The sequence below is a fragment of the Balaenoptera acutorostrata genome, chromosome X (assembly GCF_949987535.1).
Source record: "Balaenoptera acutorostrata chromosome X, mBalAcu1.1, whole genome shotgun sequence".
In the NCBI taxonomy this organism is placed as follows: domain Eukaryota; kingdom Metazoa; phylum Chordata; class Mammalia; order Artiodactyla; family Balaenopteridae; genus Balaenoptera; species Balaenoptera acutorostrata.
In genome coordinates, this window is record NC_080085.1 from 75673703 (window position 1) to 75745791 (window position 72089).

Sequence of the window (72089 nt, forward strand, 5' to 3'; positions counted from 1 at the left end):
TCACTGTTTGTTTGCTCTTTAGTTCTTCTAGGTCCTTGTTAAGCGTTTCTTTTATTTTCTCTATTGTATCTCCAAGATTTTGGATCATCTTTACTATCATTATTCTGATTTCTTTTTCAGGTAGACTGCCTATTTCCTCTTCATTTGCTAGGTATGGTGGGTTTTTACCTTGCTCCTTCATCTGCTGTGTTTCTCTGTCTTCTCATTTTGCTTAACTTACTGTGTTTGGAGTCTCCTTTTCACAGGCTGCAAGTTCATAGTTCCCGTTGTTTTTCGTGTCTGTCCCCAGTGGCTAAGGTTGGTTCAGTGGGTTGTGTAGGCTTCCTGGTGGAGGGGACTAGTTCCTGTGTTCTGGTGGATGAGGTTGGATCTTGTCTTTCTGGTGGGCAGGTCCACATCTGCTGGTGTGTTTTGGGGTGTCTGTGTCCTCATTATGATTTTAGGCAGCCTCTCTGCTAATGGATGGGGCTGTGTTCCTGTCTTGCTAGTTGTTTGGCATAGGGTGTCCAGAACTGTAGCTTGCTGGTCATTGAGTCAAGCTGGGTCTTGGCGTTGTGATTGAGATCTCTGGGAGATTTTTGCCATTTCATATTATGTGGGTCTGGGAGGTCTCTTGTGGATCAGTGTCCTGACGGTGGCTCTCCCACCTCAGAGGCACAGCACTGACTCCTGGCTGTAGCACCAAGAGACTTTCATCCACACGGCTCAGAATAAAATGGAGCAAAAATAGAAAGAAAGAAGGAATATAACATAAAATTAAATAAAGTAAAATAAAATAAAATAAAATAATTAAAATAAAAAATAAAAAATAATTATTAAGAAAAAAAATTAAAAATTAAAAAAGAAAGAAAAACAAAAACAGAAAAAAAAGGACAGACAGAACCCTAGGACTAATTGTAAAAGCAAAGCTATACAGACAAAATTACACACAGAAGCATACACATACACACTCACAAAAAGAGAAAAAGGGGAAAAAAATATATATCTTTGTTCCCAAAGTCCACCTCCTCAATTTTGGATGATTCGTTGTCTATTCAGGTATTCCACCGATGCAGGGTACATCAAGTTGTTTGTGGAGATTTATTCCACTGCTCCTGAGTCTGCTGGGAGAAATTTCCCTTTCTCTTCTTTGTTTGCATGGCTCCCTGGGTTCAGGTTTTGATTTGGACCCGCCTCTGCACATAAGTCACTTGAAGGCGTCTGTTCTTCGCTCAGACAAGATGGGGTTAAAGGAGCAGCTGATTCGGGTTCTCTGGCTCACTCAGGCCGGGAGGAGGGAGGGGTATGGATGCCGCATGAGCCTGCGACGGCTGAGGCCGGTGTTAGGTTGCAACAGCCTGAGGTGCGCCGTGTGTACTGCCTGGGAAGTTGTCCCTGGATCACGGGACTCTGGCAGTTGCGGGCTGCACAGCCTTCAGGGATGGGCGGTTTGGATAGTGACCTGTGCTCGCACACAGGCTTCTTGGTGGTGGCAGTAGCAGCCTTAGTGTCCCATACCTATCTCTGGGGTCCACGCTGATAGCCGCGGCTCGCTCCCGTCTCTGGAGCTCCTTTAAGCAGCGCTCTTAATCCCCTCTCCTTGCGCACCAGGAAACAAAGAGGCAAGAAAAAGTCTCTTGCCTCTTCGGCAGCTCCAGACTTTTTCCCGGACTACCTCCCGACTAGCTGTGGCTCACTAGTCCCCTTCAGGCTGTGTTCACGCAGCCAACCGCAGTCCTCTTCCTGGGGTCTGACCGAAGCCTGAGCCTCAGCTCCCAGCCCCCGCCCACCCCAGTGGGTGAGTAGACAAGCCTTTCGGGCTGGTGAGTTTTGGTCGGCACTGTTCCTCTGTGCGGGAATCTCTCTGCTTTGCCCTCTGCACCCCTGTTGCTGCACTCTCCTCCGTGGCTCCAAAGCCCCCCCCCTCCACCACCCGTAGTCTCTGCCTGCGAAGGGGCTTCCTAGTGTGTGGAAACCTTTCCTCCTTCACAGCTCCCCCCCACTGGTGCAGGTCCTGTCCCTATTCTTTTGTCTCTGTTTTTTTCTTTTTACTTTTGCCCTACCCTGATATGTGGGGAGTTTCTTGCCTTTTGGGAGGTCTGAGGTCTTCTGCCAGCATTCAGTGTGTGTCCTGTAGGAGTTGTTCCACATGTAGATGTATTTCTGATGTATTTGTGTGGAGGAAGGTGATCTCTGCGTCTTACTCTTCCACCATCTTGAAGCTCCTCCTATGTGCCTAAGTTTTTGGTCTTTGTTGTCTTTTTTCTTTATAAATTTTTTATACAATGTTTTTTATACAATGTTTACATTTTATTTCCAGTTATTACAAAATTCTGGCTATATTCCCCATGTTGTACAATACAACCTTGTAGCCCAACTTACACCCAATAGTTTGTAACTCCCACTCCCCCACCCTTATGTTGCCCCTCGCCCCCTCCCCACAGGTAACTGCTACTTTGTTGTCTATATCTGTCTTCTTTTTTTTGTTGTTATATTCATTAGTTTGTTGCATTTTTTTAGGTTCCACATATAAGTGATATCATACAATATTTGTCTTTCTCTGACTTATTTCACTGAGCATAATACCTTCCAAGTCTATCCATGTTGCAGCAAATGGCAAAATTTTGTTCTTTTTTAATGCCAAGTAGTATTCCGTTGTATATACATGCCACATCTTCTTTATCCATTCATCTGTTGATATACACTTAGGTTTCTTCCATATCTTGGCAGTTGTAAATAATACTGCTATAAACATTGGGGTGCATGTATCTTTTCCAATTAGTGTTTCATTTTATTCTAATATATACCTATGAGACCTAGCCACAGCAATCAGAGAAGAAAAGGAAATAGAAGGAATCCATGTTGGAAAGATAGAAGTAAAACTGCCACTCTTTGCAGATGACATGATACTATACATCGAAAATCCTAAAGTCACCGCCAGAAAACTACTAGAGCTCATCAATGAATTCAGTAAAGTTGCCAGATGATACAAAATAAATATACGGAAATCTGTTGCATTTGTATAAACTAACAGCCAGGTATCAAAAAGAGAAATTTTAAAAAAAATCAATTTACCATTGTATCAAAAAGGATAATATACCTAGGAATAAACCTACCTAAGGAGGCAAAAGACCTGTACTCAGAAAACTATAAGTCACTTATGAAAGAGTTTGAAAGAGACACAAACAGAAAGATATACTGTGTTCTTGGATTGGAAGAATTAATATCATTAAAATGACCATACTACCCAAGGCAATCTACAGATTCAATGCAACCCCTGTGAAAATACCAATGGCATTTTTCATAGAACTAGAACAAATAACTTTAAAATTTATATGGAAACACAAAAGACCCTGAATAGCCAAAACAACCTTGAGAAAGAATGGAGCTAAAGGATCATGCTCCCTGACTTTAGACTCTACTAGAAAGCTATAGTAATCAAAACAGTATGGTGCTTGCTCAAAAATTAACACATAGAACAATGGAATAAATAAATAAACCCATGCACTACGGTCAATTAATCTATGACAAAGGAGGCAAGAATATACAATGGAGAGAAGACAATCTCTTCAATAAATGGTGCTGGGGAAACTGGGCAGTTATATATAAAATAGAATGAAATTAGAATATTCAAAAATAAACTCAGAAGACCTAAATGTAAGACCAGATACTATAAAACTCCTAGAGGAAAACAGGCAGAACACTCTGACATAAATCACAGCACATCTATATCTTTTGATCAGGGCATTTAGTCCATCAACATTTATAGTAATTATTGATACATATGTACATATTGCCATTTAATTACTTGTTTTCCAGTTGTTTTTGTATTTATTCTCTCTTCATTTCTTCGTTTTGTTTCTCCTATTGTGGATTGATGAATTCAGTTTTTAGTAGCTTGGGTTCTTTTATTTTTGTTTTCTGTGTATCTATTGATTTGTGATTACTGTGGTGTTTATATATGCTGACCCATAATTATATCTATTTTATTTAAACTGATAGTCATTTTGGTTCAGATACATTCTAAAAGGTCTACACTTTTTACTTCCCTCCTCCATTTTTTTGTGTTTTTGATGTTATATTTTACACCTTCATCCTTATCCCTTTACTGTTTACTGTAGTTATAATTGCGTTTACAAACTTTTGTCTTTTAATCTAAATACATACTGGCTTATTTAAGTGATCTTCAATCCTTACTATACATTTGCCTTTTCTATTGGGATTTTCCCTTTCCTATATATTTTTATTTCTTTTCCATTTTGAGAAGATTCTTCAACATTTCATTTAGGGAAGGTTTAGTATTGCTGAATTCTTTGCTTTCGCTTGTCTGAAAAATTCTTTATCTCTCCTTCTATTATAAATTATAATCTTGCAGTGTAGATTATCCCAGGTTACACAGGTTTTTTTCCTTGCAGCACTTTGAATATATCATGCCACCCTCTTCTGGCCTGCAAAATTTCTACAGAGAAATCAGCCAATAACTTATGGTAATTCTCCTTTATATGACTCTTTGTTTTTCTCTTGCTGCCTTTAGAATTCTCTACTTATATTTAATTTTTTTTAATTTTAATTACGATGTGTCTCAGTGTGGGTCTGTTTGAGTTCATTTTGTTTGGGACCCTCTGTGTTTCCCGTACCTTGCTATCTGTTTCCGTTTTCAGATTTGGGAAGTTTTCATCTGTAATTTCTTAAAATACATTTTCCATCCCCTTCTCTCTCTCTTCTCCTTCTGGAACCCTTATAATGAGATTATTGGCATGCTTGATTTTATCCCAGACATCTCATGTAGTAGTCGTACTTTTTTTTCTTACTCTCTTCTGTTCTGATTGTGTGATTTTCATCCATTATTGTATCTTCCAGATCACTTATGTATTCTTCTGTGTCATTTTGTCTTCTCTTCATTGTTTCTAAAGTGTTTTTACCTAAGATATTGAATTATCTATTCTTTATTGTGTCTTTTTATATTTTCTAGTTCCTTGTTAAAATGATATGTATAAGATCAATTCTATTGCTTAATTCTGTTAGCATTTTTGTTACCCATTTTTTGAATTCTTTATCTGGTAACTGTTTATTTCTGTTATTTCTGTTCCTTATTTTTTTCAGGGGTTTCACTTACTCTTTCAATTGAGTAGTTCTCCTGCATTTTCATTTTATTTACCTTTCTCTGTCTCTATGAAATTAGTTGAAACAATTATCTTTATTGGTTTTGAAATGGTGTTCTTATGTGGGAGTGTCCCTATGCAGACTGTGTGTGCCCAATGCCTCTTTTGGGATGGCTGGATTTGATGTGGACACCACTCACCTCTTTCCTCAGCATGTGCTGGCAGCTTTCATCTTAGGGGGTGTGACTATTGATGGAGGAGCTAGAGTCTGTTATGTGTTTAAGGCTGGACTTCATCTCTGCTCAGTGGCTCTCACTGCCCTTTCATGGGTGGGGTCTGCTCCCAAGTTGCTGGAGTGGAAGCCCTGAGGGTCAGGCTCAAGCTGGTTCTGTTCCCTTTAACTGTGTGTTTTCCCATTTCTCTACACTTGGAACTTTGTCCCAATGGAGAGAAGTGCTGAAGCAAGTGGGGCTCATGTGCTTACAAAGGTCCAATGCTCTGTCTGTGTATATGTCTTTGGCTTTGCAGCCCATGTTCACATATTTTTCCTTGTTGTGGATGCCCCAGATCTAGTGCTAGACTGTGGTATAGAGTGAGTGGGGGCCAGGGCATTCATTTGGATTGGGCTGAGTATTGCAGCAAAGTGGTCATGGGAATTCTGGCAGCCACACTACCATCAGAAGTCTGGGCTACTTCTAGAGCACTGCTTGTACAAGGGCCAATAATGGTCACTCTGTTTGGGCTATGCCCTGGGTCCCTGGGTTGCCTCTGCATCCCTAGATCGAGTATTTTCCCAGGTCCTACATGCCCTACATCCAGTGCAAAGCTGTGGGGTGGAGTGAGTGGGACCAGGGCATTCATTTGGCTAGGACTGGGGAACAAGCTGAAGCAGTAGTCGCTAGCACAGACTTCTCTCTGCCCTGCCTGGGAGCAAGCCATCACCCATACACTCCTCATGAGTGGAGTCTAGGCTTCTCCAGCCTTTCTATCTGCCCAAGCAGTTCACCAAACAGCCAAGGAGTCTTGTCTCCTATGTGTAGGACCCCAGGCCTGAAATGCCCAGTCTGTGGGTCAGCCCACTCTCTCCCCAGGGCTAGTATCCCCCTGCATGATTTCCCTTTTCCTTTGGGTCCTCTCCCAGGGGCACAGGTCCCATCTGATGCTTTTCTTTCCATCCTACTGGACTATGAATTGAGTGTATCTCTCTTACAGCCTTGTTTATACAGGATCCTTCTGCCAGCTCTAGTTAGTTTTCCATGAAAATTTTTCCACATGTAGATGTATTTTTGATGTGTTCTTGGGGTAGGTGAGCTCCAAGCCGTCTTACTCTGCCATCTCAATCTGCCTCTTCAATATTTTCTAATTTCTGTTTTGATTTCTTCTATGCATCACTGGTTGTTAAGAATGTGCTAATTTCAACATATTGTGAATTTTCCAGTTTTCCTACCAATATTGATTACTAGTTTCATTCCATAGTAATCAGAAAAGATATGTGGCATGATTTCAATATTCTTAAATTGACTGAGATTCATTTTGTAACATAATATGTAATCTATTGTGGAGAATGTTCTATGTGCATTTTAGAAGAATGTGTATTCAGATGCTATTGGGTGACATATTCTCTATATGTCTGTTAGTTCTAGTTGGTTTATAGTGTTATTCAAGTCTTCTGTTTCCTATTGATTTTCCATCTGGTTTTTCTATCAGTTATGGAAAGTGGAGTATTAATTTCTTTTACTATAATTTGGTAATTGTCTACTTTTCACTTTGCTTCTATCAATGATTCCTTCACATATTTGGGTGCTATGATGTTGTGTGCAAATTATGTTTTCATAATTTTTATGTCCTACAGGTGAATTTACCCTTTTATTATTGTGTAATATTTTTATCTCTTGTGAGAGTTTTTGTCTTAAAGTTTACTTTATCTGGTAAAACTATGGTCACTCCTGCTTTCTTTTGGTTATCATTATCATATAATGTCTTTTTCCATCCTTTCACTTTCAGCCTATGTGTGTCTTTACATCTAAGGTATATCCCTTGTAAACCGCATATAGTTAAATCTTGTCTATAGCATATAGTTCTATCCATTCAAGCCACTTTATAACTTTAGAATGGGGAATTTAATCCATTTACATTTAAAGTAATCAGATAGAAAAGTACTATTTTCATTGTGTTAATTTTTTGTATATCTTGTACTTATTTCATCTCTCCTTCCTCTCTCTTCCTTTGTGTTTCATTGAATTTTTTGCATTGGCATGGTTTGATTCCTTTCTTATTTACTTTTCTTTTTAAAATTGTTTCCAGTATTATTAAGAAATAATTGACATACATCACTGTACAAGTTTAAGGCATTCATAATGATGATATGATTTACATCAATTGTGAAATGATTACCACAAAAGGTTGAGCTAACATCTATCTTCTCATACATATACAATAAAAGAAAAGAAAAGGAGAAAAAATTCTCCTTGTGATGAGAACTCCTAGGCTTTACTTTCTTAACAGTCCTATATATTATACAGAAGTGTCAGTTATAGTCATCCTGTTGCACATTACATCACTACTACTTGCATACCTTATAACAAGAAGTTTGTATCTTTTTACCACCTTCCTCAGATTCTCCTTCCCTCCACTCTCCACCTCTGGTAACCACAAGTTTGATCTCTTTTTATATGAGTTTGTATGTTTGTTTTTAGATTCCACATAAAAGTGAGATCATACAGTATTTTTCTTTCTCTGTCAGACATTTAATTTAGCATAATGTCTTCAAGGTTCATCTATGTTGTCACAAATGACAGGATTTCCTCATTTTTTATGGTGAAATAATATTCCATACATATAAAATATATGTCAGACCTTATTTATCCATTCATCCATCAATAGATGCTTACTTTGTTTCCATGTCTTGGCTATTGTAAATAATGCTGCTATGAACTTGGGGGTGCAGATATCTTGTTGAGTTACTTTTTCACTTCCTTTGGATACATTCCCAGAAATGGAATTGCTGGATTGCATGGAAGGTCATTTTTAATTGTGTGAGATTCTTTTATACAGTGTTTTATAGTGGCTATGCCAATTCAAAAACACACAAACAGTGCTTAAGGGGTTCCTTTAGTCTATATCCATGACAGCATTTGTTATCTCTTATCTTTATTTTACTTAATTTTCATTGGAGTACAGTTGTTTTACAATGCTGTGTTAGTTTCTGCTGTACAGCAAAGTGAATCAGCTATATGTATACATATATCACCTATTTTTTGAATTTCCTTCCCATTTAGGTCACCACAGAGCATTAAGTAGAGTTCCATGTGCTATACAGTAGGTTCTCATTAGCTAACTATTTTATACATAGAAGTGTAAATATGTCAATTCTAATCTCCCAATTCATCCAACCCACCTTTCCCCTCCTGGTACTCATAAATCCTTTCTCTACATCTGTCTCTCTATGTTCATATATATATATCATTTTTCTATATTCCACATATAAGCAAACTTATATATCTGTTTTTCTGTTTCTGACTTACTTAAGTCTGTATGACAGTCTCTAGGTCCATCCAGGTCTCTGCAAATGGCACAATTTTGTTCCTTCTTATGGCTGAGTAATATTCCATTGTATATATTTACCACATCTTCTTAATTCATTCATCTGTTGATGGACACTTAGATTGCTTCCATGTCCTGTTTCTTGTAAATAGTGTTGCAATGAATAGTGGGGTGCATGTATTTTTTGAATTATGGTTTCCTCCGGGTATATGCCAAAGAGTGGGATTGCTGGGTCATATAGTAGTTCTATTTTTACATTTTTAAGGAATTTCCCTACTGCTCTCCATAGAGGCTGTAACAATTTACATTCCTACTAACAGTGTAAGAGGGTTCCCTTTTCTCCACACCCTCTCCAGCATTTATTGTTTGTAGATTTTTTGATGATGGATATTCTGACCAGTGTGAGGTGATACCTCACTGTAGTTTTGATTTGCATTTCTCTACTAATTAGTGATGTTGAGCATTTTTTCATGTGTTTGTTGACCATCTGTATGTCTTCTTTGGATAAATGTCTTTTTAGGTCTTCTGCCCATTTTTTCATTTTTTTTTTGTTTTGTTTTGTTTTTGTTTTTTATTGAGCTGCATGAGCTGTTTGTATATTTTGGAGATTAATCCTTTGTCAGTTGCTTCATTTGTAAATATTTTCTCCCATTCTGAGGGTTGTGTTTTGGTTTTGTTTATGGTTTCCTTTGCTGTGCAAAAGCTTTTAGGTTTAATTAGGTCCTATTTGTTAATTTTTGTTTTTATTTTCATTACTGTAGGAGGTGGGTCAAAAAAGATGTTGCTGTGCTTTATGTCAAAGAGTGTTCTGTCTCTGTTTTCCTCTAAGAGTTTTGCTGTGTCTGGCTTTATTTTTAGGTCTTTAATCCATTTTGAGTTAATTTTTGTGTTTGGTGTTAGGGAGTGTTCTAATTTCACTCTTTTACATGTAGCTGCCCAGTTTTCCTAGCACAACTTATTGAAGAGACTGTCTTTTCTCCATTATATATTGCCTCTTTTGTCATAGATTAGGTGGCCATAGGTGCCTGGGTTTATCACTGGGCTTTCTATTCTGTTCCACTGACCTATATTTCTGATTTTGTGCCAGTACCATACTGTGTTGATTACTGTAACTCTGTAGTATTGTCTGATGTCAGGGTGCTTGATTCCTACAACTCCATTTTTTTCCCTCAAGATTGCTTTTACTATTCAGGTTCTTTTGTGTTACCATATAAATTGCAAAATATGTTGTTCTAGTTCTGTGAAAAATACCATTTGTAATTTGATAGGGATTGCATTGAATCTCTAGATTGCCTTGGGTAGTATAGTCATTTTCATAATATTCATTCTTCCAATCCAAGAACATGGTATATCTCTACATCTGTTTGTGTCATCTTTGATCTCTTTCATCAGTATCTTGTAGTTTTCTGAGTACAGGTCTCCTGCTTCCTTAAGTAGGTTTATTCCTAGGTATTTTATTCTGTTTGTTGCAATGGTAAATGGAATGGTCTCCTTAAATTCTATTTCTGTTCTTTCATTGTTAGTGTATAGGAATGCAAGAGATCTCTGTGTATTAAATTTGTATCCTGCATCTTTCTTAAATTAATTGATTAGCTCTAGTATTTTTCTGGTGGCATCTTTAGGATTTTCTATGTATCGTATCATGCCATCTGGGAACAGTGATAGTTTTACTGTTTCTTTTCCAAATTAGATTCCTTTTATTTCTTTTTCTTCTCTGATTCCTGGGTCTAGGACTTCCAAAAGTACGTTGAATAAAAGTGGTAAGAATGGACATCCTTGTTTTGTTCCTGATCTTAGAGGAAATGCTTTCAGTTTTTCACAATTGAGAATGATGTTTGCTGTGGGTTTGTTGTATATAGCCTTAATTACATTGAGGTAGGTTCCCTCTATGCCCATTTTTTGGAGAGTTGTTATCATAAATGGGTGTGGAATTTTGTCAAAAGTTTTCTCTGCATCTATTGAAATGATCATTTTGTTTTTATTCTTTAATTTGTTAAAATGGTGCATCACATTGATTGATTTGCATATATTGAAGAATCCTTGCATGGCTGGGATAAATCCCACTTGATTATGGTGCATAATCCTTTTAATGTGTTGTTGGATTCAGTTTGCTGATATTTTGTTGAGGATATTGGCATCTATATTCATCAGTGATATTGGCCTGTAGTTTTCTATTTTTCTGATATCTTTGTCTGGTTTTGGTGTCAGGGTGATGGTGGCCTCAGAGAATGAGTTTGGGAGTGTTCCCCCCTCTGCACTTTTTTGAAAGAGTTTAAGAAGGATAGGTGTTAGTTCTTCTCTAAGTGTTTGATAGAGTTTGCCTGTGAAGACATCTGGTCCTGGACTTCTTTTTGTTGGAAGATTTTTAATCCCAGTTTCAACTTCATTGCTTGTGATTGATCTGTTCATATTTTCTATTTCTTCCTGGTTCAGTTTGGAAGATTGTACTTTTCTCAGAACTTGTCCATTACTTCCAAGCTGTCCATTTTATTGGCAATAGTTGATTGTACTGGTCTCTTATGATCCTTTGTACTTCTGCAGTATTAGTTGTATCTTCTCCTTTTTCATTACCAATTTTATTGATTTAAGTCCTCTCCCTTTTTTTCTTGATGAGTCAGGCTAAAGGTTCATTGATTTTGTTTATCTTCTCAAAGAACCAGCTTTTAGTTTCATTGATCTTTGATATTGTTTTCTTTGTCTCTATTTCATTTATTTCAGCCTTGATCTTTATGATTACTTTCCTTCTACTAACTTTGGGTTTTGTTTGTTCTTCTTTCTCTGGTTGCTTTAGGTCTAAGGTGAGGTTGTTTATTTCAGATTTTTCTTTTTTCTTGAAGTGGGGATAGATTGCTATAAACTTCCTGTTTAGAACTGCTTTTGCTGCATATCATAGGTTTTGAGTCATCATTGTCATTGTCATTGTTTTTAGGTATTTTTTGATTTCCTCTTTGACTTCTTCAGTGATAAATTGGTTATTTAGTAGCATATTGTTTAGCCTCCTTCTGTGTGTTTTTTTTAACAGTATTTCTTTTTCCTGTAATTGATTGCTAATATCATTGCCTTGTGGTCAGAAAAGATGCTTGATATGATGTCAATTTTCTTAAATTTACCAAGGCTTGATTTCTTACCCAAGATGTGATATATCCTGGAGAATGTTCCATGAGCACTTGAGAAGAAAGTGTATCCTGCTGCTTTCAGATGCAATGTCCTATAAATATCATTTAAGCCTTTCTGGTCTAATGTGTTATGTAAGGCCTGTGTTTCCTTACTAATTTTCTGTCTCGATGAACTATCCATTGGTGTAAGTGGAGTGTTAAAGGCCCTGACTATTAATGTGTTACTGTTGATTCCTCTTTTATGGCTATTATTGTTTGTCTTATGTATTGAGGTGCTCCTATGTTGGGTGCATAAATACTTACAATTGTTATTTCATCTTCTTGGATTGTCCATTGATAATTATGTAGTGTCCTTCTTTGTCTCTTTTAACAGTCTTTATTTTAAAGTCTATTTTATCTGATATGAGTTTTGCTACTCCAGCTTTCTTGTGATTTCCATTTGCATGGTATATCTTTGTCCATCCCCTCAATTTCAGACTGTATGTGTCCCTAGGTCTGAGGTGGGTCTCTTTTAGGTAGCATATATGAGGTGGGTCTTGTTTTTGTATCCATTCAGCCAGTCTATGTCTTTTGGTTCGAGCATTTAATCCATTTACATTTAAGGTAATTATCAGTATGTATTCCCCTATTGGCATTTTCTTAATTGTTTTGGATTTGTTTTTGTAAAAGTCTTTTACTTCTCTTGTGTTTCCCGCCTAGAGAATTTCCTTTATCCTTTGTTGTAAAGCTGTTTTGCTGGTGCCGTATTCTCTTAGGTTTTGTTTGTCTGTAAAACTTTTGAAATCTCCATTGAATCTGAATGACATCCTTGCTGGGGAGAGTAATCTTGGTTGTAGGTTTTTCCTTTTCATCCCTTTAAATAAATCATGTCACTTCCTTCTGACCTGCAGAATTTCTGCTGAAAAAATCAGCTGATAACCTTATGGGGGTTCCCTTGTGTGTTATTTGTTGCATTTCCCTTGCTGTTTTAAATATTTTTTCTTTGTATTTAATTTTTAAAATTTGCTTAGTAAGTGTCTCGGTATGTTTCTCCTTGGGTTTATCCTGTATGGGACTCTCTGTACTTCCTGGACTTGGGTGACTATTTCCTTTCCCATGTTAGGGAAGTTTTCGACTATAATCTCTTCAAATATTTTCTCAGACACTTTCTCTTTCACTTCTTCTGGGACCCCTATAATTTGAATGTTTGTGCACTTAATGTAGTCCCAGATGTCTCTGAGTCTGTCCTCATACTTTCCATTTAATTTTTTTTTATTTTATTTATTTTTTAGCTGCATCAGTTCTTGTTTGTGGCATGTGGCATCTTTGTTGAGGCATGCGGGATCTTTGGTTGCAGTGAGTGGGCTCTTCATTGCAGAATGTTGTCTCTTCATTGCAGCGTGTGGTCTCTTAGTTGTGGAGCCCCGGTTTCTCTCTAGTTGTGGCATGTAGGTTTTCTCTTCTCTAGGTGTGGCATGCAGGCTCCAGAGCATGTGGGCTCTGTAGTTTGTGGCACATGGGCTCTCTAGTTTTGTGCCCAGGCTTAGTTGCCCTGAGGCATGTGGCATCTTAGTTCCCTGACCAGGGATTAAACCCTTGTTCCCTGCATTGGAAGGTGGATTCCTTACCACTGGACCACCAGGGAGGTCCCTCTTTTCATTTTTATTTTCTTTATTCTGTTCCACAACATTTATTTCCACCATTCTCTCTTCCAGCGTTCTTACCCATTCTTCTGCCTCAGTTATTCTGCTGTTGATTCCTTCTAGTGTATTTTTCATTTCAATTATTGTGTTGTTCATCACCCTTTGTTCTTTAGTTCTTCTAGGTCCCTGTTAAACATTTCTTGTATTTTCTCATTCTGTGCCTCTAGTGTATTTCCGAGATCTTGGATCATCTTTACTATCATTAGTCTCAATTCTTTTTCAGGTAGATTACCTAGTTCCTCTTCATTTATTTGGCCTTCTCAGTTTTTACCTTGCTCCTTCATCTGTGACAAATTTCTCTGTCATCTCATTTTGTCTAACTTACTATGTTTGTTGTCTCCTGTCCATAGGCTGCAGTGTCATAGTTCCTCTTGCTTCTGGTGCCTACACCCTGTTGGGTGAGTTTTGTCCATGGTTTGTTTAGGCTTCCTGGTGGGAGGGACTGGTGCCTGCGCTCTGGTAGTTGGAGCTGTGTCTTATCCCTTTGATGGACAGGGCTACGTCAGGTGGTGTGTTTTGGGGTGTTTGTGAGCTTATTACTACTTTAGGCAGACTGTCTGCTGATGGGTGGGGCTGTGCTCCTGTCTTGCTGGTTGTTTCGTGTGAGGTGTCTTGCACTGGAGCCTGCAGGCAGGGGGGTGGAGCCGGGTCTTGGTGTCGAGATGGAGACCTCTGGGTAAGCTCACACCAATTAATATTCCGTGGGCCTGGGAATTCTCTGGCAGTCCAGCCTCATTGACTTGGCACTCTTATCCCAGAGTCTCAGGCCCAACCCCTGGCTGGCTGGGGAACCAAGACCCTGCAAACTACACGGTGTGCCAAAAAAAAAAAAAAAAAAAAAAAACAAAGAGACAAACAAAACCCAAGACAAATGATAAAAGCAAAGCCAAACAAACAAACAAAAAACTCCATTGGAATCTTGATACGGACTGCATTTAATCTGTAGATGGCTTTCAGTAGTTTCAACATTTGAACAATATTAATTCTTCCAATCCATGTTCAAAGGATACTTTCTATTTATTTGTGTCTTCTTCCATTTCTTTCAAATATGTCTTGTAGTTTTCAGAGTAAAGATCTTTCACTACTTAAACTTATTTCTCAGTATTTCATTGTTTTTGATGCTATTGTAAATGGGATTAATTTCTTTATTACTTTTTCAAAAAATATTGTTAGTGTATAGAAATGCTACTAATTATTTCATGTTAATTTTGTATCCTTCCACATTGCTGAATACATTGATTATATCTAAAAGATTCTCTAGGATTTTATATACATAAGCTCATGTCATCTGCAAATACAGTCAATTTTACTTCTTCCTTTCCAATTCTGATAATTTCGACTTCTTTTTCTTGCCTTATCTAGTAGGACTACCAGTACTATATTGAATAGGAGTGGTGAGAGTGGGCGCTCCTGTCTGATTTTAAAAGAAAAAACTTTCAACCTTTCACTGTTGTGTGTGATGTTAGGTGTGGGCTTGTCATTTATGACCTTGATTATGTTGAAATATGTTCCTTCTATGGGCTAAATTGTTATGAGTTTTTATTATGAATGGATGTTGAATTTTGTGAAATGTATTTCTGCATCTATTGAGATGATTATATGATTCTTTTATTCTATTAATGTGATATATCACATTGATTTGTGTATGTTGAACCATACTGCATTCCAGGGATAAATCTCACTTGATCATGGTGAATGATCCTTTTAATGTGTTGCTGAATTAAGCTTGCTAGTATTTTATTGAGAATATTTTCATCTATATTTATCAGATATTGTCCTGTAGTTTTTGTTTGTAGTAGTGTCCTTTTCTGGTTTTGGTATCAGGATAGTCTTGGCTTTGTAGAATGAGCTTGGGAGTGTTCTTTCCTTTTTTATTTTTTGAAAGATTTTGAGAAGGATTCGTGTTAATTCTTCTTTAAATGTTGGGTAAAATTCACCAGTGAAGCCATTCAGCCCTGGACTTTTCTAGCCTGAGAGATTTTTGATTACTGGTTCAATCTCTTTACTGGTAATTGGTGTATTCAGATTTTCTATTTCTTCCTTATTCTGTCTAGATAAGTTGTATATTTCTAATAATTTTTCCATTTCTTCCAGGTGGTGCAGTTTGTTGGCTCCTACGATCCTTTGATTTTCTGTGAAATCAGTGGTAATATCTTATTTTTCATTTATAATTTAATTGATTGCTATCCTTTCTCCTTTTCCTTGGTTAATTAGCTAAGGGTTTGTCAATTTTGTTTATCTTTTCAAGGAACCAACTCATAGTTTGGTTAATCTTTTTTTTATTGTTTTCTATTCTTTATTTCATTAATTTCTGCTCTTGTCTTTATTATTTCACTTCCTCTGTTAACTTTAGGCTCAGTTTGTTCTTCTTTTTCTAGTTTCTTAAGGTGTAGAGTTAGATGGTTTGTTTGGGAATTTAGTTGCTTGTTAATGTAGGTGTGTATTGCTATGAACTTCCCTGTTAGGACTGCTTTTGCTGCATTCCACAAGTTCTGGTATTTTGCGATACCATTTTCATTTGTCTCAAGAAACTTTTTTATTTTCCCTTTAATTTCTTCTTTATTCATTTGTTGTTAAGGAGAGTGTTGTTTAATTTTCATGTTTTCATGAATTTTCTAATTTCCTCTTATTATTGTTTTCTAATTTCATGTCATTGTAATCACAGAAGGTGCATGGTATGATTTCAGTTTTCTTCACTTTGCTAAGACTTGTTTTGTGGCATAACATATGGTCCATCCTAGAAAATATTCCATGTGCACTTGGGAAGAATATGTATTCTGCTATTGATGGATAAAACGTTCTATGTATGACTGTTAGGTTCACTTTTTTGCTCAAATCTGTTGTTTGCTAATTGAGTCTCTGTCTGGACATTCTATTCATTTTGGGGAGTGGGGTTTCAAAGTTCCCAACTAGTATTGTATTACTGTTTCTCCCTTTTGCTCTTTTAGTTTTTGCTTTATATATTTAGGTTCTCCAATGTTGGGTGCATAAATATTTACAATTGTTATGTCTTCTTGATGTATCAACCCTTTTTTTCATTATATTATGACAAAAATATTATAAATATTATATTATAAATATTAAATATTATAATATAATAAATATTGTAATATTTATATAAATATTATAATAAATAAATATTATTTATTATAATATATATTTATAATATATTTATATAATATATTTATATATAATATTTATTTATAATATATTTATTTATAATATATAATAAATAAATATAATAATATATTTTACCACTTTTAAAGTCTATTGTGTGACATACATACGGCTACCTCTGATTTTTCTTTTGATTACCATTTGCTTGAAATGTCTTTTTCTATCTTTTCACTGTCAATGTATGTGTGTCTTTAAAGCTAAAGTGAGAGTCCTATAGGCATCGTATTGTTTCTTTTTAATCCATTCAGCCATTCTATGTTGTTAAATTGAAGATTAAAATTCGTTTAAGATTAATTTACTGATATGTAAGGACTTACTCTTCCCATTTTGTTAATTGTTTTCTAGTTATTTTGTAGAACCATTGCTCCTCATTTTTGTCCTGCTGTCTTTTATGCATGTTTTGATATCTTTTGGTATTAGTATGCTTTGTCTTCTTTATCATATTCTTTTGTGTAATTACTACAGGATTTTTCTTTGAGTTACTCTAAGGCTTATGTAAAATATCTTAAACTTACAAAACCCCATTTTAAACTGATTACTACTTAACTTCAATAGAATTTGTAAATGTCACATTTTATTTCCTCTTTACGATTTAGGTTATTGCTGTTACAATTTATGCTTTTTATATTATGTAATTACAGATTATTGTGGTTATGGTTATTTTCCTATTTTTTTAACTTCTAAATTAGAGTTGTAAGTGAATTATACACCATTAATACTATATTGCAGAATCTAACTATGACTATATATTTACCATTACCAATTAGATTTACAGTACCTTTTATGTTTTTATGTTGTTAATTAGTTTTATTTTACTTCCAAAGAACTCTATTTAGGATTTCTAGCAAGGCAGGTTCAATTCCAACACTGGAATTTAAATTGGTCTATTTACTACTATTACATTACTGTAATATTCTGTATTGTCCTATACTTTACCTTTACTGGCAAGCTTTATGTTTTCATATACTTTTGTGTTGTTCTCTAGCATACTTTGTTTTCCATATGCAGGACTAACTACTATTTCTTGTAAGGAAGTTCTGGTGGTGATGAACTCCAGCAGGTTTTGTTTATCTGGGAAAATCTTATTTCTCCTTTATTTTTGAAGGATAATTTTGCCAGACATAATATTCTTGGCTGGCAGTTTTTTTTTCATTCAGCACTTTAAATACTTTATCCTGCTCCCTTCTGGCATGTAAGGTTTCTGCTGACAAATCTGCTGATAATGTTACAGGAGCTCCCTTGTATATAACAAGTCACTTTTCTTTTGGTAGCCCTCCAAAAAGCTGTAACAGTGACATGCTCCACTCTACTGCCTCAAATTGAAAACATTCAAAAATGTAGAAAAAATTCTATAACATCCATATAACCTCCATATTTAAACAGATTTTGCGATTTCTGCTTAATTTTCTCTTCAAGAAAGTGATGGAGACACATTCAAAGCCTCACACACACATGCACCCTTCCCACTTCCTTTCCTTATAGTAAAACCATGATCTTGATGTTGCTATGTGTCATTCTCAAGTATATTCTTTATGTATGTTATATATACTATAAATAGCAGATGGTACTTTTCTGTACTTAAAAATTGTATAAATTATTTGTATTATGTGTATCATTTTGCACATTATATATATATATATATATATATATATAATCTCCAAGGAAGGTATTAGATGTCTGATTCAATACTTACTATTTGTATAATTTTGGATAATTACTTAAGTTTATGTGACCATTCTCTCATATGTGAATAGACAATAATAGTGTCTACCTCATAAGGTTTTAAGGATTAAATGAGTTAATACACATAAAGTCTTTAGAAAAGTATCTGGAATTAGTAGTCAATCAGTAAATCTCAGTGATTACAGTACTATCATTCAACCGTTTTATTTTTCCTTCAAAATTATGTTATCTAATTACATTGATACATATAGATATAATCTATTCATTTTGATGGTTGTATGATATTCTACTATAAGAATAAACTATTGTTTACCCATTCTATTGAGAGCTGTTTCTACTTTTACACTAATACAAACAGCACAGCATGTACACCTTTATACATGTCTTCTTTGTACATTTGCAAGTGTTATAGCCCTCAGGTGTTACTGTTGGATAAAATTTATGGGTATCTTCATTAGTACAACGCATTGTCAAATTCTCTGATTTATAATTCCATTAGCAATAAATAATATTTCCTATTTCTTCACAATTTCAACAACACTTGGTATTACCAGGCTTTAAATATTTCTGTCTGTGTGGGTGTGAACTAGTACATATTTTAAAAATTCTTCATTTCAAAGATTATTATGTGTTCATTGATCATTTGGATTTCCATATTTTAATTACTTCTTTTTTGGCTTTGTACATTTTTTTCTACTGGATTGTTTTGTCTTTTCTCATGAATTTGTAAGTCACTATGATATATTTTCCAGATTAATTGTTTTTGTTGTTAAATAGTTTGCAAATAGCTTCTCCTACTCCATAGTTTGGCTTTCCCTTTGTTCATGGTGATTTTGTTTTCAGAATTTCTAATTTTTAATGTTGTTGCATTCATGAATCCTTTTTGTTATGGTTTACATTTTCTATGATTTGTGTATTAAATCTTTCCCTATTTTAATGACACAGGGATGGTTTATGATAGATAGATATATAGATAATTGATAGATAAATAGATAGATATATGATACTGCCTTCATATTGGGAGTTTAGTCCCTATGGAAATGTGTTTATATTTATAATGTGGGGTGTTATTTTCTATTTTTGTATATGGATGTTGCCATGCCCCAACATCATTTGTTAAATCGTTTTCTGTATCATTTTAGGGGTAACTGTACCACTGGAGGTAGAAATATTCAAAATCTGATAAAAAAGGGTCTCTCTTCCCTGGAAATATTTGAATGGCAATTGCCATGCCTTATCTCTGTGACTAACCTTCCTTCATGCTTCACACTGTCTTTCTTTAGATAATGTTAATATATTCAAAATGGTTACTATTCTGTCTTCTTTCAATAGTGATTTTCAAACCTTGGCATGTATCAGAATCACCTGGAGAGCTCATTAAATCACCTGGAAGCCACCATCCCCAGAAATTAAAATTAAGTGTGAATATTAATTATCTATTGCATAAAAAAATTACCTCAAAATTTAGCAGCTTAAGACAACAAGAGTTTATTATCCTAAATGATTTTTTGTAGATCAGGAGTTCAAGAGTAGGTTGGTTGGGTGTTTATGTATCTCATGAGGTTGCAGTCAAGCTGTTGACAGGGGATACAGTCATCTAAAGAGTTACTGGACTGGAGAGTATGTTGGCAAATGGTTTACTCACATGATTTTTGGCAGAAAGTCTCAGTATTTTACAAAATGGGGCTTTCCATTGGTTTAAACATCTTCATAACATGTCACCTGGCATTCCTCCAAGCAAGCAATCCAAAGGAAAGCAAGAGGGAAATTGCACAGCTTTTGATGACCTAGTCTCTAAAGTCACACACCATCACTTATGTTTTTTGTCTATTTTTTAGAAGCAAGTCACCAAATTATCCCATATTTAAAAGTGGGAGAAGCAGAGAGTGTCAAATAATTTGTAGAACTATTTCAAATCACTAAGATGGCTCAGGGATGGAGCCTTGAAGTTTGCATTTTCAACAAGATGATGTTAATGCTATAGGTGCAGATCACCTTTGAACAGTGAGAGTTAACATTATTTTGCACATGATTTAGTTAGAAACACTTTAGTTAGCTCTCATAAGGTAATCTTTAATCCCCCATTCCCTAGTTCATCCAGTCATGTCAAAGTCTTTAATGTTTCTTAAATCTATAGCCTCTTCTTTATTTTCATTACCTCATTGGTATCAGTCTCTTAAATGACTCATTTGTCTCTAGTTACTTCTTCCTTCAATTTCATGGTCACATTGCCAAAGTTAAGGTTTCTAAAATATTGTTCTTTCCACCTCTAATCCATGTTAAAAGAGACAACAGGCCCAAGATGGAGTCACTGTGCTAAAAGACCCACATTAGGAAACCAAAATTTAATACCTAACCTATTTGCAGGTTCAGCCTCTCCTAGGAATGTAATCTTAACCAGTCAGTCTGGAATTTCTGGGCCAGCACTAGTGAGGTAATCCATGTGATGGACCCCTGCCTTACTCCAAAGGAAGATTACCTTGCATGAAATAGTTCTTTATCACTTACTCGTCCTACATTTGAAAACATTTCATTTTCTGTAGCTCTTTGGAACTCCTATTTGTAGGTGAGATGCTGCCTGATTCATGAATTGTTGAATAAAGTCTTTTAAATCTTCAAATTTACTCAGTTGAATTTTGTATTTTAATACCCATGATTTAGCTATAATCAGTTCGAGGGCAAAAATTATCTTTTGACTCAGCAAAACTATTCATCTATCTATTGTATTATGTAGCCTTCTCTAAGCCTCAGTTCCCTCATCTCCAAAATGAAGATATCAGTGCTGACTTCAAAAAGTTATGTTAAACATTAAATGATATTTTTTAAAAGTTTAGCACAACGCTTGGTATATAAGTATTATCTCTTCTCTTCCTTTTCAATTCAAATATAGTGTCTGTTAAATGAATTGAGACAACCAGAGTGCAAAAAAAGGAGAAACATATTACTTCAAATTACAATGCAAAGTAACCTGTGAGGTAAAATCACAAAATTAAGCTAACAAAGCAAATAGTTCTTTATGCAAAATAAGAACCTTAAAATGCCTGAAAAAATATGTGCTTATTAATGTAATCAAATGCACTTTCCAGAAGTCATGTGTTAATGGAGATGAAGGTTAATCAGGCAAAAATCAATATCAATTAATATCATATCATTAAGTTGTTTTAATAAAAAATTTAGAGTCTTAATTTTTTTGAAGTATAGTTGATTGACAATATTATATTCTTTTAAGGTGTATATATAATGATTCAATATTTTTATTGATTTTACTCTAAAGTTGTTACAAAATAATGGTTATATTTACGTGTTCTGTACAACATATCCTTGTTGCTTATTTATTTTATACATAGTAGTTTCTATGTAACAAAACAGAAAAAGACCCAAAGATATATAGAACAAACCAGTGGTCACCACTGGGGAAAGGAAAGGAGGGAAGGAGAAGATAGAGGTATGGGATTAACAATCTGTAAATATTTTTAAAAGGTAAATTGCTTATATTCTTTTGTAATCAGAAAAGGAGGTGAAAAATCCAAATTCCATCTAAATGGATGATTGAAATTTAGATTAAAACAGAAAAATGCCATAAAAAATAAGGAGTTAATCTTGTTTATCAAAAAATATATACTTGCAAGGGGAATAAAACAAATGACACAAAAAAACAAGTTAATCTTCTTTATACAGGGGTAGGGGACAAACAGATACAAACAATTATGCATAAAAGAAGCTACAGGGATATATTGTACAACACAGGCAATATAGCAAATATTTTATAATAACAATAAATGGAGTATAACTTTTAAAAATCAATATATTTTACACCTATAACATTGTACTTCAACTATACTTTAATAAAATAAATGTTTTAAAATATACAATTGTGAGGGGAATAAAACAGAACAATTTCAGACAGTGCAAAATGTGTTTTGGAGGTTTCTAAGATAATGAACTCCTTTTAAATAATTATTTTTCTTTCTTGGTTGTGAATAGTTATGCAAAAATTGATGAACTGCAAGATGAAAAAAGGCAGAATACTCACAATTTCAGAAGAAAAAAAGAAACACAAAAAGGGAGGAGACCAAGCTAAATAGAATATGTTAATAACCTATTATTTGATTTTAAAAACAAATAAAGAAAACAACTAGTAAGAAAAGTGTGGTAATCTCTCATTATGCCTAAGAGTTTGGCTCCTTAGCAAAGCTATATTTGCAGATCTAGGCCATATCCCTAAAGGGTAGTATTAATATAAAAAGCCAAAAAAAAAAAAAAAAAAAAAGAAAGGGGAAACAGGAAAGACTCCAGATTTATTCAGTTGTTTGCCAAGAAAGCTGTGGAACTTTGAATAAGCCTTTAAAAACAAGAGAATGAATTTCTGTGTCCAAACTGAAGTAATGGGAAAAAAAGGAAAAATGGCTTCAGTAGAAAATGGAGGGACCTCACACGTTCCTTCAAAAAAACAGGGACCAATCAGAAGCAATAAAATTGAAATTGTGATTAAAAATCTTCCAACAAACAAAAGCCCAGGAACAGATGGCTTCACAGGCGAATTCTACCAAATATTTAGAGAAGAGCTAACACCTATCCTTTTCAAACTGTTCCAAAATATAGCAGAGGGAGGAACACTCCCAAACACATTCGACGAGGTCAACATCACCCTGATACCAAAACCAGAAAAAGATGTCACAAAAAAAGAAAACTACAGGTCAATATCACTGATGAACATAGATGCAAAAATCCTCAACAAAATAGAAGCAAACAGAATCCAATAGCACATTAAAAGGATAACACACCGTGATCAAGTGGGGTTTATCCCAGGAAGGCAAGATTCATCAATATATGCAAATCAATCAATATGATATACCATATTAACAAACTGAAGGAGAAAAACCATATGATCATCTCAATTGATGCAGAAAAAGGCCTTGACAAAATTCAACACCCATTTATAACAAAAACCTTCCAGAAAGTAGGCATTGAGGGAACTTACCTCAACGTAATAAAGGCCATTTATGACAAACCCACAGCCAAGATCATTCTCAATGGTGAAAAACTGAAACCATTTACACTAAGATCATGAACAAAACAAAGTTGCCCACTCTCACCAATATTATTCAACATAGTTGTGGAAGTTTTAGCCACAGCAATCAAAGAAGAAAAAGAAATAAAAGGAATCCAAATTGGAAAAGAAGAAGTAAAACTGTCACTACATGATACTATACATAGAGAATCCTGAAGATGCTACCATAAAACTACTAGAGCTAATCAATGAATTTGGTAAAGTAGCAGGATACAAAATTAATGCACAGAAATCTCTGGCATTCCTATACACTAACAATGAAAGGGCAGAAAGAGAAATTATGGAAACAATCCCATTTACCATTGCAACCAAAAGAATAAAATACATAGGAATAAACTTACCTCTGGGGGCAAAAGACCTGTATGCAGAAAACTGTAAGACACTCTTGAAAGAAATCGAAGATGACACAAACAGATGGAGAGATATACAGTGTTCTTGGATTGGAAGAATAATTATTGTGAAAATTACTATACTACACAAAGCAATTACAGTTTCAATGCAATCCCTATCAAACTACCAATGGCATTCTTCACAGAATTAGAACAAAAAACTTTAGAATTTGTATGGAAACACAAAAGACCCCGAATAGCCAAAGCAATCTTGAGAAAGAAAAATGGAGCTGGAGGAAGCAGGCTCCCTGACTTCAGACTATACTACAAAGCTACAGTAATCAAGAGAGTATGGTATTGGCCAAAAACAGAAATATAGAGCAATGAAACAGAATAGAAAGCCCAGAGATAAACCCACACACCTATGGTCACCTTAATTTTGATAAAGGAGGCAAGAATATAAAATGGAGAAAAGACAGCTTCTTCAGTAAGTGGTGCTGGGAAAACTAGTAAAAGAATGAAACTACAACACTCCTTAACACCATACAGAAAAATAAACTGAAAATGGAATAAAGACCTTAATGTAAGGCCAGACACTCTAAAACTCTTGGATGATAACATAGGAAGAACACTCTGTGACATGAAGAACAGCAAGATCCTTGTTGACTCACCTCTTAGAGAAATGGAAATAAAAACAAAAATAAACAGATGGGACCTAATGAATCTTAAAAGCTTTTGCACAACAAGGGAAACCATAAACAAGACACAAAGAAAACCCTCAGAATGGGAGAAAATATTTGCAAGTGAAGCAACAGACAAAGGATTGATCTCCAAAATATACAAGTAGCTAATGCAACTCACTATCAAAAAAACAAAAAACCCAACCCAAAAGTGGACAGAAGACCTAAAGAGACATTTCTCCAAAGAAGATATACAGATTGCCAACAAACACATGAAAGGATGTTCAACATCATTAATCATTAGAGAAATGCAAATCAAAACTACCATGAGGTATCACCTCACACCGGTCAGAATGACTATCATCAAAAAATCTACAAGCAATAAATGTGGGAGGGTGTGGAGAAAAGGGAACCCTCTTACACTGTTGGTGGGAAAGTAACTTGATACAGCCACTATGGAGAACCTTATGGAGGTTCCTTAAAAAGATTAAAAATAGAACTACCATACGACCCAGCAATACCACTAATGGACATATACCCTGAGAAAACCATAATTCAAAAAGTGTCATGTACCACAATGTTCATTGCAGCCCTATTTACATTAACCAGGACATGGAATCAACCTAAGTGTCCATCGACAGATGAATGGATAAAGATGTGACACATATATTCACTGGAATATTACTCAGCCATAAAAAGAAATGAAACTCAGTTATTTGTAGTGAGGTGGATGGATCTAGAGATTGTCATACAGAGTGAAGTAAGTCAGAAAGTGAAAAACAAATACCATATGCTAACACATATATCTGGAATCTAAAAAAAAAAAAAGGTTCTGAAGAACCTAGGGTCAGGACAGGAATAAAGTCGCGGACATAGAGAATGGACTGGAGGACACAGGGATGTGGAAGGGTAAGCTGGGACGAAGTGAGTGAGTGGCATGGACATATATACACTACCAAATGTAAAATAGATAGATAGTGGGAAGCAGTCACATAGCACAGGGAGATCAGCTCGATGCTTTTTGTCCACCTAGAGGGTTGGAATAGGGAGGGTGGGAGGGAGATGCAAAAGGGAAGAGATATGTGGATATATGTATATGTATAGCTGATTCTCTTTATTATACAGAAGAAACTAACACACCATTGTAAAACAATTATACTCCAATACAGGTGTTAAAATAAAATAAATAAAACACAAAAATCCAAAAAAAAAAGCAAAACGGGGATAAGAAATATTACTGAAGGATAATTTTCAAACAGGTTAAAAAATGACTCTTCTACAAATATAAAATGAATATATGTCAAATATTTTATTTAACCCTTTGGTTAGAGAGCAAGTATGAGGTTAAAAACATTTCAGTCTCTATTTCAAATGCTAGAAAATTCACAAGTAATATTAGGATAAGATTTTTGAGTTGATAAAAATTTGTGAACATCCAACAGGCTATAAAATGTAATCTTTTCCACCAGATATAAATTATTTGTATCTTTATGGAACAAAAATCTATGTTAGCATGTAACTTTACTAAGTCTGAAAACTTATCAACAGTAAATAGCAAGTCAAACTAAATATATTCCCCTAGAAAACCTTAGTCTGCCTTTGCCTCTATATGACATTGAAAGTCTATTTTGCCCAAGATTTTTTCTTTTTTCCCAAGTTTTGAAAGATTTTTCTGATGATATGGAAAAAATGATCACTCTTATGGAGTAATATCGACTTCTCATGGTAGTCTTAATTTTAAAATGTATTATTCTTTAATTTTTTAAATAAATATTTAATGTGACCTGGGAAGATGAACATATCATTTAGATTCATTGTTTTAGTTCTATTACTGTGCTTAATACAGAAAAAAAATGTTATTAATTCAGGAAGGAAGTGACTGTACATAGCACTAAACAATGAAATTCAATTGGTAATATTGTTGTTAAATGGCAAGGACATCACTCAGTAGTCTTAGCTGGGTAGTACATACGTTTCTCAGATTTGAATGTAAATGTGCCCTCAGAATAAAAATACTGAAGATTAAAAGACCATTAATTATGTTACAAATGATTCAAAAAATTAAAACAATAATATCTCCTTAAGAAAACCAACATGTATTAAACATATACTATATACCAGGAGCTGTTAGATACTTTATTCACTAACAAAATAATTATAGTTCCCCAAATTAGAAATTATTGCCTCGAAAGTAATAATAGTAATGAGTGTTCATTTGAAACATTACATACTACGACTATTCTTTTATTTTTCACCTGTGTATCGAGTTTAATATCCAGCTCATTTTTAGTTACTCAGCATCCATACATACCCTTGTACACATACATGAACATTTACAAAGTAGCATAACAACATTATGCTTCTGCCTATCAAGATATGGCTATTTTTCAGGCTAATGAAAATGCTTTCATTCTCTTCCCAAAAAGAGTAGACAAAAAGTCCTGACAGTCATTTTTTTATCATTTATGGGACTTTTAACTACATTTCCATTTCAGTCACAGATATCCGGAACATGCAATAACCTAAGACTATGGCTGCCTTTTAAATTCCTTAGTGGTATCTTTTTTTTTTTTTTTAACATCTTTATTGGAGTATAATTGCTTTACAATGTTGTGTTAGTTTCTGCTGTATAATAAAGTGAATCAGCTATATGTATATATATATATCATCATATCCCCTCCCTCTTGCATTTCCCTCCCACCCTCCATATCCCACCCTTCTAGGTGGTCACAAAGAACTGAGCAGATCTCCCTGTGCTATGCAGCTGCTTCACACTAGCTATCTATTTCACATTTGGTAGTATATGTATGTCAATGCTACCCTCTCACTTCATCCCAGCTTACATTTCCCCCTCCTCGTGTCCATTCTCTACGTCAGCATCTTTATTCCTGTCCTACCCCTAGGTTCTTCAGACCCTCTTCATTTTTAGATCCCATATATATGCGTTAGCATACAGTATTTGATTTTCTATTTCTGACTTACTTCACTCTGTATGATATGATTCACTATGGTCAATATTAGTGTTGAGAGTGGGCAACCTTGTCCTGTCCCTGATCTTAGAGGAAATGGTTTCAATTTTTCACCATTGAGAACAATGTTGGTTGTGGGTTTGTCATATATACCCTTAATTATGTTAAGTTGAGTTCCCTCTTTGCTCATTTTCTGGAGAGTTTTTATCTTAAATGGGAGTTGAATTTTTTTGAAAGCTATTTCTGTATCTATTGAGATGATCATATGGTTTCTTTCAGTTTATTAATATGGTGCAGCACATTGATTTGCATATATTGAAGAATATTTGCATTCCTGGGATAAACCCCACTTGATCATGTTGTATGATCCTTTTAATGTGCTATTGGATTCTTTTTGCTAGTATTTTGTTGAGGATTTTTGCATCTAAGTTCATCAGTGATATTGGCCTGAGGTTTCCTTTTTTGTGACATCTTTGTCTGGTTTTGGTATCAGGGTGATGGTGGCCTCGTAGAATGAGTTTGGGCATGTTCCTCCCTCTGTTATATTTTGGAGGAGTTTGAGAAGAATAGGTGTTAGCTCTTCTCTAAATGTTTGATAGATTTCGCCTGTGAAGCCATCTGGTCCTGGACTTTTGTTTGCTGGAAGACTTTTAATCACAGTTTCAGTTTCATTACTTGTGATTGGTCTGTTTATATTTTCTATTTCTTCCTGGTTCAGTCTTAGGAAGGTGGTGCTTTTCTAAGAATTTGTCCATTTCTTCCAGGTTGTGCATTTTATTGGCATATAGTTGCTTGTAGTAATCCCTCATGATTCCTTGTATTTCTGCAGGGTCAGTTATTATTTCACCTTTTTCATTTCTATTTCTGTTGATTTGAATCTTCTCCCTTATTTTCTTGATGAGTCTGGCTAATGGCTTACCAATTTTGTTTATCTTCTCAAAGAACCAGCTTTTAGTTTTATTGATCTTTTCTACTGTTTCCTTCACTTCTTTATCATTTATTTTTGATCTGATTTTATGATTTCTTTCCTTCTGCTAACTTTGGGCTTTTTTTGTTCTTCTTTCTCTAATTGCCTTAGGTGTAAGCTTAGGTTGTTTATTTGAGATGTTTCTTGTTTCTTGAGGTAGGATTGTATTGCTATAAACTTCCCTCGTAGAACTGTTTTTGCTGCACACAATAGGTTTTGGGTCATTGTGTTTTCATTGTCATTTGTTTCTAGGTATTTTTGGATTTCCTGTTTGATTTATTCAGTGATCTCTTGGTCATTTAGTAGTGTATTGTTTAGCCTCCATGTGTTTGTAATTTTTACAGATTTTTTCTTGTAATTAGTATCTAGTCTCAGAGCATTTTGTTTGGAAAAAGATACTTGATATGATTTCAATTTTCTTAAATTTACCAAGGCTTGATTTGTGACCCAAGATATGATCTATCCTGGAGAATATTCTATGATCACTTGAGAAGAAAGTGTATTCTGCTGTTTTTGGATGGAATGTCCTATAAATATCAGTTGTCCATCTTTTATAATGTGTCATTTAAAGCTTGTGTTTCCTTATGTATTTTCATTTTGGAAGATCGGTCCATTGGTGAAAGTGGGTTGTTAAAGTCCCTTACTATTACTGTGTTACAGTCAACTTCCCCTTTTATGTCTGTTAGCATTTCCCTTATGTATTGAAGGCTCCTATTTTGGGTGCATAAATATTTACAATGGCTATATCTTCTTCTTGGTTCGATCCCTTGATCATTATGTAGTGTCCTTCTTTGTCTCTTGTAATAGTCTTTATTTTAAAGTCTATTTGCTACTCCAGCTTTCTTTTGATTTCCATTTGCATGGAATATCTTTTTCCATCCGCTCACTTGCAGTCTGTATGTGACCCTAGGTCTGGAGTGAGTCTCTTGTTGAGAGCATATAGACACGTCTTGTTTTTTATCCATTCAGCCAGTCTATGTCTTTTGGTTTGAGCATTTAATCCATTTCATTAAGGTGATTATCAATATATATATTCCTATTACCATTTTCTTTATAGTTTTGTGTTTGTTATTGTAGGTCTTTTCCTTCTCTTATGTTTCCTGCCGAGAGAAGTTCCTTTAGCATTTCTTGTAAAGGTGGTTTGGTGGTGCTGAATTCTCTTAGCTTTTTCTTGACTGTAAAGGTTTTAATTTCTCTGTCAAATCTGAATGAGATCCTTGCTGGGTAGAGTAATCTTGGTTGTAGGTTTTTCTCCTTCATCACTTTAAATATGTCCTGCCACTCCCTTCTGGCTTGCAGAGTTTCTGCTGAAAGATCAGCTGTTAACCTTATGGGGATTCCCTTGTATTTTATTTGTTGCTTTTCCATTCCTGGTGTTAATATTTTTTCTTTGTATTTAATTTTTGATAGTTTGATTAATATGTGTCTTGGTGTGTTTCTCCTTGGATTTATCTAGTATGGGTCTCTTTGTGCTTACTGGACTTGATTGACTATTTCCTTTCCACATTAGGGAAGTTTTCAACTATAATCTCTTCAAATATTTTCTTTTTCTCTTCTTCTTCTGGGACCACTATAATTAGAATTTGGGTTCAATTAATGTTGTCCCAGTGGTCTCTGAGACTGTCCTCAGTTCTTTTCATTTGTTTTTCTTTATTCTTTTCTGCAGTAGTTATTTCCACTATTTTATCTTCCAGGTCACTTATCCATTCTTCTGCCTCAGTTATTCTGCTATTGATTCCTTCTAGAGAATTTTAATGTCATTTATTTTGTTGGTCATCATTGTTTGTTTGCTCTTTAGTTCTTCTAGTTCCTTGTTAAACGTTTCTTGTATTCTCTCCATTCTATTTCCAAGATTTTGGATCATCTTTATTATCTTTACTCTGAATTCTTTTTCAGGTAAACTGCCGATTTGTTTGGTCCATTGGGTTTTTACTTTGCTCCTTCACCTGCTTTATATTTCTCTGTCTTCTCATTTTGCTTAACTTACTGTGTTTGGGGTCTCCTTTTTGCAGACTGCTGGTTCATAGTTCCTGTTGATTTTGGTGTCTGCGCCCAGTGGGTAAGGTTGGTTCAGTGGGTTGTGTAGGCTTCCTGGTGGAGGGGAGTGGTGCCTGTGTTCTGGTGGACGAGGCTGGATCTTGTCTGTCCGGCGGGCAGGACCACATCCAGTGGTGTGTTTTTGGGTGTCTGTGAACTTATTATGATTTTAGGCAGCCTCTCTGCTAATGGGTGGGCTTATGCTAATGTGCTCCTGTCTTGCTAGTTGTTTGGCATGGGGCATCCAGCAGTGAAGCTTGCTGGCCATTGGGTGGAACTGGGTCTTCACGTTGAGATGGAGATCTTTGGGAGAGCTCTCAGAGACTGATATTACGTGAGGCAAGGAGGTCTCTTGTAGTCCAGTGTCCTGAACTCAGCTCTCCGACCTCAGAGGCTCAGGCCTGACACCAGGCCAGACCACTAAGACCCTGTCAGCCACACAGCTCAGAAGAAAATGGAGAAAAAAAGAGAGAAAAAAAAATTGTAATAAAATAAAATGAAATTTAAAAATTATAAAAATAAAAAAATTAAAAAGTAATAAAAAAAACAAGAGGGCAACCAAACCAATAAACAAATCCACCAATGATAAAAAGCACTAAAAACTAAACTAAAAGATACACATAAAAATCAGAAACAAGTCAGTTGCAGACAGCAAACCCCAAGTCTACAGTTACTCCTAAAATCCACCGCTTCAACTTTCAGTTGATTCATTGTCTATTCAGGTATTCTGCAGATGCAGGGTACCTCAAGATGATTGTGGGGATTTAATCTGCTGTTCTTGAGGCTGCACGGAGAAATTTCCCTTTCTCTTTGTTCACACAGATCCTCGGGTTGAGCTTTTGTGTTGGCCCCACCTCTGTGTGTTGGTTGCCCTTAGGCTTCTGTTCCCACCCAGACAAGATGGGGTTAAAGCACTGGTTGATTAGGGGGCTCTGGCTCAGTTATGCCAGGGGAGTGAGGGGTATGGTTGTCATAATTGGAATGTGGGGTGAGCCTGTGGCAACAGAGGCTACTGTGATGTCACAACAGCCTGAGCTGTGTTGTGTGTTCTCTGGGAAAATTGTCCCTGGATCACAGGACCCTGGCAGTGGTGGGTTGCACAGGCTCTTGGGAGGGGTGTTGGGGGTGTGTGTCATTAGTGGCCTGTGCTTGAACACAGGATTCTTGGTGGCTGTAGCAACAGCATTAGCATTTCATGCCCATCTCTGGTGTCCAAGCTGATAGTCGTGGCTCACTCCAGTCTCTGGAGCTCATTTAGGCCATGCTCTGCCTTCTGTTGGCAGACAGGGAAGGAATCCTCTCTCTTCATGCCCCCTGAAACAATGGTCTCTTGCCTCTTAGGCAGGTCCAGAGTTTTTCCCAGACTCCCTCCCAGCTAGCTGTGGCTCACTAGCCCCCTTTAGGCTGTCTTCATGCAGCCAACCCCAGTCCTTTCTCTGAGATCTGAACTCCAAAGCCCGAGCCTCAGCTCCCAGCCCCCACCCGCACCAACAGGTGAGCAGACAAGCCTCTCATGCTGGCGAGTGCTGGTCGGCACCTATCCTCTGTGCCTGAATCTCTCTGCTTTGCCCTCTTCACCCTTGTTGCTGTGCTCTCCTCTGTGGCTCCGAAACTTACCCCCGCCCCCACTCCGTCTCTGTCAGTGAAGAGGCTTCCTAGTGCATGGAAACTTTTCCTCCTTTACAGCTCCCTCCCAGATGTGCAGGTCCCATCCCTCTTCTTTTGTCTCTGTTTTTTCTTTTTTTTTATTTTGCCCTAGCCAGGTACGTGGGGATTTTCTTGCCCTTTGGGAAGTCTGAGGTCTTCTGCTAGCATTCAGTAAGTGTTCTGTAGGAGTTGTTCCACATGTAGATGTATTTTTGATGTATTTGTGGGGAGGAAGGTGATCTCCACGTTTTACTCCTCCGCCATCTTCAAGGTTCCCTAGGACTATTCTTAAATCATTCCAAGCCTAACCAATCCGACTTAGCATTCAAGAAAGTACTGTGAGGTAGATATTATTACTATTTCAATTTTAAAAGATCAAAAAAGTAATTATTACTGTAATTAAATACCAGATGAGGAAACTGTTAAAACTAAAAAGTTCAGTGAATGAGCTTTATATTCTTTATTTAAACTTTATTTCAAAAGTCAAATAAGCTTTAGTATTATTCAGGTTCTACACTTTATTCCTTAGATCAATGGTTCTCAACAATGTTGGCATATGGAGCTACATAGCCAGACAGATGACTAGATCCCACCCCAGACTAAGTGAATCAAAATCTCTCGGGTTGCAGCTGTCCAAATGTTTTTTTAAAAAGCTCTGTGAACATTAATCAAGTTTTAGGTTTTGTCATATAATATATTATGGAAGAAGAGATAGTCAAGGTAATTAAGACGAATTTGGTTCAATTATGTATAGCCAGGTTGAGAATACTTTAACACTTGTATCTGTGATTATTAATACTGGCTGCATATTATAATCACCCATGGAATTTTAAAATATAGCAAACACCCGGGTCTAACCCTAGCCCAGTTAAATAAAATCTCTGAGGGTAGGGTTCTTGCATGATCAATTTCTTAAAAGTTACTTCAGACAATTTTAAAGTGCAGCTAGGATTAGGAATTATTGACCTCCAGTTTCTCTGGAACTCTCCTGCTCAAAACCCTTAATTGCTCTCGACCCCCTTCTGAATTATAAACTCTTCAGTTTAACATTTATGCCTTCCACATGAGACAATGTATTTTTATACATTTCACCCCATCCCTCCCTCCAGCCATAGACACTCTGCTTTCAAGCCAGATTGACCCCAAACACACCTTGCAAATCTCTGCCTCAGTAACTTTATGGTTTTACCCCTCTAATTGCTGAAACCATATCCATCCTGCAAAGCCCTTCTCATAAGCCTTACCTATTTTGAACCAGATAGGATCTGTCCTCCTCTGAACCACCATAGACCTTGGTTTATACACTGTTATGCACTTACTTGTTTGTATTATAATCACATATGCCCTTGACCTTGTTTTCCCTTTGCTACAGGACAAATATTCTCACTCAGTAATTAGAATCTGTGTGCATTTGTGTAGTTTGAAAATATATGCTTAATATTATAATTTTATATGTAAAAAATACAAAATACAAGATACCTGTTCAAACAGATTATAAACTCCTTAGAATGTTTTTGATTAGTGAAGATAAACATGTTTTTAAGAAAAATTAAAAGGGGATATTTAGTGTGCTTAATCTCATTGTTATTCTGGGTCTCTCAATCACCCTAGATCAATTCTAGCTTGTGGCTGGCTTCTTCAGCAGGCTGCTCCCTGGTACGACCCCTTTTATATGGAGCTGAAAGGAAAACAGCAAGAGAAGGATAGCCACACTGAAGTAGCAAGGTTGAGAAAAGCATGATTTAATTTTAAAGGTCAGAATAATTGAAACAAACCTTTGACTGTCCCAAATAAAGTCCTATTCAGATTGTTGAAGAAAGAAAGCCAACTTCTTTCCAGAGGCCATTATGACATAGAAGCAGATTTGAGTGTTTAATAAAGCTCCATGACAACATTGATACATAATCCTATTAAATTTGGGGGTACAACCTTGATTCCTCAGGAGTATATACTTCTGGTTTTTCATTTATGAAAGGAAAAATGTGTCAAGACTCAATAAATTCAGTTCATCAAAGCACATGAACATCAATTTGTGTTTAATTGTATTTCATAGTGGATCTCACAAAGCTATTCCAAGGTGAAAAGCTCACTCTGCTGTAATAATTAAGTTCTGATTTTCCTTCTTATAGGGTCAGGAAAACTGTGCAAGTAATGGACAATGAGTAAACAATCAAATTACAGTTAACAATATACCATCATATTTTTTAATTGTCCAAGAAGTGTACATTTTCTTTCGTTTGAAAGCTTTTGTATTCCTTAAGAAACAGCTAGTATCAAGTCTGTGTAAATGTAGACTATATATTGTGTGATATGTGAATATTATGGAGTATACATTTGACTTCATGTTGTTACTTACATACTTTCTAAAATTGTCATTAAAAATAAAAATGACAACATCCAAACATTGATTACAATTTTAGTTATGGCAACTAAAAGATTAATCTAGGCCTAAAGGCAGAAATAGAGACAGAGATGTAGAGAACAAACGTATGGACACCAAGAGGGGAAAGCGGGGATAGGGATGGTGGTGGCAGGATGAATTGGGAGTTTGGGATTGACATATATACACTAATATGTATAAAATAGATAACTAATAAGAACCTGCTGTATAAAAAAAATAAAATTCAAAAAAAAAAACAAAAAATATTTTTTTCCTGATAACAGTAATATTTTCCTTATAGGAAGTACCTTTATACATTATGCCTTATCTCAGTTTATGAATCCTATTTTATATGTGTAATTTATGTTATTTTATATCACAGATGCAAAACATAATGCCATAAAAACCACTGTAGACTCATTAGAAATTAGATAAAACCTGCAAAAGACTTTGATATATAAGGTCAATAACTAATATTGGACTATAACAACTAGCTACTGGCATCAGTATTTGAAATAGCATTTTTGTTGAAACACTATCAAAATTATAGACTGCAGGAAATACAGTATATTAAAGCCAAACAGAATTCATTATTTATCTGTTGCAAGGACAGGGAAAGAACTTGGGATGACTAAAAGAAGGAGTCCTGTGCAGTTTCATTACCTGAAAGGATAGTGTTTCAACACTTTAGGTCAAGATTAGTAACCTTATATTTCTAAACTCTTTTGCAGAATCTAAGTTTCCCTAAGTTTGAGTAGAGACTAACCTTGACGGAATAACACATGAAATAAGCTATTTGATTTGCAACACATTTATATTTTATAATTATAGCTATCATTGAGTTCCTTTCAGTATGTCTCATGAAAACATATAGTAGAAAACTGGTCCTGAATGCCTTGTGGTTTAAAGTAGTTATGTAACTAAATGATTGCCCTCAGATGGCATAAAAGTAGATAATATTCATATATTTTAAAAATCAGTTAATTCCCTAGTGGACCAGTGGTTAAGACTCGGTGCTTTCACTGCTGCATCCCAGGTTCAATCCATGCTCGGGAAACTAAGATACTGTTAACCCCGTGGCACAGCCAGATAGATAGGTAGATAGATAGATAGATAGATAGATAAATAAATAAATAAATAAATAAACAAATAAATAAATAAATGAAAAATAAAAATCAGTGCACTTATTACCTAAAGCCTGTTTACTTTGATACTTTCCAGTCAAAGTATTATTTCTCTCTGGAAATAATTTGCAAAACTGAAGAAAGTTTACATAGTGTTATGAGCTATGCTATCTCCATCATTACATAGAATTTTCCCCTTATTTCAAATTGAAGAACTCATTCTGTCATTTGTTTGTTTCAGCAGTTGTCTTCTTTTATTCAAAAAATTTCTAAGAACAAGACAAAAATATGTTAGTCTGAGAAATATTCACCATAAAATCTGAAAAGATAATCATAATTCCAAAAGTTCAGAAAGAAAGAGCTGGATAAAATTCCACAAAAAGAATAAAAAAGAGTGTCACAAAGATAGCAGTGTAGGAGACCTCAGCCTTTGTTCTCCTTCACCAAAGATCAATAATTAGATAGCTATTCATGAACAAAAACAGCTTTGGGAAAGCTTTGGAGTCTACTTAAGGAACTTCAGCAATACAGCGGAACAAAAAAACTTGAGAATAACCACACAAAAAGGGAAGGAAGAGCAACTTCATTTTGCCTCACCCAAGTCAGCATTGCTCAGCACCATGGGGAAACTCCCAAGCTAGAAATTGTTACCTCACTAGAAAAGGGATAGCAGGGTGAATGACCACTTCACTAGTTTTTTGGGGCACCACAAAGGACCTACTTTGATTTCACTCCACCCAGAGGCTGGCAAATCTGAGACTTATAAGAGATGGCTAATAACATAGAAGAAAAGCAGGGGCCATCAGTATCAGATGCTTACTGGGAGTGACCACAGTTCCCAGTCTTTTGCTATGCAGACAAACCCAGCAGCTTTCAACACTGAAGAAACCAGTGGCCAACACAACTGCTGTGTATACTCTGAGGATTTCATCTGCTTTTGCCCCACAGTTATTTGTACTTGCTGGCACCAGCCACCTAAGTCCCTCCTCCATCCCTACCCTCTTACTCCCAACAAAAGCTAGGACCCACCCTGGCAACAAGCCCAATCCTCTGCAGCTGAGCAAGTGCAAGACACCATCCTAAATCCCCATCACCATGTGTGTTCTCAGGGCTAGTTCTTCCAGCTGTGCATTTGCACACTACCAGCTTGATGCCTATCGCTGATCTCCATTGCTATGTACACGCCCATGGCATTATCTTTCAGCCAAAGAAGTATATGCTAATAGCCACGGCTCCCACAGCTGCTTGTGGGTCCAGATTAGGGCCTATCTTGTATCACTAGCCTGCACCACTAGATACACCTGCAACTAGTCCCCTCCCAACTCTCCATCCACATACACCCAACTTGATAAACATTACCAGTTTTTTACTGCCATATACACACCCATAGGGAAACCTTATAGCCACAGGAGTGCAACACAGACCTACAGGCCCTATGTAGCTGCTTGTGATCCTGACTCCAACCCTGTCTCAGGTTACTGGTCTGCACCTCTGGGATCACTTGCAGCTAGCTCCTCGAGTTATTTACCTGTATACTCCTGGCAACTCCCAACATTGGCCTCCACTGCTGTGTGCCCATGGCAAAAACCAGCAGCCATGGTAATGCATGCCAACATCCAGGGCCCCTACAGCTGACAATGAATCCATAATCAGCCACAACCCATTTTGCTCACTCTGGCCCCCACTACTCTGAGTTTGCATTTGTCCCCTGCCACTACACAGGCAATTATGGCTGGCCCTCACAACCAAGTGTGTGCACACCATTTGCTCCAGCCACTACTGCTGACTGCCGTGCTCCATAGCCTCTAGACCTGGAGGTGTCACTGAAGATCTCAGCAGTGCTTGTATCCACTGCAGAACCCCCACAGAGTTTGCCAAGAGCCAGATAGCTCTTGAAGCTGTGGACTCCAGAAAACTGAACTGAAAAGTCACTATGGACCCAGAGCCAACACACACACATACACAGTGCCCTGCACCACTGGATCTGGAGTCACAGCATGCTCCAGTGTGTTTCCTCCTGAAGGGTGAAGGACTTCTCTTATAAAGTCAGTCCCTAAAGTCTGGAAGAGGTGATTGTTCTTCAAATATTCAGACACCTACACAAAACTTCAGAGAACACAAAAAATCAGATAAACATGACTCCACCAAAGGAACACAGTAACTTTCGATAACTGACCCCAAAGAAATAGAGGTACAGGAATTGCCTGACACAGAGTTAGAAATAACTGTGTAAATGATGTTTAGAGAACTACCAGAGAGCACAGATGAACACTTTAATGATATGAGGAAAACAATACAAGAACAAAATGAGATGTTAAACAAAGAGATAGAAAATGAAAAAGAACCAAACAAATTTTGGAGCTGAAAAATTTGGATTGAACTGAAGAATTCAATAGAGAGCTTCAAGAGCAGACTAGATCAAACAAAAGAAAGAACCAGTGAGATCAAAGACAAATCATTTGAAATTATCCAGTCAGAGGAGCAAAAAGAAAAAAAAATAATGAAAAGGAATGAAGAATGTTTACAGTAATTATGAGATACCATTAAAAGAAACAATCTGTGCATAATTGGAGTCCCAGAGGAGAAGAGAGGGAGAAAGGGGTAGAAATCATGTTTCATGAAATAATGGCTGAAACGTCCCAAACCTGAAGATTTGGAAAACCAAATTTATAAATCTAATAGGTCACCCCAAAATTTCAATCCTAAATGATCTTCTCCAAGACACATTATAATAAAGCTGTTTAAAATCAAAGACAAGATAGAATTTCAAAAACAACAAGAGAAAAAAAAAATTCTCTCATATGAGGGAACTCCCATAAGGTTATCAGCAGATTTCTCAGCAAAACCTTAAGGGCTAGGAAAGAATGGGATGGTATACTAAAAGTGCTGAAAGAAAAAAGTGCTAATCAAGAACACTTTACCCAGCAAAAGTATCTTCAGTAATGAAAGCAAGATAAAGACTTTCCCTAACCAAAAGAAGCTGAAAGAGTTCATCAACACTAGACATGCCTTACAAGAAATGCTGAAAGGAGATATTCAAGCTGAAACAAAGGAACAGTAACTAGTAACATGAAAACATATGAAATTATACAGTACACTAGTAAAGGTAAGTATATATAGTCAGATACAGAATATTCTAATATTGTAATATTATGGTGTGTTAACCACTTAATTCTAGTATAAAAGTTACAGGACAAAAGTACTAAAATAGCTATGGCTAAAATAATTGTTAATGGATAAACAATATAAAAAGATGTAAATTGTGACATAAAATGTGAGGCGTGGGAGTAAAAGGGTAGAGTTTCTGTACACAATAAAATTTAAGTTCTTATCAGCTTAAAATACACTGTTATATCTATATGATATTTCAAGAAAGCTACAGAGTAACCACACTCACAAAAATAGTAGATAAACAAGACATAAAGAGAAGAGAATCAAATTATATCACTATGAAAAATCAAGAATTCATAGAAAAAGATATCAATAGAGGAAGAAAGAAACAATGAAACTAAAAAACAGCCAGAAAACAATAAACAAGATAACAAAATTAAGTTGTTTCATGTAAATAATTACTACATATGTAAATGGATTACATTCTCCAATCAAAAGGCAGAGTGGCTGAATGGATAAGAAACAATGCTCAACTATATACTGCCTATAAGAGACTAAATTCAGCTTCACGGACACAAATAGGCTTATAATGAAGGGATAGAAATAGATATTCTATGAAAATTGAAGTCCAAAGAGCAGGGATAGCTATATTGTATCAGAAAACAAGTAGACTGTAGGTGAACAACGGTAATAAGACACAAATAAGTCATTATATAATAATAAAAGAGTCAACAATCAAGAGAATATATCAATATATTGTAAATAATTATGCAGCCATAATTGGAGCACCTTAAGCAAAAACTAACAGACCTGAAGGGAGCAATAGACAACAGTACAATAACAGCATGGCACTTTGATACCCTGTTTTCAACAATAGATATATCATAAAGATGGAAAATCCATATGGAAATCTTGGACTTGAACTATACTTTAGACCAAACTATACTTTAGAACTGTATGTTAGACTAACAGACAATACAGAGCATTCCAGACAACAGCAGCAGAGTATATATTTGTCTCAAGTGCAAGTGAAACATTTTACAGGATAGATCAAATATTAGGTCACAAAGCAAGTCTCAGCAAATTTTAAAAGATAAAAATCAAATCAAATATCTTTTCTCTTTAAATTTCTTTGAAATATAGTTGATTTACAATATTGTGTTAGTTTCAGGTGTACAACAAAGTGATTCAGTTATATATATATATATATATATATATATATATATATATATAATATGTATATATATATTATTTTTAGATTCTTTTTCATTATAGGTTATTATAAAATATTGAGTGTAGTCCCCTGTGCTGTACAGTAGGTCCTTATTGGTTATCTATTTTATATATAGTAGTGTGTATAATCTCAACCTCCTAATGTAACCCTCCACCCCTTTCCCCTTTGGTAAGCATAAGTTTGTTGTCTATGTCTGTGAGTCTATTTCTGCTTTTAAATAGGTTCATTTGTACCATTTTTTTAGATTCCACATATAAGCGATATCATATGATATTTTTCTTTGTCTGACTTACTTCACTTAGTATGATCATCTCTGGGCCCATCCATGTTGCTGCAAATGGCATTATTTCATTCTTTTTTATGGCTGAGTAATACTCCATTGTGTATATACATCACATTTTTTTATCCATTTATCTGTCAATGGACATTTAGGTTGCTTCCATGTCTTGGATGCTGTAAAAAGTTCTGTTATAAATATTGAGGTACATGTATCCTTTTCAAATTATAGTTTTCTGCAGATATATGCCCCCAGAAGTGGTATCACTGGATCATGTGGTAACTCTATGTTTAAATTTTTAAGGAACTTCCATACTGTTCTCTATAGTGGCTGTAACAACTTACATTCTCACCAACAGTGTAGGAGGGTTCCATTTTCTCCAACCCTCTCCAGCATTTATTATTTGTAGACTTTTGATGATGGCCACTCTGATTGGTGTGAAGTGATACCTCATTGTAATTTTGATTTGTATTTCTCTAATAATTAGCGATGTTAAGCATCTTTTCATGTGCCTGTTGGCCATCTGTATATCTTCTTTGGAGAAATGTCTATTTAGATCTTCAGCCATTTTTTTTGATTTTTTTTTGATATTGAACTGTATAAACTTTTTTTTAATTTTGAAAATTAATACCTTGTTTATAGCCTTGTTTTTAAATATTTTCTCTCATTCTGTAGGTTGTCTTTTCATTTTGTTTATGGTTTCCTTTGCTGTGCAAGAGATTTTAAATTTAATTAGGTCCCAATTGTGTTTTATTTTTTTAAAATTTCCATTAGTCTAGGAGACAGATCCAAAACATTTTTGCTGAGATTTATGTCAAAGAGTGCTCTGCATATGTTTTCCTCTAGGAGTTTTAGAATATCCAGTTCTACATTTTAAAATTTGTATGGAAACACAAAAGACCTCAAATAGTCAAAGTAATTTTGAGAAAGAAAAACAAACCTGGAGGGATCAGGCTCCCTGACCTCAAATTATACTACAAAGCTTCGGTCATCAAAGCAGTATGATACTGGCTTAAAAACAGACACATAGATCAATGGGATAGGACATAAAGCCCAGAAATATATCCATACACTTACGGTAAATTAATCTACAATGAAAGAAGCAAAAATTTACAAAGGAGAAAAAAGAGTCCCTTCAACAAGCGATGCTCTTAAAACTGGAAAGCTACATGTAAAAGAATGAAATTAACACATTATCTAATACCATATACAAAAGTAAACTCAAAGTGGATTAAAGATCTAAATGTAAGACCAGATACTAAATATTTTTTTCTGACCTTGGTGATATAAAGCTGGAAATCAGTAACAGGAGGAAAACCAGAAAATTCGCAAATATGCGGAAATGAAGCAACATACTTCTGAACAACCAATGGGTCAAAGATCAAATCAAAAGGGAATTTTAAAAATTCCTAAAAGAAACAAAAATGGAAACAAAATATAAGAAAACTTACGGGATACAACAAAAACTGTGTAAGAGAAAAAAATATAATAAATGCCTGCATTAAGAAAAAAGAAAAATCTTAATAGGCTAACTTTACACTTCCATGAACTAAAAAACAAGAACAAACTAAGGCCAAAGTTAACAGAATGAGGAAGTAACAAAGATCAGAGCTTAAGTAAATGAAAGAAACAGTAGAAAAGATCAATGAAACTAAAAGTTGTTTTTTGAAAACATAAACAAAATTGACAAACATCTAGCTAGACTTACCAAGAAAAAAAGAGAAAAGACTCAAATAAAATAAAAAATAAAAGACTAAATTTTACAACTGATACTGCCAAAATATAAAGAATTGTAGGAGGCTACTATAAACAATTACATGCCAAAAAATTTGACAACCTAGAAGAAATTAATAAATTCCTAGCAACTTACAACTTACCAAGTCTGAATCATGAAGAAATAGAAAATGTAAACAAACCAATAACAAGAAAGGCAATTGAAATCAGTAATCAAACACCTCCCAACAAAGAAAAGCTCAGGACCAGATGGCTTCACTGGAGAATTCTGCCAAACTTTTAAAGAAGAATTAACTCTAATGCTTCTCAACCTTTTCCAAATCTTTGAAGAGGTTGGAACACTATCAAAATTATTTTAAGAGGCCAGCATTACCCTGACACTGAAACCAGATAAGGACACTACAAGGAATGAAAACTACAGGCCAGTATCACTGATGAAAATAGATGCAAAAAACTCAACAAAATACAATCAGAGTAAATTAAAAAACACACATTAAAAGGATGATGCATCATGATCAAGTGGGATTTATCCCTGGAATGTAAGGAGTTTCAACATATGCACATCAATAAATATGATAGAATACATTAATAGAATGAAAGACAAAATATACACTCATCTCAGTAGATGCAGAAAAAGCATTTGTCAAAATTCAATATCCATTTATGATAAAAACTCTCAAAAAATGGGTATAGAAGAAACATACTTCAACATAGTAAAGACCATATATGACAAAACCGCAGCTAACATCATACTCAATGGTAAAAGTTTGAAAACGTTTCCTTTAAGATCATGAACAGGACAAGTGTGCCCATCTCTCACCACTCCTATTCAACATAGTAATGGAAGTCCTAGGTAGAGCAATTTAGCACAAAAATTAAACAAAATTTATGTGTATCAGAAAGAAAGACATAAAAGTATCTCTTTTTGTTGATGACGTGATCTGTATATAGAAAGACTTAAAACAACACCAAAAAACCTCTTAGACCTAATGAAGTAAAGTTTCAGGATACAAAATCAACATACAAGAATCACTTGCATTTCTATACACTAACAATGAACTATCTGAAAAAATTAAGCAATCCAATTTACAAGAGCATCAGGAACAATAAAATAATTAGGAATAAATTTACCCAAGTAAGTGAAAGATCTATATACCAAACACTATAGGACATTGATGAAAGAAATTGAAGAAGACACAAATAAGTGGGAAAATATCTTATGTTCATGGAGCAAAAGATTTGATATTGTTAAAATAGGTATACTATCCAAAGGCATCTATCAATTCAATGCAACTCCTATCAAAATTCCAATGGCATTTTTCACAAAGATAGAAAATAATCAATCCTTAAATTCATATGGGACCACAAAAGTCTCTGAATATTCAAAGCGATCTTGAGAATGAACAAACCTGGAGGCATCACACTTCTTGATTTCAAATTACATTACAAAGCTATAGTATCAAACACTATGATACTGATATAAAAACAGACATATAGACCAATTAAACAGAATCAAGAGCCCAGAAATAAATCCATGCATCTATTTTCAAGTAATACTTGACAAGTGAGTCAAAAATATTAAATGGGGAAAGGGTAGTCTCTTCAATAATTAGTTTTTGGAAAATTTTAAATTCACATGCAGAAAAATGAAAATGGACCCTTATCTTATACCACTCACAAAAACTAACTCAAAGTGGATTAAGGACCTAAATCTAAGACCTGAAACTGTAAAATTCTAGAATAAAATAAGGGGGAAACTTTGACATGGGTCTTGGTAATTTTTTTGGACATGATGGCAAAAGCATAAGCAATGAAAGCAAAAATAGGTAAGTGGGAATACATCAAGCTAAAAGGCTTCTGCACAGCAAGAGAAACAATCAACCAAATGAAAAGTCAGCCTATGGAATGGGAGAAAATATTTGCACACCATCTATTTGATAAGGAGTTAATATTCAAAATATTTAAGGAAATTATACAACTAAACGTCAAGAAAACAATCCAATTAAAAATAGCCAGAGGACTTGAATTGACATTTTTCAAAAGAAATTCAAGTGACCAATGAGTACATGAAAAGGTGCTCAACTTTACTTACCGTCAAGGAAATGGATGTAAAAACCACAATGAGATATCACTTCACACCTTTAGAATGGCTGCTACCCAAAAAAGAAGAGATAACATATGCTGGCTGGCTCTGATGTGGGAAAAGGGAAACCTGGCACACTGTTAGTGGAAATGTAAATAGTTACAGCTACAATGGAAAACAATATGAAGGCTCAGAAAGTTAAAAATAGAACTTCCATACGATCCAGCAATCCACACACACTGAAAGACAAATATTATATTTTCACTTATACATACACTCTAAAATGATCAAACTCATAGAAACTGAAAGTAGAATAGCGTTGCCAGGGGCTGAGGGATGGGAGAAATGGGGAGATGTTGGTCAAAGCGTATAAATTTTCAGTTATAGGATGAATAAATTATGGGGGTCTAATATAAATTGTGGTGACTACAGTTCACAATACTGTATTGTATCCTTGAAAGTTGCTGCGAGAGTAGAATTTTAATGTTTCAACATAATACCACCAACAACAAAATGGCAATTATATGAAATGAAGGATGTTTAGCTAGCCTTACTCTGGTAAAGAGTTTGCTATATATATATATATATATATATATATATATATATATATATATATATATATATGTGTGTGTGTGTGTGTGTGTGTGTGTGTGTGTATCAAATCATCACATTGTAAACTTTCAACGTACACAATGTTATATGTCAATTATATCTCAAAGGAGAAAGAAGACAAAGTATTCATGCACATGGCTCAGATTTCATTAATTAATTCATTCATTTATCTAATAAACATGTATTGAGCCCACTATATGCCAGGTACTATTCCAGGTGCTGAAAATGCAGCAGTGAACTATGTAAAAGCTAGTGATAAATGTCATGAAGAAAAATAAAGCCAACATTGGTGGTGGGGACCCAGTGGTGGAAAGAAGGGGTATAATTTTAAATAAGGTGGACAGAAAGAACTTGTTAAAATGGTGATAACTGGGTAAGGACCTGAGAAAAATGTAAGGGAGCCAGCAAGGTAGATATCTTGGAGAATGCCAGGTATATTAAGGAACATGAATGATATGCACCATTTTCACTGTCCACAGACTTTGTGAAGAATTAAGCTGTTTTTACAGATTATAATAGAAATACGCATTTATTGTAGAACAAGAATATTTCCAATATTTACAATTAAACATTTTTTTAAAGTTCAAATTGAATTGCATTTAAGGTCAAGTCATAAATGAATACCACACAGACAAGCCACTTTTCTTAGTGTGAATTAAAGTCAAATGAGGGAGAAGGTAAAAAAAAGAAGGACTTTGGAGCCAGACAGACCCACTCTGTTACTTACAATCTGTGGGTTTGTTTATATTATTTAACTTTTACAGGACCTTAATTTTCTTACCTGCAAATGGAGATAATAAAACCCACTCTTCAGGTAGGGTCCTTGTGTACAATATATGTAAAATGCTTAGTATAGGCACTCTAGAATCCATCTGGCAGAGTGAAAGAAAATGGAAAATACAACTCAGTACCTTAAGGCTGTGGTTCTCAAATTTAACAAATCATAAGAAATACCCTGGGCATATGATAAAAACAACAGCAACAACAGATATTTAAGATTTCCCCACTGGGAATTTTTATTTATCATTTCTCAGCTGAAGTTCCAGGAGCTCTAGTTTTAAAAAGTTCCCCTAATGATTCTTATGATCAATAGGGTTTTGGAAGCACTGCAATAATTATATACAGAGACAAACATGAGAACCAATTAATTAATTGGTTATTGAAGGATTTTGCCAGTTTATTGGCCATGGGGCACCAACTTTAGACTGACTCTTTAGATAGACTCTTGGGTTTTAACTCTAGCATTCCCATCTGTGTTATCTTAGACAATTTACTTAAATTCTCTATGCTTTGGTTTCTCATCTGTAAAATGGAATAAGATAGTACTTCACATTGCTATCAGGGAGATTAAATGTTTAATATATATATATTTATAAATATATATACTTAATATATACTTATAATAATATACTTAATATAATAATATTATAATAACTAATATAGTGAGTATATAATCTAAAATGTATATTTATAAATATTATATATACTCTATATATGTTTATATATTATACATATATCACTATATGCATTATGTATATACTTATATATAAATATATGTATAAAACATGCATGTATATATATTATATATGTATCACTATCTAATTTATTATTATTACTGCTACCACTACTACTACTACTGTTACGTCTCACCTTATGGAACAAAGGTGATTCTGTGAAGTTGGTTGAAAGAAGAATTTATGTAAATCAGATCATATTATTCACTAACTTTCATTAGGAAATTTAGTGTTCCCTGTGAAAAGCACTGAGGGAGTACCATAATATATAATAGATTATCACAAATAGTACTGGAGAAAACCCTGGAACCACATTTTTAGAAATGACAGTATGTTAGACCTGAAAGTACATTTTTGGTTATTTTACTCTGTGCAACACACCATCACAAAATATTGTGACTATAAAACAACAATTTCTCTTTGACAGTTCTGTAAGTTGACTGAGCTCATCTGGCACTTTTCCTTTGGACTTCCATATAGTGACAATCAGATTTCAGCTGAGGCTAGAGTCGAGTGACCACTCCATGTGTTTTGTTTGGTCTTCCTCATAGCATCACTGTTTCAGTGTAGTCGACTTCCATCATTCAACTGACCTACCCAGATCATGTGACCCCAGGGACTCAGGCAAAAACCACAAGACTATTTATGACCTAACCTCTGAAGACTCAAAAAGTCAATTCCATTACACTAAGGTCAGCCCAGATTCAATAATTTTGAAAAACTTGTATCTGCCACCATGAGCCTGACAGCTTCTCAATACTTAATAATTTTTCTGATGAGACCACTGTTGATAATTAACAACAAATGTTGTGTTTTTGATATTTTGTACTTTATATGTCAACATTTGGAAGGTCTGCATAAGTCAATGAGTCAATATTTTTCAAATGACAAAATGCTTTGTGTTACAAAATTATGCAGGTGTAAACAATACTTTCAAAGTACAAAACAGGCAAATGTGTTTTAATGTAACAAGGTACAAAATAGTTAATACAGTTCCAGGATCTGCTTCAGAACTAATCTTTAAGAAACTGCCATTTGTCAAGTTTTGGTGTAATTGCTATCAAAGAAAAGTATCAACAATTATTTGAAAAGTCTATACAATATTACTATCTTTTCTAAATACATGAGTTTGTAAGGCCGAATTTTTGTTATATATTACAGGATAGCATATTGGAATAGATAGAAGTCAAAAGAGGCTGTGAGAACTCAGCTGTCCTCTATTAAGCCAGATGTTGCAGAGATTTGCAAGAACATAAAACAGTGCCACTGTTCTTAATAAGATTTTTGTTTTGGAAAATACAGTCTTCATAAGTATATGTTATTTATGTTAACACTTATGGAGTTTAAAAATATTTCATTTTAATATTTTTATTTTAATATTTTTATTTTCAGATTTGAACTTCCTATTTCTCAGCTCTAATTTTAAATATGGTATATAGAAATAATTGTAACCTAAATAGACAGAAGGTCTTTGAGGTCTTCAATAATTTATTATTACTTTTTAATTGTGATAAAGTACAGATTACATAAAATTTACCATCTAACCATTTTTAAGTGTACAGTTCAGGGGCCTTAAGTACATTCACATCATTGTAAAACCATCATCATTATCTATCTCCATAACACTTTTCATCTTGCAAAACTGAAACTCTCTACCAATTAAACAATAATTCCCCATTCTACCTCCTTCCAGACTCTGGCAACCAACATTCTACTTTCTGTCTCTATAAATTTGACTAATCTAGATATTTTATATTAGCAAAGTCATACTGTATTTGCTAGAAATTTGTACATTTCTAGGAAATTTTCCATTTCTTCCTGTTTGTTCATTTGACTTTCATAATTTGTTCACAGTAATCTTTTATGATTCTTTGTATTTCTGTGTTTCAGTTGTAAATTCTCCTTTTTCATTCTGATGTTATTGATGTGGACACTTTTTTCTTGTTGAGTCTGGCTAAAGGTTTATAGATTTTGTTTATCTTTTTAAAGAACTGGCTCAGTTTCATTGATCTTTTCTTTTTTTTTTTAGTCTCTATGTATTCCATTTCATTGATTTCTGCTCTGATCTTTATGATTTCTTTTCTTCGACTAACTTTGGGTTTTGTTTGTTCTTCTTTTTCTAGTTCCTTTAGGTGTAAAGTTTGTTTTTTTTTTATTTGAGATTTTCATGTTTCCTGAGGTAAGCTTGTACCACTGCAAATTTCTCTCTTAGAACGTCTTTTGCTGCATCCTACAGATTTTGAATTGTTGTGTTTTCATTTTCATTTGTCTCCAGGAATTTTTTATTTCCTCTTTGATTTCTTCAGTGATCCATTGGTTGTTTAGTAGCATATTATTTAGCCTCCAGGTGTTTGTGTTTTTTGCATTTTTTTTCTTGTAGGTGATTTCAAGTCTCATAGCATTGTGGTTTGAAAAGATGCTTGCTATGATTTTAATTTTCTTAAATTTATCAAGTCTTGCTTCATGACCTAGCATGTAACCTATCCTGGAGAATGTTCCATGCACACTTGAAAAGTATGTGCATTCTTCTGCTTTTGAATGGAATGTTCTATATATATATATATCTATTAAGCCCATTTTCTCTCATGTGTTATTTAAGGCCAATGTTTCCTTGTTGATTTTCTATCTGTATGATCTGTCCTATGATGTAAGTGAGGTGTTAAATTCCCCTACTGTTATTGTGTTACTGTAAATTTTTCCCTTTATGTCTCTTAATATTTGCTTTATGTATTTAGGTGCTCCTTTGTTGTGTGCATATATATTCACAATTGTTATATCTTTTTGGATTGATCCCTTGATCATTATGTAATGTCCGTCTTTGTCTTCTGTTCGAGTCTTTGTTTCATAGTTTATTTTGTCTGCCATAGGTATTGTTATCCTGACTTTCTTTTGATTTCCATTTGCATGGAATACTGTTTTCCATCCCCTCACTTTCAGTCTGTGTGTGCATTTAGATCTGAAGTGAGTTGCTTGTAGGCAGCATGTATATAGCTTTTGTTTTTGTGTTCATTCAGCCATTCTTTGTCTTTTAATTGTAACATTAATCCATTTACATTTAATTATTGATATGTATGTCCTTTTACCATTTTGTTAAATGTTTTGGGTTACTTTGGTAGCTATTTTTTATTCATTTCTTCTTCTTTTGTTCTCCTGTCTTGTGATTAGATGTTGATCTTTAGTGTTATATTTGGATTCCTTTCTCTTTTTTGTGTCTCTCATAGATTTTTGGTTTGTGGATACCAAGAAGTTTATATACAGTTATATATATGAGTGTTTTAAATTCCTTATCTCTTTTTTAAAAAAAAATATTTATTTATTTATTTATTTTAGGCTGTGTTGGGTCTTCATTGCAGTGCACGGACTTCTCATTGCAGTGGCTTCTTTCACTGTGGAGCACTGGCTCTAGGCGCGCGGCTTCAGTAGTTGTGGCATGTGGGCTCAATAGTTGTGGCTCACGGACTCTAGAGTGCAGGCTCAGTAGTTGTGGCACACAGACTTATTTGTTCTGTGGCATGTGAGATCTTCCCGGACCAGGGATCTAACCCTTGTCTCCTGCATTGACAGGCAGATTCTCAACCACTGCGCCACCAGGGAAGCCCCCTTATCTCTTAACTTCAAATGCATTTTAACAGCCCTGCATTTGTGCTCTCTCCTCCTCACAATTACTATTTTTGACATCATATTTTACATCTAATTGCTTTGTGTATCCTTTAACTACTTATTGTGAATGTTGATGATTTTACTACTTTTGTCTTTTAACTTTCCTACTAGCTTTGTATGTTGTTGATTTTCTAACTTTACTATATTCTTGCCTTTTTTGATGATTTTTTCCTTACATAATTTTCATGTCTCTAGTTGTGGCCTTTTCTTTTTCACTTAGAGAAGTTCATTTAACATTTCCTATAAAGCTGGTTTGGTGGTGCTGAACTCTATTAAGCTTTTGCCTTTCTGTAAAACTTTTGATCTCTCCGTCAAATCTGAATAAGAGCCTTGCTGGGTAAAGTATTTTGGGTTGTAGGTTTTTCCTTTTCATCACTTTAAATGTATTGTGGCCCTACCTTCTGGCCTGCAGAGTTTCTGCTGAAAAGTCAGTGCATAGCCTTATGGGAGTTCCCTTGTATGTTATTTGTTGCTCTTCCCTTCCTGCTTTTGATATTCTCCATCTTTAATTTTTGCCATTTTAATTACAATGTGTCTTGGTGTGTTCCTCTTTGGGTTAATCCTGTTTGGGACTCTCTGTGCTTCCTGGACTTAGATATCAGTTTCCTTTCCCAAGTTAGGGAAGTTTTCATGTATCATGCCTTCAAATATGTTCTCAGCCCCTTTCTCTCTCTTTTCTTTTTCTGGGACCCATATAATGTGAATGTTAGTATCATTAATGTTGTCACAGAGGTCTCTTAAACTGTCCTCATTTATTTTCATTCTTTTTTCTTTTTTTCTGTTCAGTGTCAGTGATTTCTATTACTCTGTCTTGCATCTCTCTGATCCATTCCTCTGTATCATTTAGCCTACTGTTGACTCCTTCTACTGTATTTTTCATTTCAGTTACTATATTCTTCATCTCTGTCTGGTTGTTCTTGATATTTTCCAACTCTTTGTTAAAAATATCTAACTTCTCTCTCTGTGCATCCATTCTTCTCCTAAGTTCTTTTATTATCTTTACAATCATTACCTTAATCTCTTTCTTTGGTAGATTGCCTATCTCCACTTCACTTAGTTCTGGGGTTTTATCTTGTTCCTTCATTTTGAACATGTTCCCCTATTGCTTCATTTTGCCTATTTTATTTCTATGTATCTGATAGGTAGGTTACATTTCCTGATATTGGAGAAGTGGCCTTTTGTAGGAAACATCCTTTGTCTCCCAGCAGTACACTCCCCTTTTGTCACCAGAGCTATATGTTTTAAGGGTGCCCCCTTTGTGGGCTACCTGTGTACTTCTGTTGTGGTGAGCAGACTACTGTGGGCTGTATGGTAGGCTTAGTTGGATCCCAGTCTTGTTGGTTTCCAGGCCCTTCCTTGTGCAGAAACTGCCAGTCACTGGTTGGCTTGACCGGGTGGGGAGGTGGCTGGCTGCAGAACCCTGGGGTCCCCAGGGCTAGTGCTGGCTCACTGTTGGGTGGAGTCAGGGTCCAGCAGATCCCAGGGTTGGTTTCCACCCACTGGTAGGGGAAACCAGGTCCTGGGGCTAGTGCTGGCCCACTGGCAGAGAGAGCCATGTCCTGGGGTCTGACTACAGGGCCCAGGGGTCTCAGAGCTGTTATCAGACTGCTAATGAATGTGGCCAGTTCCTGACACAGCTGGCTGCAGGGTCCATGGTGTCCCAAAGCTTGTGTTGACCTGCTGGTGACAAGGACATGGCTTATCTTGTCCCAGGGCTGGTGCTGGCCTGCTGATGGGTGGGATGGGTCTTTGGGATATGGCACTGAGGTTTTCCTGTTGCTGATGTCTGCCTGCTGGTGGGTGAGGTTGGTCCCAAAGCTAGAGCAGGCTCACTGGTGAGTGTAGCCAGAGCTCAGCTGGTCCCAGCGCAGGTGCTGGTTTGCTGGTAGGTGGATTGTGTCCACAGTCTGCAGAACTGTCATTGTCCTGAGGCTCTTCTTCTAATTCTTTTGGATATATACCCAGAGTGGAATTACTGGATTACATGACAAGTTTATTTTTAATATTTAAAGAAATGCCATACTGTTTTCAATACTGTCTGCACCATTTTACATTCCCAGTAAAAAGTGTACAGGGTTCCAATTTCTCCACATCCTTGCCAACATGTGTTATTATTATTTTTTAAGTAGCAATCTTAATGAGTGTGAAGTTGTATGTCACTGTGGTTTTGATTTGTATTTCCCTGATGATTAGTGATTTTGAGCATCTTTTGATGGTTTATAAGTGATTTATATATCTTCTTTAGAAAAATGAATTTCCCCCCACAGGGTTGTTTGTTTTTTGTTGTTGATTTGTATTAGTTCTTTATATATCCCAGATATCAACCCCTTATCAGATATATTGTTTTTAAATATTTTCTCCCATTCTGTGGGTTGCCTTTTCACTCTGTTCATTGTGTCCTTTGATACATAGATTTAAAAAGTTGATGTAGTACAGTTTATCATTTTCTTGTTTTGTTGCCTATGCTTTTGGTGTCATATCCAAGAAATCATTGCTAAATCCAATGTCATGAATTTTTTCCTCTGTTTTCTTCTAAGAGTTTTCCACTTTGTAGTCTTATGTTTATGTTTTTGATCCATTTTGATTTAATTTTTGTATATAGTGTAAGGCAGTAGTCCAAATTCATCTTTTCATTTAAATATCTAGTTTTCCCAAAACAATTTGTAAAAAGACAGAACTTTCACCTACTGAATGGCCTTGACACCCTTGTCCAAAATCATTTGATGATATATGTAAAGGTTAATGGGATCTCTATTCTATTCCATTGTCTCTCTTTAAGCCAGTATCCCACTCTTTTGATTACTGCAATTTAAGAGTGAAGATATCCAGAATATACTACTGTTTACTGTGTCAAATATAAAAAAAAATATTTTAAGATGAAGACATTTGAGATTCAACAGGTGCAGAAAGATTTTCTGGAGCTTCCCTTATTTTACTAGAGACAGAATGTTCTGAATGAGAGGCTGCCGTAAAGCCTCTCTCTGGAGAGTTTTATCCCTATCTCTAATTATTGATCAAGGTACTTCTTTTGTGCACTCCCATATGAATATAATAAATTTTGTCTTTTCTTCTGTTAATCTATCTTTTGACAGTTCAATACACAGATCCCAACTGACTGAGCATAAGAAGGTACAAGAAAAGTTTTTCCTTCACAGGAGTAAGTTTGGAAATAGTAAAGTGTGAGACCTCCAACTTTTTTTTTTTCAGTACTGTTTTATCCCTTGGGGTCCTTGAGATTTTATATGAATTTTAGGATGAATTTTTCTATATCTGAAAAAATGTCTTTTGAATTTTGATGGGGATTGCATTGAATCTGTAGATTGCTTTATGTAGTATTTACATTGTAACAGTATTAAGTTTTCCAATTCATGAACAGGACATGTCTTTCCACTTAATGATATTTCCATTTAATAATCTTGTTTTATTTTTTTAAGTAACATTTTATAGTTTTCAGTGTACAAGGCTTTCACCTCTGATTAAGTTTACTCCTAACTATTTTATTATTTTTGATGCTATTGTTTTTTTTTTATTTACACACACACACACTGTATTTTATTTTTACAAGAGATAAATAGACTGACACCAAGCATTTTACATGATGACCACAACAAAAGCAACAATGATTGCAATTACCAAACATGAAACACACTCATACTATGTCATAATATTGACATTCAGTCCAGTAATCCTCCACTGTAACAGCTCCTTTACTTTGCAGTGAAAATTGATTTGTATATTCTTTGCCTCTGAGTCCTTGTGGGATTTTTTTTTTAATTCAGACAGAAAGTCACAAAAATTATACTCATCCTCATCAGTTCACTCAGTCCCATGTAATTAATTTTTTTTTCATCTTGATATTTTGTTAGCACTTTTATGAGTTCATCAGTTTTTCACTAGAGTTCTGAAAATGCTTATTCATTCAGTTCAGCAGTACAGTCAGTTACCAGAAACCTGTACTTGTCAGAGTCTTTTCCAGGAATTTCTTAAAGATGAAACCCTTTTATAGGAACATATTTGCAAGAGCTTCAGAGTACACCCAGAACTGTCTGTAAATGACAAAAGACTTAAAAATGACCACAGTTAAAGATTTGATGAAAGTTCATAATAATGCAGTTGACAAGAAAATTAGTTATTTCTGAGATATACATTTTAAGGTAATAACTAGGATTATGACTTACAACATTATACCAGAATATATAAGATTTTTAGAAATTTCACGTAATATCTGAAACATTTATAGTAACATATTTCCATACAAATAACCCAATGTAAGTTTAGTATTAGTTGTTTTCTTTGTTTGTTTTTTTATACTGCAGGTTCTTATTAGGCATCAATTTTATACACATCAGTGTATACATGTCAATCCCAATACCCCAATTCAGCACACCACCATCCCCACCCCACCGCAGTTTTCCCCCCTTGGTGTCCATATGTCCGTTCTCTACATCTGTGTCTCAACTTCTGCCCTGCAAACTGGCTCATCTGTACCATTTTTCTACGTTCCACATACATACATTAACATACGATATTTGTTTTTCTCTTTCTGACTTACTTCACTCTGTATGACAGTCTCTAGATCCATCCACATCTCAACAAATGACTCAATTTCGTTCCTTTTTATGGCTGAGTAATATTCCACTGTATATATGTACCACAACTTCTTTATCCATTCGTCTGTTGATGGGCATTTAGGTTGCTTCCATGACCTGGCTATTGTAAATAGTGCTGCAATGAACATTGGGGTGCATGTGTCTTTTTGAATTACGGTTTTCTCTGGGTATATGCCCTGTAGTGGGATTGCTGGGTCATATGGTAATTCTATTTTTAGTTTTTTAAGGAACCTCCACATTGTTCTCCATAGTGGCTGTATCAATTTACATTCCCACCAACAGTGCAAGAGGGTTCCCTTTTCTCCACACCCTCTCCAGCATTTGTTGTTTGTAGATTTTCTGATGATGCCCATTCTAACTGGTGTGAGGTGATACCTCATTGTAGTTTTGATTTGCATTTCTCTAATAATTAGTGATGCTGAGCATCTTTTCATGTGCTTCGTGGTGGTCTGTATGTCTTCATTGGAGAAATGTCTATTTAGGTCTTCTGCCCATTTTTGGATTGGGGTGTTTGTTTCTTTAATATTGAGCTGAATGAGCTATTTATATATTTTGGAGATAAATCCTTTGTCCGTTGATTCGTTTGCAAATATTTTCTCCCATTCTGAGGGTTGTCTTTTCGTCTTGTTTATGGTTTCCTTTGCTGTGCAAAAGCTTTGAAGTTTCATTAGGTCCCATTTGTTTATTTTTGTTTTTATTTCCATTACTCTAGGAGGTGGATCAAAAAAGATCTTGCTGTGATTTATGTCAAAGAGTGTTCTTCCTATGTTTTCCTCTAAGAGTTTTATAGTGTCCAGTCTTACATTTAGGTCTCTAATCCATTTTGAGTTTATTTTTGTGTATGGTGTTAGGGAGTATTCTAATTTCATTCTTTTACATGTAGCTGTCCAGTTTTCCCAGCACCATTTATTGAAGAGACTGTCTTTTCTCCATTGTATATCTTTGCCTCCTTTGTCATAGATTAGTTGACCATAGGTGCGTGGGTTTATCTCTGGGCTTTCTATTTTGTTCCATTGATCTATGTTTCTGTTTTTGAGCCAGTACCGTATTGTCTTGATTACTGTAGCTTTGTAGTATAGTCTGAAGTCAGGGAGTCTGATTCCTCCAGCTCCGTTTTTTTCCCTCAAGACTGCTTTGGCTATTCGGGGTCTTTTGTGTCTCCATACAAATTTTAAGATGATTTGTTCTAGTTCTGTAAAAAATGCCATTGGTAATTTGATAGGGATTGCATTGAATCTGTAGATTGCTTTGGGTAGTATAGTCATTTTCACAATGTTGATTCTTCCAATCCAAGAACATGGTATATCTCTCCATCTGTTGGTATCATCTTTAATTTCTTTCATCAGTGTCTTATAGTTTTCTGCATACAGGTCTTTTGTCTCCCTAGGTAGGTTTATTCCTAGGTATTTTATTCTTTATGTTGCAATGGTAAATGGGAGTGTTTCCATAATTTCTCTTTCAGATTTTTCATCATTAGTGTATAGGAATGCAAGAGATTTCTGTGCATTAATTTTGTATCCTGCAACTTTACCATAGTCATTAATTAGCTCTAGCAGTTTTCTGGGGGCATTTTAAGGATTCTCTATTTTTAATATCATGTCATCTGCAAATAGTGACAGCTTTACTTCTTCTTTTCCAATTTGTATTCCTTTTATTTCTTTTTCTTCTCTGATTGCCGTGGCTAGGACTTCCAGAACTATGTTGAATAATAGTGGTGAGAGTGACATCCTTGTCTCGTTCCTGATCTTAGAGGAAATGCTTTCAGTTTTTCACCATTGAGAATGATGTTTGCTGTGGGTTTATCATATATGGCCTTTATTATGTTGAGGTAGGTTCCGTCTATGCCCACTTTCTGGAGAGTTTTTATCATAAATGGGTGTTGAATTTTGTCAAAAGCTTTTTCTGCATCTATTGAGATGATCATATGGTTTTTCTTCTTCAATTTGTTAATATGGTGTATCACATTGATTGATTTGCGTATATTGAAGAATCCTTGCATCCCTGGGATAAATCCCACTTGATCATGGTGTATGATCCTTTTAATGTGTTGTTGGGTTCTGTTTGTTAGTATTTTGTTGAGGATTTTTGCATCTATACTCATCAGTGATATTGGTCTGTAATTTTCTCTTTTTGTAGTATCTTTGTCTGGTTTTGGTATCAGGGTGATGGTGGCCTCATAGAATGAGTTTGGGAGTGTTCCTTCCTCTGCAATTTTTTGGAATAGTTTGAGAAGGATAGGTGTTAGCTCTTCTCTAAATGTTTGATAGAATTCACCTGTGAAGCCATCTGGTCCTGGACTTTTGTTTGTTGGAAGATTTTTAATCACAGTTTCAATTTCATTACTTGTGATTGGTCTGTTCATATTTTCTGTTTCTTCCTGGTTCAGTCTTGGAAGGTTATACCTTTCTAAGAATTTGTCCATTTCTTCCAGGTTGTCCATTTTATTTCCATAAAGTTGCTTGTAGTAGTCTTTTATGATGCTTTGCATTTCTGCAGTGTCTGTTGTAACTTCTCCTTTTTCATTTCTGATTTTATTGATTTGAGTCCTCTCCCTCTTTTTCTTGATGAGTCTGGCTAATGGCTTATCAATTTTGCTTATCTTCTCAAAGAACCAGCTTTTAGTTTTATTGATCTTTGCTATTGTTTTCTTTGTTTCTATTACATTTATTTCCGCTCTGATCTTTATGATTTCTTTCCTTCTGCTAACTTTGGGTTTTGTTTGTTCTTCTTTCTCTAGTTTCTTTAGGTGTAAGGTTAGATTGTTTACTTGAGATTTTTCTTGTTTCTTGAGGTAGGCTTGTATAGCTATAAACTTCCCTCTTAGAACTGCTTTTGCTGCATCCCATAGGTTTTGGGTCGTCGTGTTTTCATTGTCATTTGTCTCTAGGTATTTTTTGATTTCCTCTTTGATTTCTTCAGTCATCTCTTGGTTATTTAGTAACGTATTGTTTAGCCTCCATGTGTTTGTCTTTTTTACGTTTTTTTCCCTGTAATTCATTTCTAATCTCATAGCATTGTGGTCAGAAAAGATGCTTGATATGATTTCAATTTTCTTAAATTTACTGAGGCTTGATTTGTGACCCAAGATGTGATGTATCCTGTAGAATGTTCCGTGCGCACTTGAGAAGAATGTGTAATCTGCTGGTTTTGGATGGAATGTCCTATAAATATCAATTAAATCTATCTGGTCTATTGTGTCATTTAAAGCTTCTGTTTCCTTATTTATTTTCATTTTGGATGATCTGTCCATTGGTGTAAGTGAGGTGTTAAAGTCCCCCACTATTATTGTGTTACTGTCAATTTCCTCTTTCGTTGTTGTTAGCAGTTGCCTTATTTATTGAGGTGCTCCTATGTTGCATATATATTTATAATTGTTATGTCTTCTTCTTGGATCGATCCCTTGATCATTATGTAGTGTCCTTCTTTGTCTCTTGTAACATTCTTTATTTTAAAGTCTATTTTATCTGATATGAGTATAGCTACTCCAGCTTTCTTTTGATTTCCATTTGCATGGAATATCTTTTTCCATCCCCTCACTTTCAGTCTGTATGTGTCCCTAGGTCTAAAGTGGGTCTCTTGTAGGCAGCATATATATGGGTCTTGTTTTTGTATCCATTCAGCAAGCCTGTGTCTTTTGGTTGGAGCATTTAATCCATTCACGTTTAAGGTAATTATCGATATGTATGTTCCTATGACCATTTTCTTAATTGTTTTGGGTTTGTTTTTGTAGGTCCTTTTCTTCTCTTGTGTTTCCCACTTAGAGAAGTTCCTTTAGCGTTTGTTGTAGAGCTGGTTTGGTGGTGCTGAATTCTCTTGGCTTTTGCTTGTCTGTAAAGCTTTTGATTTCTCCATCAAATCTAACTGAGATCCTTGCCGGGTAGAGTAATCTTGGTTGTAGGTTCTTGCCTTTCATCTCTTTAAGTATATCATGCCACTCTCTTCTGGCTTGTAGAGTTTCTGCTGAGAAATCAGCTGTTAACCTTATGGGAGTTCCCTTGTATGTTATTTGTCGTTTTTCACTTGCTGCTTGCAATAATTTTTCTTTGTCTTTAATTTTTGCCACTTTGATTACTATGTGTCTCATTGTGTTTCTCCTTGGGTTTATCCTGTATGGGACTCTCTGTGCTTCCTGGACTTGGGTGGCTATTTCCTTTCCCATGTTAGGGAAGTTTTCGACTATAATCTCTTCAATATTTTCTCTGGTCCTTTCTCTCTCTCTTCTCCTTCTGGGACCCCTATAATGAGAATGTTGTTGTGTTTAATGTTGTCCCAGAGGTCTCTTAGGCTGTCTTCATTTCTTTTCATTCTTTTTTCTTTAGTCTGTTCCGCAGCAGTGAATTCCACCATTCTGTCTCCCAGGTCACTTATCCGTTCTTCTGCCTCAGTTATTCTGCTATTGATTCCTTCTAGTGTAGTTTTCATTTCAGTTATTGTATTGTTCATCTCTGTTTGTTTGTTCTTTAATTCTTCTAGATCTTTGTTAATCATTTCTTGCATCTTCTCAGTCTTTTCCTCCATTCTTTTTTCAAGGTCCTGGATCATCTTCACTATCATTATTCTGAATTCTTTTTCTGGAAGGTTGCCTATCTCCACTTCATTTAGTTGTTTACCTGGGGTTTTTTCTTGTTCCTTCATCTGGTATATAGCCCTCTGCCTTTTCATCTTGTCTATCTTTCTGTAACTGTGGTTTTTGGTCCACATGCTGCAGGAATGTAGTTTTTCTTGCTTCTGCTGTCTGTCCTCTGGTGGATGAGGCTATCTAACAGGCTTGATGGGAGGCTCTGGTGGTGGGTAGAGCTGACTGTTGCTGTGGCGGTCAGAGCTCCGTAAAACTTTATTCCACTTGACTGTTGATGGGTGGGACTGGGTTCCCTCCCTGTTGTTTGTTTTGCCTGAGGCAACCCCACACTGGAGCCTACCTGGGCTCTTTGATGGGGTTAATGGCAGACTCTGGGAGGGCTCACGCCAAGGAGCACTTCCCAGAACCTCCGCTGCCAGTGTCCTTGTCCCCACGGTGAAACAGAGCCACCCCCCGCCTCTGAAGGAGACCCCCCAACACCAGCAGGTAGGTCTGGTTCAGTCTTCCCCAGGGTCACTGCTCCTTCCCCTGGGTCCCGATGCTCACACTACTTTGTGTGTGCCCTCTAAGAGTGGGGTCTCTGTTTCCCCCAGTCCTGTCAAAGTCCTGCAATCAATTCCCACTAGGCTTCAAAGTCTGATTATCTAGGAATTCCTCATCCCGTTGCTGGACCCCCAGGTTGGGAAGCCTGACATGGCTCAGAAGCTTCACTCCAGTGGCTGGACTTCTGTGGTATAAGTGTTCGCCAGTCTGTGAGTCACCCACCCAGCAGCTATGGGATTTGATTTTACTCTGATTGCGCCCCTCCTACCGTCTCACTGTGGCTTCTCCTCTGTCCTTGGATGTGGGGTATCCTCCTTGGTGAGTTACAGTGTCTTCCTGTTGATGATTGTCCAGCAGCCAGTTGTGATTCTGGTGCTTTCGCAAGAGGGAGTCAATGCTATTGTTAATGGAATTTTTTCTTATTTTTTTTGGATTAGTCATTGTTAGTGCATAGATATTTGCATATTGATTTTGTATCCTTCAATTTTTCTGAATATATTAGTTCTACTAGTTTTTGTGGAATCTTTAGAGTTTTATACATATAAGATTTATTTTATTTGTGAACAGATATTTTATGTCTTCTTTCCAAATTTAGATGTCTTTTATTTCTTTTTCTTGCATAATTGCTCTGGCTAGGACTTAAAGTACTATGGTGAATAGAAAGAGTACTCAATAATTCGAAAATAATTTTTAAGACCAAAATTCTTGAGAGTTGAAGAGGAGGAGAACATGATCTTAAAAAGAAAAATAAAAGATTGTCCATCTGCCCCCTCAACCAAAATGATCTTCTCTTTTACAAAGAAAATCTTATTTTCTTAACTTCATGGTTTTAGTTCTTTTCTGTAAAATTTAACCTAAGAGAGTGTGGTTGTGAATAATTAGCAAATGTTAAATGAAAATTTACCTTTCTTTCATCGTGTGTACTAACATTGATTATTTAAAGGTGTATATATTGTACCAAAATATTAAATACAAGATCTTAAACCATACTCCTGAGATACTTTCAGATCTATGAGAAAATCTATGCCTAGTCCTTTAAATTTATTTTTTGGCTTTCTCTTTCTGGAAGTAAAATTTCCCTCTTCAAACTCCATGCTTTTAGCTGTTTCTCCTAAATGGGTTTATCATGTATAATGTCACTTAATGGCTTGTATTTGAAAGCCTCAACTATTTGTTGCTAATGTACTTATTTTGTAAATTCTCTATGGTGAATGTCATAATGTGCCTTATAAAGTAAAATGAAAAGGAAACATTATCATAATAGCATATTTCAATAAGTATAGCTCCCTTTTTGATGTGTTTCTTTAAAGTGGGGAACTTTTATAGAAGCTATTTTATAAGGAGTCATGGCAACTGATGGACACTACCAATACTCACAAATTCACTTGAAAAATATCCATATTAGCAGTTTTATGCCACAGTGTTATAGGAAGGCTATATGTATGCCAGAGTGCAATAGGATGGCCAGTTTGCAGTTAAGCACAAAATCTACCAGTACCCTGACCTTAAACAGAGTGCACCAAAAGGAAAAGCCACGCTAGAGAGAGTACCAGCAATATTGAGTGAAGACAAGACTGTTGTCTGCTTTTTGTTCACCAACTTAACTGTGTATGTGTTAATTTGTTTTCAGTTTATTTCTATATTTGTAGACTATTAATTTCAAAACAGATGAATCCTTTCCTAAAGCATGTTCCCACTCCCTTAGAAAAAAGAAAATATTTACATCCTATGGATATAAATACTAAATAATGATGTTTATATTTTAGGTATTTTTGAGCTGAATTATTTTCTTAGTCAAATGGAGTCACTATAACATATTACCATAGACTGGGTGGCTAAAACAACAAACATTTATTTCTCACAATTCTGGTGTCTGGGAAGTCCAAGAGCAAAGTGCTAGCTGATTTGGTGTCTGATGAGAACCCTCTTCTTGGTTGGCAGACATCCTTCTTCTTGCTGTATACTCGCATAGAGAATGGGTTCTGGTCTGTTCCTCTGCTTATAAGGTGACTAATCTTATCATGTGGGTTCCACCCTCATGACCTCATCTAAACCTAATTACCTCCTAAAGGCCCCACCTCCAAATGTTATTACATTGAGGTTTAGGGCTTCAACATGAATACTGAGGGGACAAAAACATTCAGTCCATAGCAACTATCAATATTATCAGTATGTGAACAGATATAAAATAAGAAGATCCATTTATACTGTATTATTATAATCATATATATATATATAAAAGACTGATTAAATTTGAGCATATGATATGTTGAAAATATTGCCTTACACTTAAAATTGGACAGAAGTTATTCTTGGGTGTCCAAGGCATTGCCTAGCAAATCCTCTGGGGATTATTTAACTTAAGCAGTGTTCTAAGTTTTTGATTGATTTTTGTATTCACTACATTATTTCCTATTTTGTAGGGGTAGAAGTTTTCTTGTAGACAACTAATAGTAATACAGATAATTTTTTATCTAAGCTATGCAAATGGATTTCACTCAGTAAAGATACATTCAATTGTCACTTGGAAGGAAAATACATTTTATTGTCCTATACGATAGAAACCAATTTGCATGTATTAGCAAATTTATTTCAGTATTCCTACAGATTATGTGCCTTTAAGTGTTTCTTTGAACGAGTTTTAATATATTACTGGTTCTCTAATTAACTAAAGTATTAAATAACAAATTTTGACAAATGTTCATTTTACACTTGCATATGAGTTGTCTTCAAATTTCTGAAAATTGTACTTTAGCAGATATATAAAATATATACTGAATGGAATGGTCTCACTCAGGCACTATTCTGTATGGGGTGCTGCTTTCCTGGTCTGTTCATTCTTTCCATCAGAATCATAAGTGTAATTGCCAGTTGAGTCCTTTCAGTCATGATATCTATTTTAAAATGACTAAAGTGATTCTTTTACTTGTTGTTTATATAAGATCCCAAAAGAATTATAAAATAATGTCTAGGTCCATGGTACAGGAACAAAAGTTTTTTTGTATAAAATATATTTAATAATTAACTTATTTATCAAACTATATACATGACAAATTTTAAATAAATATAACTTCTAGTCTTTTAAATATGGTTAAAGGACATGGTTTTATACTGGTTTTCTGTGGATTCTCCTTTTGAGATCCTGGCTTTGTGGTGTTCACTTATCATCTTCTCTGCCCCAATACATTCCAAGTTCCATAATGTTAAAATGAGCATGAAAAAAAAATGAGCATGACTTTGCATCTGGGGTTTTATATTAATCACAGAGTATTTTCAGGATATCTGTCTGCAATTGCTTCAAGTCAAGAATTTGTCACACAATTGTAACTGTATTTTGATATATCTGGGTTATATTGGGGGAGAAGAAAAACAAAACAAATGATAAGGTTATTAGCTGTTAAAGGATTTCTGTATAGGAGGTGCTTAGGTAGGTATGAAGCACTCCGACAGGAAGGGGGCTAAGAAATTTTTTATTGAAACTACACTTGCAGGGCAAGAAGACTGTTTCTATTGATATTGTTTATTTTGAATAAGTATGGAAGGACTATTGTGATTATGGGGAGAACTCCCCAAGCCAGTCCTTAGTACTGCTACTGAATAAGATGTACTGTGATCCAAATGATGCACACCGGTTAGTTATCAAGATAAAAATACTATACTGAAAAGAGCACCTGATTTGTCATTCTGGTTCAGCCATCTATTAGTAACATGATCTAAATTAAATCAGTTAACCTAATTCTTAGTTTCCTGAATCTGTAAAAACTGACTTAATAGTCTTTGCCTACCTCATAGCATTATTGTAAGATCATATATATGTGACAACAAATTTGTAACTAAAATTTTTCTGTATAAATTTAAATACAGTAAATAAATAGGTCAGGTTGAGAAGTTACTTTAAAATAGCTACAGAAACTGAAGATTTCTTTCCCCCTTTATAATTAATAAATTCACTACAACCAAAATAAAATTTTAATTATATTTAGGTTTACTATTTTCTAGATCCTGCATGAATTTTGTCCAGTAATTTGGCCCTAAGATTCTTTCCCGACACTATGCCTGCATCTCTTTTTCCTCAAAGTCTTTGTTGTTAGAAATGAAAAGGAAAATCCCTCAATGGGTTTAAGACATCTTCAAAGATATTATTTTTGTCATTCTCTATGTTTAGTGAAGGTGATTTCAATACAAGCTTTTAGACCAGGCCAGAGCTTTTCACCATTTAACTCCAACTCTCTCCTTTTTTATTCTTAATTGTGATAAAAGTAGTTGCTGTGATGGGGAGGCGATAGTGGGAAGGGTATGATGGCAGGTAAACTCACCTTGAGATAGTGAAGTCCCTCTTGCTGAATATTTTCACAGTAATTATACACACTCATTGTTGGAGTATTAGGAAATTGTAAACCTAAGTACAGATTTTGTACAGAACCTCTGCAAATGGTGTTGCCACATTTAGTGAATAATAATAATATGGGGTGCTCAGTTAAATTTGAATCTCAGATAAACAGTGAATAATATTTTTAGTCTAAGCATATCTAAAATATTTCATGAGATGTACTCATGACTAAAAGATTATACACTATTTATCTGAAGTACAAATTTAATCAGCAGTCTGTATTTCATCTGGTATTTCTACCGGCAATCTATGAAGTAAAGAATTTTCCAGAAGAGGGCACTGTTCAAAACCCAGCATCAACCTTCATTGGGTTTAGTACATGCCAGTCAAATTTTACTGACAAGTGAGAGTATGATTAGGCCAGGAAACATTCTGAAGGGGCTAATCCTAGTAAGCTGTTGACAGTTGAAAGAAGATTCCACCATTTGGTAAGAGGACAGGGAGTGTGAAAACATTATAATCTACCGGTTTAACTAGTATATAATATTTACTATCTTGGCAATAACTGATGATACTAGGTGAACGAACTGATATATAATAAAGAAGTGAGGCTATTATTTACCACCTGTTTAGTGTAAACCTTCATAGACCAAGGAAAGGAAATGGCACAAGCGAGAACAAGTTGCTGAAAAGATTGACGGGCTTGAAGTTTTTAGTGAGGGTTAAAGCAATGCAGACAAAGCCCTTATGTGCCATTTGTAGCCTAGGCAGGAATCTTAGGACCAAATTAAATAAAATATATGTAGGGTGTAGAGACCAGGCAAAGATAGACGGCAATATCTGAGGAGAATTTTTTGGAAACTAAACCTTGAAGATGAACTGGGTTATACATAAAATTTAAACTCAACATTCCCTAAAAAAATTGCTGTTCTTGGTAATGGTATTAAGTCAGAAATGTAAGTACAGTTTAGCTATATTCCTCAGAGAAAAAAAAATCTCCTGAATATGTGACCTGATTTTTACTTTTTTCCCCTATAATTACCTTTTGTTTTTCTATGGTTTCTTAGAAAATTTTCCTCTGAAAAACATTGATTTTAGGAATTTCACAAAATTTCTTCTAAGGTTAGATTTTAAAATGCCTGAAACAGTTCCAGCAAGAAGAGTTGAGAATTCTGGGAAGAATATCACTTTGCCTTACCCTGAATCTATTTCTATACACAATGATATTGCTATACTAAAAAATCCTAGGCCAAGATATAGTGATCTTACAAATATTTTTAAACGTGGCTGTAAGTGGCCTCATTAGATGAGTGAATGCCTTTTAGATTTTCTTACATTGTTCTCCTAAATGTAGAAAATTAAATCTATGTAAAACTCTACTTATATAAGACAAAGCATATTGGTGAGTTCAATTTTAAAGTTCATAATTATTTAGTTTGTATAATGGTTTCCTTAAAATCAATTAAAAGTACTTATAGTTAAGACAATTTCGCAAATGCAGACGTTAAGCCTGTGCTGCTTGATTGTGTCAGTCTTTTGGCAAAGCTTTTTCTTAAGTGTTGTGGTTTGCTTGGTCCTCTCTTTAATGATATATAAAATATATTTAGACCTAAGCTGTTTTTAATGGCTCTCATTTTTTTCCTGAGGCCTTATATGTTATACCATAAGGCCTTATACATTATACCATAAGAAATATGTGTCAACAATTGCTGATTTTTGTTGTGGTTGATAAAGAGAAGTGCTAGAGAGTAGAATTTAAAACAAATGCAGCTGACTTTGCAGACACCACAGTGTGAAGAAAGTTTTAATCACTGTTTTTGACTACACAATGTGTGAAGCTTACCAAAAAAGGTAACATATTTCTCCTGCTATTTTAATAAATTCTGTTAAGCAAGTTTTTCTACTTAGAAAACATATATCTTTTAGTTTCTGTAACAGATATATTTAGAAATTTTAGGAGATTTATGGTATTGAGAGAGATATCTTTGGTTCTGATGTTTCTTAAGGCAGATTTTCAATATTCTTCGGTTGGCATTGGAGCATCATTAGAATGAACTTCAAAATGAACCCATTTAATCCCAAGGCTGGCTGTTTAAGAAGAAGGCGAAGAGAAAGTGCTTCCTTTGTGGTTGAAAAAGAGGTACTATAATCTGTGGACCTAAAATATCTTTCCTCTCCCATGGGCTATGGTACTAGAAATTACAATCATTATAATGTTGTCTTTCATTTGTATTAAAAGAGTAATATTCAACCAGACCCATTGTAGGAGTGAGTGGGCAATACCATATCAGGATCTCAGAAAACAGGTGAAAAAGAGAGTTACATATTTATTTAAAGAGCATATATAAAATTGTGGAGCATTAAAAAATTGTTTGGGGATGAATGAATATCTAATGGCAGAAAATAAAAGTAGAACATAACCTCATTTCTACTTATGCTATAATTGCATTTATCCTATAATTGCAAGTAAATTAAAGAGAATTTTTAAATCATTTAAAATATTACAAGAAAATATAGAATAATATTTTTGTATTCTTTAGGTAGAAGAGGCCTTCTTAAGCAAGACAATAATCCCAAAAGCTATAAATGAAAATAATTGATTTTACAAATATTTCTGTATGGCAAAAGGCAACATCAGTCAAACTGAAAGGCAAATGACAGTCTGAGAGATTGATTGCAGCACAAAACAAGGGTTTTCATTTCAACAAGAAATTCATTGCAGCACAAAACCAAATATTTTTATCAATCAATAAATAAAAAACACCTACAAAATACCATGAATAAAACAACCAGTCCAATGTAAAATGAGGTGGGGGGGGATATAAATAAACAATTCGTAGTAGAGGGAATTAAGAAAATAAACATATTAAAAATGCTAAACAGCTCTAGTAATGAGACAAGAAAATTAAAACAATACAATCTTTTTCATCCATCAGATATGTAAAAATGATAAATGATTGATGAATGACTAAAATGTTAAATGACTTGAGCAAAATTGCATGGGTTTAAATAATACCTCCATCTCTGGCTAGCTGTGTGATCTTAGGCCAGTTAAAAAACATCTCTGATTCATTTTCTTCATCTGTAAAAATGGAGATGATGATGCTTCTTTCATTGCAGAAGTACTTTGGTAAAGAATACACCCTTACATTAGTTTCTGGCACATTATAAGTCAATAATAGCTAATAAATGTTAGCTATTATTATTATTGTATTATTATTGTTGGTAACTATGTTACCAGGGTATATATTACTCAACATTTTTGAAAAGTAATCCAGCAGTGTTTTATATAAATTCACATCCACTTTGAATCCCTTATTGGAGAATTTATCTGAAGAAATAAAAATTATCTCTATGAAGGAAACTTGATCAAAATATTTATTTGCATGTTGTTTGTTTCAATAATAAAACTTTAAGTGACTTTGAGATCTATCAATAGGGAAATAAGGCAGTAATGTACTGTGGCAATGGAATATGATGAAGATACTAAAAATAAGGTAAATCTATATGTAACTACTTGAAAGAATGTCCATGATGTTTTGTTAAGTGAATAAAACCAGTAAATAATAACACGTATAGTAGTATCATCCTACATTTTTACAAAACAGAAACAAGCATCTACATGTATGTATATGTTTGTGTAAGGAAAGAAGAGGTATGAAAGGAGAGTCATCAAGTTTTTGACAATAGTTATTTTGGGGGCTGTGATGACAGGATGAAAGGGAAACTGTTGATTTTACTTTAGACACTTCTGACCTTTTAGGATTTTGAATGTCAGTTCTATGAAGACAAGGCCTTATATATCTTATTCACTGCTATATATGCAGTGTCCATAAATAAATATTTTTAAACAAATAAAAAATCAAAGTTTAAATTGTCATAAGGGTATACAAAACTTTTGTAATACAAGTTGTTTCTTAGTGTTTTATAAGCCATTAAGTACCTTTAAAATATGTCATTGTTATAGTCATAGCTCTGGCAATCACTTTGACCAATTTATGAATTCTGAGCCTGTTTCTGTATATCTCAAATGTCCTGTCTCACCTTCTTCAGATGTATAAAATCGTACCTAATAGGCATAGTAGTATATACCAATCATCTGATGAATGAGTAAAAATTACAGCAAGTGTGATCCTAATTTTAAGTTTATTCTTTTTTTTAACATCTTTATTGGAGTATAATTGTTTTACAATGGTGTGTTAATTTCTGCTGTATAACAAAGTGAATCAGCTATACATATATATACATCCCCATATCTCCTCCCTCTTGCATCCCACCCTCCCTATCCCACCCCTCTAGGTGGACACTAAGCACCGAGCTGATCCCCCTGTGCTATGCTGCTGCTTCCCACTAGCTATCTATTTTACATTTGGTAGTGTACATATGTCCATGCCAATCTCTCACTTCGTCCCAGCTTACCCTTCCCCCTCCCCGTCTCCTCAAGTCCATTCTCTATGTCTGCGTCTTTATTCCTTTCCTGCCCCTAGGTTCCTCAGAACCATCTTTTTCTTTTTTTTTTCTTTTTTAGATTCCATATATATGTGTTAGCATATGGTATTTGTTTTTCTCTTTCTGACTTACTTCACTCTGTATGACAGGCTCTAGGTCCATCCACCTCACTACAAATAACTCAGTTTCGTTTCTTTTTATGGCTGAGTAATATTCCATTGTATATATGTGCCACATCTTCTTTATCCATTCATCTGTCGATGGACATTTAGGTTGCTTCCATGTCCTGGCTATTGTAAATAGAGCTGCAATGAACATTACAATACATGACTTTTTGAATTATAGTTTTCTCAGGTTATATGCCCAGTAGTGGGATTGCTGGGTCGTATGGTAGCTCTATTTTTAGTTTTTTAAGGAACCTCCATACTGTTCTCCATAGTGGCTGTATCAATTTACCTTCCCACCAACAGTGCAAGAGGGTGCCCTTTTCTCCACACCCTCTCCAGGATTTATAGTTTGTAGATTTTTTGATGATGGCCATTCTGACTGGTGTGAGATGATACCTCATTGTAGTTTTGATTTGCATTTCTCTAATGATTAGTGATGTTGAGCATTCTTTCATGTGTCTGTAGGCCATCTGTATGTCTTCTTTGGAGAAATGTCTATTTAGGTCTTCTTCCCATTTTTGGATAGGGTTGTTTGTTTTTTTGTTGTTGAGTTGTGTGTGCCCATACATTGTCAATGCTTTATTTTGGGTGGATCATTTTTGTACTTGTTACCATGGTTTGCTTTTCCTGTTTCAGACAAATGGAAGTATGAAAGAAGCTTATCTTTTCTTTACTTCCTGACAGTTAATAATACCTGAATAGGGTAGGTAGCAATTGGACACCAACTCCAAGTCTTTTAAAAATCCCATTCACACACGAAGCTGCATTCTTTTTCAGGACAATGACACTCCACAACACGGGGAATATTTTCATATTTTTCAATACTTAAAAATTGGCATTTGAAATGGAAACTAATACTTAGGGATGCTTGAAAACACAGACACACACACAGATAAACACACATATGTACACACATGCACATACACAGTGATGTGATGTAGAGAAAAAGAGGAATTGGGGGAAGTATGTTTTACTATAAGGTTAGGGTTTAGAGTTTTTAAAATTAAAAAAAAATAATACTGTAATTGAGTTTAGAATCAAGAAAATGGAAGAAGAGTAAGATGAATTACTAAAACAATTAACAGTAATATTAACAAGGTAGATTGATAGTTGAGGTATATAGGTCATGGTAAGTAATGTTTTTAGACTGTAAAATTTATTTTAGATATTTTTAAATGCTTTCCCTTCATACAAATTACTCAGCAGTTGCATGGAGAACTTAAAGGTGTAGGTATTTCTTACTGACCTTTGAGCACCAAATTATATGAGGCTTATGGAAACTTTATTTTTTGCTTTCCTAGTTTCAATGTCTTTCATTTTGGCATTCATTGCATGTATTTTTGAGTTGAGTTTATCAGAAGCTGACATTTTAGCATGATGAATGAAACAAGGTTAAAAAATGTTCAGATTAATTAAGAAAAGTCTGAAAGGCTTTAAAACTACTGAAAAAACAAGTGTGAAAATGACCATGGAGACTCTTAGAAAGTTTTAAGTGTTTGCTATTTTTTTCAGAGCAGAATTATAGGAGGACTATACCTTTTTGAAGGGTAGGGTATGTGTGTGTGTGCATGTGTGTGTGTGTAAAAGGTACTGGGGTAAACATAGAGATGGTTGTCAGTTGTCTTGGATTCAGGAAGAAATACACCTGCATTCCTTGAAGGAGGGGTAAAGGAGAACTCAGATAACTTTAGGTATGTGAAGGCCTGAAGGCCTCTGTTCCCAACTAGAGGTTTATATCCAAACCTTATTTTCTATTTGCCAACTTGGATCACTCTCCACCCCATTCCATTATCACCTTCATATCTATGTTTCTAGCCCCATTATGGCAACCTGACATTGAGTAGTGTTGTTGCTTTAATAGTTAACTTTGGAGTTGTTGTTCTCAGGCGATTTCACAAAAGCAATTAAGGTGGCCACGTTTTCATCTGTAAGGACATAAGCTTCTTCCATTATATTCTAGGGGTTAGACTATTTAATGTAACCTCTCTTTTACTCTAACAGTTTTTTAAAAATTGTACTTTGCATATATGTGTTACCACTTCCATGAGGAGCATATTAATATGGTGTAATGAGACCAGGGATCATGCATCTTTGAGCGCAGGATCTAGTCATGATTTTGCCTTCTGAGATGTTATGTGACTTTGAGCAAGAGCTATCTACTTCAGGACCTATCAGAGAAAATCATAACAGCCAAAAGGAGGCAGTAGAGCATAACTGTAAATACCATTGACTCCAAAGTCGGACAGCCTTGCTTGAAGTCCTGGCTCTGCCATTAACACATAGTGTTACTTTGGAAAACTCACTTCTTTGCCCTTCTGTTTCCTCATCTGCATAATGAATATGACATTAGTACTTCATAGAGAACCAGGTCTAATGTATCCAAAGCCCTTGTTCTTTACATTTCATCATGCTGAGATAACTGATGTGAAAGATCATTGGGATGGACAAAGTAATATGAGTTAAACACATCTACAGAATGAGAAAAAATGTACTGATCAAAAGAATGAATAAATTAAAATAAAGCAGCATTAAAAAAAGCTCATCTTGCAGCCTCACTGAGGTAAGCCAGCTATTTCAAAAGAGATTTTGCTTCAAAATTTTCTTTAAACAACAAACAAAAGTGAATATCTGTCAAAACATAGCAGGCAGGAAATGCCACAAATGTTGACCTTCCCCTGGAAACACATGACTTCCATGTTGGCAGTGTAAATCTGGGAACTTTTGTAGGAAGGACATGAACATATTTTAGCTATCATGAAGCTCCATAAGTAGCCAGGTTTAAATCATGTGAGACTTCATAGATTACAGTCAGAGTTGCAGAACAAGTAAATTTAAGAGAGAGTAAAAAATACTGAATCACTATGTGGTACAATTGAAACTAATATAATATTGTAAACCAACCATGATTCAATTAAAAAATAGAGATTTAGCTTCCTACTTTATTTTTATAATTTCATTTTATATTTTTATTGGAATATAGTTGATTTAAAACATTATATTAGTTTCAGGTATACAGCATAGTGATTGAGTATTTTTACAGATATTCCATTAAAAGTTGTTACAAGATAATGGTTATAATTCCTTGTGCTATCCAGTATATCCAGTTGCTTATCTATTTTATACATAGTAGTTTGTATCTCTTAAACCCATAGCCCTGTCTTGCCCCTCCCTTCTTCCTTCTCCCCTCTAGTAAACACGTTTGTTTTCCATATCTGTGAGTTTGTTTCTGTTTTGCTATATGCATTTGTTTGTTTTATTTTTTAGATTTTATATCTGAGTGATAATCATACAGTATTTGTCTTTCTCTGGCTTATTTCATTAAGCATAATATTCCCTAGGTCTGTCCACATCGCTGCAAATGGCAGAATTTCATTCTTTGTTATGGCTGAGTAATATTCCATTGTGTGTGTATATATGTGTATATATATATATATATATATATATATATATACACATATATATGTATATATATATGTATATATATATCACATTTCTTTAGCCATTCTTCTGTTGAATGATACTTGAGGTGCTTCCATATCTTGGCTATTGTAACTGCTGCTATGAACATTTGGGTGCATATAGTGTTTTGATTTTCTTCAAGTATATACACAGGACTGGAATTGCTGGATCATATGGTAGTTCTATTTTTAAATTTTTGAGGAACCTCCATACTGTTTTCTATAGTGGCTGTACAAATTAA